Consider the following 71,252-nt stretch of genomic DNA (forward strand, 5'->3'; position numbering starts at 1 on the left):
CACTTTGTGTGACTCTTCAATAATTTATACATCATTTATGTAGGCAGAAGCATTTTCATCCACTCTGGGAGCATTCAGACCACTCCTCCCGGCACCTGCCTCTTCAAGAGCATGAGACTGGGGTGGGGAAGCTGAGCCCTTGAAGTTGGGGACAGCAATGGCAAATTGGGCACCCTGGGAGAGTGGAGACAGAGACGGAGAACTGAGGGAGGTCTGGCTTAGTGGCCTGGAATGTAAGTACGGGAAAAGCTGCAGGACTCCAGGTGCCTCAAAGCTTCCCCCTGGGTCTCCCCCGCCTCTTCCCCAGGGCTCCTGCAAATATGCTCATCTGTTGAGCCCTTGGCTCCATCCCAGGGGATCAGTTTTTTCATCCCATGGCTCAGAGGCATCAAGTCGGCCTGTACCTTTGGAAGAAGGCCGAGGGCTTAGCTTTATGGCTTCAGAATCCGAGGCTCCACCAATCCCCAGCATGGCCAGGGGCCAGGGCAGGGTCTCTGGGGGCCTGCTGCCCAACAGCTGTTCCCTGGGTTATTTTGGTCTAGTGGGAGTCTGTCAATTCTAGGGCATTTGGACCAAAATAGCCAACAGCGGGACAATCTCTTGGTAGCTCTGTGGGGACCCCTCCCCATACAGAAGTTTCTAGAATGAGGTGGGACAGAAAGAAAGGAGTTTGGCATCGGGGTGGTGAAGAGGGAATTTTCCTGCCAGTGTCAGAGGCTGACATCAGCAATTCCTCACTGTCCTTTCATCTCAGCCTTGGCACGTTCCTGACTGCCTCCCTAGGCTATCCAAGGTGGGGTTTTGAGGGGGAGAGAGGAAAAGATAATTTTTGAACTTTGTTCTTGACTTCTTGGTCCTCCCCCAAAGCTGGTGAGATATATATTACCTTTTTCCATTTCACAAATGGAGCTACCAGGTCCACAGAGGCAGAGGTACTGGTCTGAGGCCACACAGCTTGGAAGCCAGGCCTGGTGACTCCAGGCCTCAGAGCCTCAGCGGCTGGACCTCTCAGACCAGCAGCTGATCCTTGCATGGATGCCAGTTCCATCCAGAAGTTCGGGGCCAGCATGGAAAGTGCTGACTGGCCCTGCGGGCCGCAGCGGGGGCCCTGGCAGCCACCTGCCTCGCTCACCCTCCAGCCTAAGATGGTTCAAGTGCAGGTGGGGGAGGGAAGAGGGAAGACCAGTCACTCACTCTCTCTCCTTGGAACCCCACCCAAATTCAGACCAGCAGACCCTGGCGCGGCACCCGAGAACCTGCAGGGATTGCCCACGGAGCAGAGTCAGAGTGACCCAGGTCCCACTCCCTTTGGCGACATAGGGTGGCGTGCAGGGAGCGTGCTTTGGCACCAGGCGGGCGCGAGGGGGCAGGGCGCACGCCCGGGACACGCCTTAGGGAAACCGCTCCTGGGCTTGGAAGCTGAACTTAGACTTCGAGTGCAGCCCGCCCGGTGCGCGCGGCGTCTTACTTCCAGATCTCGGAAATCAGCTGCCAGGGTGGGGCCGCGTTTTGGCGACGGCCACTCGGCCACCCCTGCCGCTCCCGCCTCTCCCAAGGGATTTTTCTAGCGGGTTAATTTCCTGTCCGGGTAAACCCTTTGGTGAGTCCCTCGCCCCTCCCTCCCCGCCCCCCCCTCTCCATCCCTGCTGTCCCGGCTCCCCAGTCCGTCCGCGCCGCGCTCCATCGCCCCCGCACGCCCGGGCGCACGCCCTCCCCGCCCGGGCCGCCCTCTGGCTCCCCGCGCCCGGCAGCCAGTGCCTCACCGCGCCGTCCCGCGCCAGGGCTCGTTCCGAGAGCCGCTTCCTTCTCGCCGCGGCCGGCGCGGGCCCCCCGGCCATGCGCCCCCGAGCCCCAGCTTGCGCCGCCGCGGCGCTCGGGCTCTGCAGCCTTCTGCTGCTGCTCGCGCCCGGGCACGCGTGCCCCGCGGGCTGCGCCTGCACCGACCCGCACACCGTGGACTGCCGCGACCGCGGGCTGCCCAGCGTGCCAGACCCTTTCCCCCTGGACGTGCGCAAGCTGCTGGTGGCCGGCAACCGCATCCAGCGGATCCCCGAGGACTTCTTCATCTTCTACGGCGACCTGGTCTACCTGGACTTCAGGAACAACTCGCTGCGCTCGCTGGAGGAGGGCACGTTCAGCGGCTCGGCCAAGCTCGTGTTCCTCGACCTCAGCTACAACAACTTGACCCAGCTGGGCGCCGGCGCCTTCCGCTCGGCCGGGAGGCTGGTGAAGCTTAGCCTGGCTAACAACAACCTGGTGGGCGTGCACGAGGACGCCTTCGAGACCCTGGAGTCGCTGCAGGTGCTGGAGCTCAACGACAACAACCTGCGCAGCCTCAGCGTGGCCGCCCTGGCCGCGCTGCCCGCGCTGCGCTCCCTGCGTCTGGACGGGAACCCCTGGCTGTGCGACTGTGACTTCGCCCACCTCTTCTCCTGGATCCAGGAGAACGCATCCAAACTGCCCAAGGGTGAGCCGAGCCGGCTAGGCTGGGGGAGGGAGGGAGGGGGGCAGGGAGAGGCCACCCCAGACCCCAGTCTGGGTGCGAGGAGCCGTGGGTTGAGTTTGGAAGAGGAGACTTGGGGGATCCTGAACTTTTCCTGGGTCTCTGCTGGGGAAGTGGGTGGAGAGGGATGCATCTGGAATTCTTTGGAGTTTCTGAACCCTGAGGCTGTACTTCTTCCCCTGTTTCTCCAGTAACTCACTTTACCAAGTTAGGGACCTTCCCGTTCTCGGGATGCCCAGGATCATCTCCCTGGGCTTTGAGTCCTAGGACTGGCGGGTGTGGATTACTTATGTGTCCCTGGTAAGCGGAATGCAGCCTACTCTATGGGAAACGGCCGTATTCTCAGTACTGTGCACGGGGAGTCAGCCAGTTCCAAGGGCTCTCCAGCAGCTTCCCGAGCCTAACCTGGCCTCTCAGCTTCTCAGCTCCAGTTTGCTCTTCTGTCTAATATGGGTGAGGAAGATTTCTGATGAGGAATAATGGCAGCCCATTAAGAGCCAATGATGCAGTAATGATTTGTAGTTCTCTGTGGCTTTTCAGCCAGATGTGAAAAAGCTGAACCAAAATGTAGTGGGCTGGTGCCCCCTTTGCTTTCCTGGTGCACGCTTCCAATGGCGGCGTGGGCATAAAAACTCACTTGGCAGACGGGAACACCAGGGCGGAGGGAGTTAAGGGGTTCCATTAAGGCCCGCAGGAAGGGAGCGCGGGTGGAGCTGAGAAGGAGGGGACCCCAGCATCCACAGGGATGAGCACCCAGAGTGAGGAGGGAGGTGGCAGGTGGGTGTCCTTCCCCCAAGTGGAATCCAGCCTCCCACTTGTGACCCTGTGAGCACCAGTGCCCGCAGTGACCTCTCAGAGCTGAACTCTGCCTCCTGCCTTGCTCTCAAGATTTCAGCAGAATTGGGACCACAGCTGCAAGGCGCACATCATGCAGGTGCGCACATCATGCAAGGTGACATACATGCAGATTTAGCTTCAGAATATATATATTTTTCCACTTACGGAGAAATCAAGGATGCTGTTCATCTGTGTGCTGAACTCCTGCATTCATATCTTCATTCCCAACTGTCATCAAACACACCCCATGCTTCGGGGTGCTCACTCTTCAGCAAATGCAGGCCCCTGAGCCATCACTTTCAGCCCAGGCTGGCTGAAATTCCTAAAACGATCTGGCCTGCAGGGTGCAGAGTCCCCACCTTTAAACTTTGTCCTCATCCACTTGTCTGGCTTCCCAGACCCTGCCCACCAGTAGACTCGGTCCTGGAGACAGGAGTGACCGGATGAAAAGCTCATGGTGGGATGGGGTACACCTTGGTTCTGCTTTCTTCTGCCTTTCCTTTTCAGTGGGGTTGGCACCATTCACCCCTGTTGTTGGTTGGGTTGGTTTATTGGCTCCAGTTGTCTTCCAGGTGAAGGTAAGGTTTTATGAAGTCAGGAGCTGTGGGTTTGTCTCAGTTCTGCCATGGTGACTGTGACCTTGAACAGGCCACTTGTCCCATTTGGGCCTCAGTTTCCTCATCTCTAGAATTCTTGCGTTGACCTCTGAGATCTCCAGAGAGCCCTGGATTTGGAATCTGAAGACATGGATTTAAGTCCTGGCCTAAAATCTGGGGGACTCTGGGTGGGTCACTCCAGTTTTTTAAGCTTCACCTTTCCCTTGAGTGAAATCAAGACATGGGTAGTGCTGCGTAGTCCATCCCACCCAGTGGTTGTCGAGATCCAAACAAGGTGATGTGGGTGAAAGTAATGAGCAATGGAAGTGAAATGTTCCTCCTCCTGCTGTCTGTGATGTGGGGAAGAAACTGGACTCAGATAGGAAGGATGGACAGGTTCAGAGCAAGGAGCCATGTCCAGAGCCCTGGGAACAGGGTTTGGGGGTATGGCTTTGTCTCAGCCAGTAGGGAGAGGACAGACACAGCTCCAGGGCACCTCACAGGGTGCAGTGCCATGAGCAGCTCTGGTCTCACTGCCACTGTCCATGCTGTGTGGCCCGAGAGTATCTCCTAAACTGTGAGCCACATGCAGGGTGGGTGGTGGAGGTTCCAGCAGATACCTTGAAGTGAGACCCGCATTCAGGTTTGGACTCAGGTTTATAATCTTAGGCAAGTCCCTGACCTCTCCAAGCCTCAGTTTCTTTGCATCTGGATTCAGAATGTGGTAATGGTGTCCTCTGCCGTGCTTCCTGTGAGATTTAAATGATATTATCTCTGTAAAGGACACCGTCTTGCTTAGCGTGTGGTAGGTGCTCAATAGGTGTTCACCGCCCCCTCCCTCCTCCTCCTGCATTTGTGCTTTTTCTACTTTTCACAGAGACAGCTCAGAGCCCAGACTGGCACCAAGCTGCTTGCCTTGAAATCCTGCCTCTACTTCTTACTGATTGTGTGATCTTTTTGTACCCGTTTCCTCATCTGTAAAATGGGGCTGATACAGTATCCACCTTCTAGGCTTGTTAGGAGGATTAGAAGGGCATTATTTATAAAGGACCGAGAACAGTGCCTGGCTCACAGTATGTACTATGTAAGTGTTTTAATTGACGCTGTTGTTATTATCCTGTTTTGACTAGAGAAGTGATGTAACTTGCCTTAGATCACACAGAGAGTTAAACCCAGAGCTGGGGGTGCACCAGGATCTCCTAGCTCCCAGTACCTCCTCCGTGAGGACCACCTACTTCCTGCCGGAGAAAACCAGGCTCCATGAGGGTACAAGGTCCAGGGCTTTCTAGGCAGGCCTTCTGCCTCTTCCAGGGGAGGAAATTGAAGGAAGGAGCAAAGAGGATCCTACCCTTGCTTTCCCTTGCCTCCCTGCCCCCTTGTCCCCCAGAGAAGCAAGACAGAGCCCAGCGAAGTGGGGAGGAGATAAAGACACAAAAGTGGGGAGCACCATGGTGTTTCTCAAAGCGTCACCTGAGAACCACCTGCATGAGAATCACCAGGGGAGCTTGTGTGAAGTGCAGAGTCACAGGACCCCAGATCTACGGCTGAGTGAGGGCCTGGGGGTAGGGGGCTGAGGCCTGGGGATCTGCATTTTAGCAAGCTCCACACCTCCAGGGGATTCCTGTGCATGGGGCTTTTCGCTGGCTCTGTGGTGCAGTAACTCACTCATGGTGGGACTGTGTATAAGTTGCCTGTCCTCTGTGCCTTCAATTTTTCTCTTATAAACAAAGAGTGTAGGTAGGAGGACCGTAAGTCTCCTTCTAAGTCTAAAGTTCTACAGTTTTAGGGAAGGGGACATTGACTTGGTTTTAAAAGTTGGGAAGTCAAGGCCTGGGGAGGCACGTGACCTCCAAAGACCCCTCTGCTGGAATTCAGGGGGCTGTAGTCTCTGGGCATTAGGGAGGGCAGAGCTCTTGGGTACACTGGGGCTCTGGGCTCATGGGCCTGAGATGCTGTCACAGTGTGGAAGGACTTTACACTTGCTGTCCCTAGCCCTGGTCCTGGGCCATAGGGAGAAAATGCCGCTGGGTTTGAGAAACCGAGGCCAGTGGGCATGAGGCTTGGTAGGGGTCACTGGACTCTGGGCTTGGCTTTGGAGGGGCACAGAGCATCTGACACAGCCCACAACATGCCTGGGAGTGTATCACAGGAGGGGCACTTGCAGCTGTCAAGGTGGGAGGCTGCATTCACCCAGGCACCCTCTTGCACTTCCCTTTCTAGCTGCAGCCACGTGTGGCCTGAAGGTCACAGCCTACAGCACTAGGAAAGAGATTCGAGCTGATTCTCTCGCTCTACAACCTTGACGCATGGAGGGATAGGGAGGGCAAGGCTGGGAGGAAGGATGGACTGGGGCGGAATTAAACGGAACCACATGTCATGCCTTGGGTCTGTGAACCCTGTCTCCTGGGTGGAGACAGCTTCCCAGAAAAGATCCACTAAAGAGCGTCTGGAGCATCTGAGCATTTGGGGGCTTGGGTACCCCATGGGGCAGACCCTGAAGATAACATCCTGTCTAGGAAGGGCATCATGGCAGGCAGGTCATGTCGTTTAACCCCATCAGCTTACCAGATCTGACTTGGGGCTTGCTGGGGGAGCCTCTCCCCATTTCCCCGAAGCTCCACTTCCGTTTTCTGATGTCAGACACTGTGAGGGCCTGGTTTGGTCAGAGGAATGAGGAGTTCTTGTTATACTGACAACATAAATGGTATTTCAGCCTAAGGGACAAACCCGGCGCTTGCCTGAAGGTCACACTGGTCCTTTCTCCCAGGTGACTCTATTTCTTTTTCTTCTTTGAGAAAATAAAAGCAGCTTTATGTTCCTGATGATAAAAATACAGGCTCCTGTTATTAGACTGGGGAAATGCCGAAAGTATCATGAAGAAAATAAAGGTACCCAGAATCCCATTGCTATGAAAGTTTTGCTATATTTTATTCTAGTTTTATTCTTACATATATGTAAACAGATTGATATTATACTGTACATTCGCAAAATGATTTTTTTCTGTTACTGAATTGGGAGCATTTCCTGTCATTACAGTTGTCGGAGGATTTAACTTGAAATGGCCTTGAGAATAGGTCATTTTATAGATTTATTAATTGGACTCATCCCCTGTTGTTAGAAGTGTGGGTTGTTTCGTTTTATTTTTTGTATGTAGGCAGTGCTGAGCTGAATATCCTTACACACGGAAAGTCTGTGGAAACCTCTGGTTATTTTATCTGGGGTGGAAACACAGGGTGAAAGTCTATGCTTTTTTTATTGTTTTGAGATGGGGTCTTGCTCTGCCACCCAGGCTGGAGTGCAGTGGCATGATCTCAGCTCACTGCAACCTCCGCCTCCCGGGTTCAAGCTCTTCTACTGCCTCAGCCTCCCCAGTAGCTGGGATTACAGGCACCTGCCACCATGCCAGGCTAATTTTTGCATTTTTAGTAGAGACGGGGTTTTACCATATTGGCAAAGCTGATCTCGAACTCCTGACTTCAGGTGATCTACCTGCCTTGGCCTCCCAAAGTGTGCTGGTATTACAGGCGTGAGCCACTGAGCCCAGCCAAGTCTATGCTTTTTTTTTAAACCCCTGAATGCATTAATGGTGCCAGCTGCCTGGCACCATTAGCAGAGAGTACAGGTGTAGCCACACCTTTCCCATTGTTTTTGTTTGTTAGTTTGTTTTGAGATGGAGTTTTGGTCTGTCACCCAGGCTGGAGTGCAGTGGTGTGATCTCGACTCACTGCAACCTCCACCTCCCAGGTTCAAGTGATTCTCCTGCCTCAGCCTCCCAAGTAGCTGGGATTATAGGCGCACGCCACCGCACCCAGCTAATTTTTGTATTTTTAGTAGAGATGGGGTTTCACCATGTTGGCCAGGCTTGTCTCAAACTCCTGACCTCAGGTGATCCACTCACCTCGGCCTGGCAAAGTGCTGGGATTACAGGCGTGAGCCACTGCGCCTGGCCCCCAGTGTTTTTTATTCTCATTTTTAAAAAATGTTTTTCAATTTGATGGGCAAGACAACAACATCTCCTTATTGCTTTAATTTGCATTATTTGCTCACCGGTCGAGTGAACATTTTGTGTGTGTTTATACCTGAGAGAGCTGTGTTCCTGGGCAGAGGCTTTTGAAGTCTCGGTTTTCATGCAAGTGACCTCTGTCCTGCTGTTGATGAGTCGGTGCATGTCCTGTGTGCCACAGTCCACTGCATGTTTAACTTGTCCCTTAGAGTTGAGTCACTGGGGTGTCACCTTTCTCACCATTACCAGTGTCCAGGAACCAGGTGCCAGCTCTTGTGGGCACTGTGGTCTGGCCTTCTGGTGCCAAACCAACTGCAAGCTTGACCTAAGGTAACCTCACCGAGGGGTCTGCCTTGGTTGCTGCCTGGAGAGCCCCCACAGGGTCATCCTACTCTGGCCCCAAAAACCAGATCTTTCTAAAAATGTTCAACTCATCCAGTTACTCTACCAGTGAACTCAAAGGGAACGCTTTTTGCTGAACAACATAAGACAGTGGACAGATAGCCCCAGGGGAACCCAGGAGGGGATTTGGTTTGGAGAGGACAGTATCGCCAGTAGGTACATCAGGCAAGTTCCAGCCGGCTCAGTTACCCAAAGGGTTAAGCCCTTTAAGCCAAATGGCTGCACAGTTCCTGCTGTCCTAGCATCTTGTGGTCTGGAACATGGTTTGTAGGGATGAGGTGCTTGGCCGGCCTTATCAGTCTTCGGGCTGGTGCAGGCTGTAAAAATGCATCAGGGCCAGGCGTGGTGGCTCAGGCCTGTAATCCCAGCACTTTGGGAGGCCAAGGCGGGCGAATCACCTGAAGTCAGGAGTTCAGGACCAGCCTGGCCAAGATGGCGAAACCCCATCTCTACTAAAAATACTAAAAACTAGCTGGGCATGGTGGCATGCACCTGTAATCCCAGCTACTTGGGAGGCTGAGGCAGGAGAATCGCTTGAACCTGGGAGGTGGAGGTTGCAGTGAGCCGAGATCATGACACTGCACTCCAGCCTGGGCGACTGAGCGAGACTCTGTCTCAAAAAAAAGAAAAAAGAAAAAGAAATGCATCAGGACCTCCATGTGCTGGGAGTTGTGGTGAGTCCCTGGGTCAGGAGCACTGGTGGTTCTGAGTCAACTCACATCCTGAGCACGGCCACAGTAAGATCCCAGCCGAGCGCATCCCTTTCGGTCCCGGGAAACATCATGGGCTGTGATGCCGCAGGTCCGTGCCTGTGCTGTTACCTGTCCTGGGGTTCTTTCTTCCTCCCCATTCCCTGCCTTGACTTCTTTACCCTTCTGGTTCCCACTTAACCTTCCATGCTCCACCTCTTCTCGGGGCTCCTGAGGCTGGGTTGGGAGCCCATCCTGTGAGATCTCCTGGGATGCTGTGCTTATCCTGTGACCACTGCCTGACATTACAGGTCACGTCTGACCCTTTCTGAGGAGGCAACATGTGTCTTGTTCTTCCTTGAATCCCCAGAGGCTCGTACAACACAGGGCGTATTTGGAAACCTTCCAGTGGCTCCCATTGCATTTAGAATCAACCGAGCTCCCTCCCACAGTCCAGACGGGCCCTTCCCTATCACTTCTCCTCCCTCCCTGCCCCTTCCCCACCCATGCCACACCAGCCTTGTTCTGTCCCCGGAACACGCCCAAGTGCCAGTATCCAGCCGGAGACCCTGAACTTGCTGCTGTCTCTGCCTGGAAGGACACCTCCCCCCACCCCGATCTTCCTCATCACCAGGTCTTCCATCAAGCATCACCTCCTCCGAGAGGCCTTCCCTGACCATCCCACCCCTACCCCATCACTCTTGGTCACATCTTCTTGTTGTAGTTACGTGGTAACATTCACTGAGGTTGACATTATCAAATTCACACATTTTGTCCCACTAGAAATGCAGGCTCCAAGAGGCCAGCATGCCTGCTGCTGTCAGCCGTACCCTGCATAGGAGACTAGGAGGGTCTCAGTGAGGCTGTGGGAGTGAGTGAGCCAAGGAATGCACACTCCTAGGGGTCATCCAGGGATGGGCCCAAATCACTGGACTTTGTTTTTGTTTTCAGCAAATATCCCTCGGTGGCTTTGGGTCAGCAAAGCATATCCGGATTGCCTTCAGCCAAGGCAGGGCCCAGAATGCATGTTCTCAGGGTTTCTTTCCTAGGTTGGGTTGTTGTGATCTTGGTCAAATCCCCGGTAGCCCCCTGAGCCGCAGCTCCTGCTATGCAGGAGGGAGGGAGCGGCTACTCTGCCCCCAGCTGCGGGAGTGGTGCTGGAAGAGGAGAGGAGCCCTGGAGAGGCTGCTGGAATGTTCTTCCCTCCTCTGCTAAGCACAGCGGGAGTGGCTGATGGACAGAATTCAGGATGCCGAGGCCACAGGTCTCAGTTTAACTCCAGCTGAATCGGACAGCTTTGCTTATCAATTCACAGAAACAGAAACCAATGTCATCTGGAGTAAGCAAATAGGAGGGTTACTCTTAAGGATGCAGGTGTGGCCAGGAACACTTGGTCCTGAACAGTCAAGCCCCAGGAAGTCGTGGGAGCAGAACTGGGGCACAGGAAACAGCACCCCTTTTCCTCGCTCATGTGCTTGTCTCCGCTTCTCATACTGTTTTTTCTTTCTTTGTTTCTCTTTTCTTTCTCTTTTTCTTTTTTCTTTTCTTTTCTCTCTTTCTTTCTTTCTTTTTTCTCTTTTCTTTTCTCTTTCTTTCTCTCTGTCTCTTCTTTCTTTCCCCCTCCCCTCCCCTCCCCTCCCCTCCCCTCCCTTCCCCTCCCTTCCCCTCCCCTTCCCCTCCCCTCCCCCCTTCAACACAGTCTCACTCTGTCACCGAGGCTGGAGTGCAGTGGCGCAATCTCGGCTCACTGTAACCTCTGCCTCTCGGGTTCAAGCTATTCTCATGCCTCAGCCTCCTGAGTAGCTGGGATTACAGGTAGTGTACACTACCACACCCAGCTATTTTTTGTATTTTTAGTAGAGACGGGGTTTTGCCACATTGGCCAGGCTGGTCTCGAACTCCTGGCCTCAAGTAAACCATCCACCTTAGCCTCCCAAAGTGCCGGGATTACAGGCATGAGCCACTGTGCCCAGCCTCATGCTGATTTCTTATTTTTCTCTCTGTGTATTGATGGGCTTTCTCTGTTTTCCTATCTGTGTGGCAAAAAATATGTACCGTGGTTACCATGGGTCTGGGGCAGGGCTGGGCAGGCCACCCCCGGCATCCATGACTGTCTGTGCTTCCAATGAGCTGTCCGATGGCAGATAAGTCCCCTGATGTTCCTGGTCCTCAGTGTCCCCTGATGTTCCTGGTCCTCAGTGTCCCCTGGTCAAATGTAGGTGATAGCATCTCTCCTTTGACCTCAAGTGATAGTCATATAAAAAAGCTTTTGAGCAATTTCCTCCATCACCACGTATAGAAGCTGTTATTATTTTGTCTTTGTTTAAAGCACAGAAATGTGGCCAAACAGACCAGATATGTATACAGGCTTACGAAACCCAATGAACTAAGGAATTGCCTGTCAAATCCCAAATGTGTGACAACCCACACAGACAGCAGTATCTGTGAAAGTGCATCCTCCCAGCGGCTCTTGGCCGGCTCTTGCACGTCGGAGGCTGCCAATTAAGAGTCCTCTGGCGTCCCATCTTCTCCATCCTCCCAGCTGGATATGTGGTAAATGTCAAGGTCAGGGAGTCAGGACCTTGAGGGAGCTATGGGCCATTGAAGATGAAGGGGCAGCTTCTCAAAGGCCAACAGAAACCGAACAGCCAAGGATCGTGGTCCCAATCCCGGCTCCAACGTTAGCTCCCAGTGGGTCCTCCGAGTCACGTGCTTCTCTCGGCTTCAGCCTTCTCATCTCTTAGAGAGTGGATTTTCGCAGATAAGGAGTGAAGGAATGTGACCCCAGATGCCCCCAGGGTCAGCTGGGTGAGGTTAGCAGAAGCAGCCAGTTGGAGTCAGCAGAGAATATAGGTATATAAACAATTTAGAGTGAGCTGGGCGCAGTGGCTCACGCCTGTAATCCCAGCACTTTGGGAGGCCGAGGCGGGCCGATCACCTGAGGTCAGCAGATCGAGACCAGCCTGGCTAACATGGTGAAACCCCGTCTCTACTAAAAATCCAAAAATTAGCCAGGCATGGTGGAGCATGCCTGTAGTCCCAGCTACTCGGGAGGCTGAGGCAGGAGAATGGCATGAACCCAGGAGGCGGAGCTTGCAGTGAGCCGAGATCGTGCCACACTGCACTCCAGCCTGGGTGACAGAGCGAGACTGTCTCAAAATAAATAAGTAAATAAAAACAAAATAAATAAACAATTTAGAGTGCTGGCTGAACTCCAAAACCTGTTCCTCCCACTGGCCACCAGTGGTAGATCCCTGCTCTAGGTGACCAAGAGGGCCCCTTTTCATTCTGATGTAAGCTGATGCTGGGACCTCTTGTGTCAGCCTCCTCCAGGGCACAGGATGAAAGAGTCTGAGGCTCCCAGGAAAGGTCCCCTGGGTGGGTCCCTGTGGCAAATGTCCCACCACCCCAGGAGCTCCCTTTCAAATCAGGAGGTGCAAGAGTTTGTTCCTGTCTTCATTTGAAAAAAAATACTTCCCTCCTTGAGTTATTGGAAAGAATAGCATTGCTTTTTCATAAGACCCCAATGAGATGATGTGTGCTTTTAGATCATCTACATCAGAAATGATCATCTGCATCAGAAGTGAAAGTTGAAGGTGGTCACCTGGAGTGGGGCAAGGAGCTTAGAGCTGAAGGTCAGGACCTCCTTCACTTGACAGGTCACCTAACTTCCCTGGGGTTTTGTTCCCTTGCCTGTCATCCTGAGGTTTGTCGAGAGGATCGAGGAAACACGGATGTGAAAGATCTTTAGAAGAGAATGGAGGCATGTTTGCAAATGAGGAGGGCTTGTGTTAGCCCAGTAAAATGACAGTGGTTTATAGACCATTCCTCATCTCCCCTTCCAAGTCACATGGCAAGCCACAGAATAGCAACAGGGCAGCCAGACAAGGAGAGAGGGTGACGGTCCAGGCCACAAGAACTGCTTGCTGATGGGAAACCCCGGCTCCAGAGTTCATTTGTGTGTGCAGGAGTCAGAGGGAGGAGGTGGTGAGGGGGTGAGGAACCCTCCCAGCCAGTGCCTGGGAGCAGCAAGGCTGGGGAAGCACGTGGGGGCAGGTATGGGAGCCCCGAGGTCAGGGGAAAGAAGCGAGTTCCCTGGAAAAGTGACCAGAAGGATAGACAGCCTAGTGCCAATAGTGATTTTCTCTGGGTGAGAAGGTGGTTTTATTTTATTTTATTTTATTTTATTAAATAATCAATAGACTTTGGCCAGGTGCGGTGGCTCACACCTGTAATCCCAGCCCTTTGGGAGGCCAAGGCGGGCAGACTACCTGAGGTCAGGAGATTGAGACCAGCCTGGCTAACACGGTGAAACCCCGTCTCTACTAAAAATACAAAAAAAAAAAAAAATTGGCTGGGCGTGGCAGCGTGCACCTGTAGTCCCAACTGCTGGGGAGGCTGAGGCAGCAGAATGGCATGAACCCGGGAGGTGGGGCTTGCAGTGAGCCAAGATCATGCCACTGCATTCCAGCCTGGGTGACAGAGCAAGACTCCATCCCCCCCCCCCCCCAAAAATAATTAGCCAGGTGTGGCGGCAGGTGCCTGTAGTCCCAGCTACTCGGGAGGCTGAGGCAGGAGAATGGTGTGAACCCAGGAATGGTGCAGATCATGCCACTGCACTCCAGCCTGGGCAACAGAGCGAGACTCTGTCTCAAAAAACAAACAAACGAACAAACAAATAAAAACAAAAATGAGCCGGGCATGGTGGCGCCCACCTGTAATCCCAGCTGCTAGGGAGGCTGAGGCAGGAGAATTGCTTGAACCCAGGAGTTGGAAGTTGGAGTGAGCTGAGATCACTCTACTGCACCCCAGCCTGGGCAACAGAGTGAGATTCCGTCTCAAAATAAATAAATAAATAAAATAATTAATAGACTTTGTTAAGAGCAATTTGAGGTTTATGGAAAATTAAGCAGACAGTAAAGATTTCCCTTTACCTCTCACCCTGCACAGTTTCCCCTATTTTAACATCTTGCATTAGTATGTCACATCTGTGCCATAAATACATAAGTACTATATATAGTATATATACTGTATTTATATGCTGTATATATTCATATAAGTATGCCACCTACTATTTAGTATATACTAATATATATGCATATATATATCTATATTAGTATGCCACATCAGTACCATATATTGCATAAACCAATATGATGAACCAGTGTCACTGTGATTATTCACTAAAGCCCACAGCAAGTTTACAAGAGGGTTCATTCTGTGATGCATATTCCATGGGTTTTGACAAAGGGATTATGTCATGTAATCCTTCACGATCATAGAATCACGCAGAATAGTTTTACTGACCCTCAAAATCTCTGTGCCCCGCTCATTCATTCGTCTCCCCTCCCTCCTCAACCCCTCGTAACCACTGATCTTTTCGCTGCCTCTAGCTTTGCCTTTTCCAGAATGTCGTATCATTTAAAATTTCTCTTTCGTATGCTTTCTGGCGTTCACTTTGTAACCTTTTATTTTAGTATAACACTGTAAACCAAAAGGTATCTGAGACAGGTCTCAATCAATTTAGAAAGTTTATTTTGGCAAGGTTCAGAATGCGTGTATGACATAGCCTCAGGAGGTCCTGAAGACATGGGCCTAAGGTGGTCGGGGCACAGCTTGGTTTTATACATTTTAGGAAGACATGAGACATCAGTCAATATATGTTAGATGTACCTTGGTTCGATCCGGAAAGGTGGGACAACTTGAAGTGGGGAGGGGGCCTCCAGGTCATAGGTAAATAAGAGACAAACCGTTTCATTCTTTTAAGTTTCTGATTAGCCTTTTGCTGAATGCTCTATTTACAGGAATAGTCACTTATGCCGCAGTGTGGCTTAGTGAAACAGTAGGGCAAAGGAAGCATTCAGATGGGCATTCGTCTCATATGAGCAGAGAGATGACTTTGAGTTCTGCCTGCCCTTTTTCCACAGAGAATTTCCTTGTGGGCAAATTGTGAGGGAGGTATGTAGCTTTTTTCTTTTCTTTTTTAAATCTTGCAGCTTTTTTTTTTTTTTGAGACAGAGTCTCACTCTGTCGCCCGGGCTGGAGTGCCGTGGCATGATCTCGGCTTACTGCAATCTCTGCCTCTCGGGTTCAAGTGATTCTCCTGCCTCAGCCTCCCAAGTAGCCGGGATTATAGGCGCGCGCATGCGTGCTACCATGCCCGGCTAATTTTTGTAGTTTTAGTAGAGACGGGGTTTCTCCATGCTGGCCAGGCTGCTCTCCAACTCCTGCCCTCAGGTGATCTGCCTGCCTCGGCCTCCCAAAGTGCTGGGATTACAGGCATGAGAGACCAAGCCCAGCCAATCTTTGTAGCTATCTTACTTAGGAATAGAATGGGAGGCAGGTTCACCCTGTACAGTTCCCAGCTTGACTTTTCCCTTTGGCTTAGTGACTTGGGTGAGATTTATTTTCCTTTCACAATACACATATGGAAAGCGTGCATACCTACTGCGAGGAACCTCCCGTGGGTCGCACTGTGGTCTGGAAGCCTGCACACAGCTCCAGTCCTGCTGCCTCTCTGCCTCATGTAACTAACTGCCTGCTCCCCTTATCTTTTCAGGCTGGGGCCGTGAGACCACCCCTCCCACTGGCCTGAGCCCTGGGGTACCGCACTATCCCCTGTTGACTTCCTAAATCCAGTACACACCTTTGTAACCAGCCCCTTTGTTAGACTCACTTCAAATAACCCTGTTTGAGTGGGCCATGCTGGGATCCTGACAAAGGAAGCAAATTCCTGCAAGGAATTGAGCAAGGAGCAATGGAAAAGGATGCTATGGGTTGAATTGTGTCTCCCTGTTACCCCCAAGTTCACACATGGAAGTCTTAACTCTAAATACTTCAGAATGTGACCTTGTTTAGAAATAGGATCATCTGGCCAGGTGTGGTGGCTCATGCCTGTAATCCCAACACTTTGGGAGGCTGGGGCGGGTGGATCACTTGAGGTCAGGTGTTTGAGTCCAGCCTGGCCAACATGGTGAAACCCCGTCTCTACTAAAAGTACAAAAATTAGCTGGGTTTGGTGGCGGGCACCTGTAATCCCAGCTACTCGAGAGATGGAGGCAGGAGAATTGCTTGAACCTGGGAGGCGGAAGTTGCATAGTGAGCCGAGATCATGCCACTGCACTCCAGCGTGGGTGACAGAGTAGGACTGTCTCAAAAAAACAAACAAAAAAAATGCAGTGGGATCATCGTTGTAGATGTTAGCCTGAACCCAGTATGACTGGTGTCCTTATAAAAAGGGGGAATTTGGACAGACACGCACACCGGGAGAAGGCCACATGAAGATGAAGGCAGAGGTAAAGGTGCTGTACCTACAAACTAAGGAAAGCCAGAGATTCCCAGCAAACCACCGGAGCCAGTGGGGAGGCCTGGAACACATTCTTCCTACAGCCCCTGGAGAGAACCAGCTCTGCCGATGCCTTGATCTCAGATGTTCAGCCTGCAGAATTCTGAGACAAGCATTTCTGTTGTATAAGCCACCCAGTTGGTGGTATTGTGTTGCAGCCACCCCAGGAAACACCCGCAGGGGATAATGCTAACAGCTCGCTTGCCAGAGGCAGGGAGTGGGTTACAGCCTCTAGAATGGGTCCAGCCCTTAGGTTTTTTTGTTTATTTGGTTTTTATTTTGTTTTGTTTTTTGAGACAGAGTCTCGCTGTGTCACTCAGGCTGGAGTGCAGTGGCGCAATTTTGGCTCACTGCAACCTCCGCCTCCCAGGTTCAAGCGATTCTCCTGCCTCAGCCTCCTGAGTAGCTGGGACTGCAGGCATGCACCACCACGCCTGGGTAATTTTTGTATTTTTAGTAGAGATGTGGGTTCACCATGTTGCTCAGGCTGGTCTTGAACTCCTGACCTTGTGATCCGCCTGCCTCAGCCTCCCAAAGTGCTGAGATTACAAGTGTGAGCCACTGTGCCTGTGCCTGGCCTCTCAGCCTTCAGATTTTATAATATCCAAATACATTGCTTTCCTTGGTTTGCGTGTGGGGAAATAAGCGCTAAAACACCAACTGGGCTCTTTTTTTTGTTTGTTTGGTTTTTTTTTGGTTGGGGGTCGTCTCTGCTTCCTGCCCCAGAGCAGGCTCCTCTCCCCTGGCTTCATTTTGTCAATTATCTGCTCGATTCCAGGCGCTGAGCTGAAAACTCTTGGGCTGCGCGGCCTGATAGAAATAGAATGCAAGCTGCAGAGATAATTTCAGATGTTCCAGCAGCCATATTTAAAACAGAAAAATGAGCAGATGAGATGAACTTGGATATTTTATTTAATCCAGCATATCCAAAATGTCATTTCTTTTTTTTTTTTTTTTTGTGATGGAGTTTTTCACTCTTGTTGCCCAGGCTGAAGTGCAATGGTGCAATCTTGGCTCACGGCAACCTCGGCCTCCAGGGTTCAAGCGATTCTCCTGCCTCAGTCTCCTGAGTAGCTGGGATTACAGGCAGACACAACTACACCCAGCTAATTTTGTAGTTTTGGTAGAGACGGGGTGTCTCCATGTTGGTCAGGCTGGTCTCAGATGATCTGCCCTCCTCGGCCTCCCAAAGTGCTAGGATTACAGGCATGAGCCACCGTGCTTGGCCCAAAATGTCATTTCAATGTGTAATCAATGGAAAAATTAATCATGAGCTATTTTTCCTTTTTTTTCATATGAAGTCTTCAGAATCGCTCCAGTTTATATGGAGTGATTCCCCCAGAGAGGAAGCCAAGGTGCAAACAGGTTAATGTAAGTTGGTCACCAGCCAAGAAGTGGCAGAGGTGAGGTGTGACTCCAGGATCTTTGTTGATGACCATTTTGTGGCCGCTCAAATCTCACGTCAGAAACTAGAGTCTCTTAGCCACAAGCTCCCACGCTTGCTTCAGGCTGAGAACCAAACGTAGTGAGTCTTCCTGAGTCAGAACCTTGACTCGGAGGGAGGTAAATCCAAGGTGACCTGACCGTATTAGTGGAAACCAGGGTGGATTAAACACGTGTTAAAAACAAATTTGACTCCTACCTTCTTCTGCTATGAGAGCTTTGTCTGGAGCAGCGGCCCCTCCCTGCTTGTCAGGTATCAAGTCACGTTCCACCTCGGCTCAGAGCTCTCCAGGGGCTCCCGTATCATGAAGAGCAGAAGTAAAAGTCCTTCCAGAGGCTCACAAGGCCTCCTGTGATCTGTCCTCCTCCTAGTTCCTTTCTGACTGAATTTCTTGCTCTTCTCCCTTCATTCACGCTGGCCTGGGCACCCCAGATTCCTTGTCATTCCTTCAGTTCATCAGGTACCTTCTTACCTCAGGGCCTTTGCACCTGCTACTTCCTCTGCCAGGATGACCTCCCTCTGGGTCTCAGCATGACTTGGCCCCTCCCTCCTCTCAGACCCTTTCTCAAATGCCACCTTCTCCCTGGGCCGCAGCCCCATTGAACCCTGCACCCCACCACCTCTGGCTCTCCTTCCCTGTCCCCCTGCTCCTCTTCTTCCTCTTGCACCAGTCCCTGTGGGTCATGTTATACATTTTACTCATTTACTCATTGTCTGTTACACTCAGTTGTAGCCACAAGAGCAGGGCCTTGTCTGTTCTGTTCAGTGTTTTAGCCACAGTGCTAGGACTGCGCTCGCAGGTAATAGGTGCTCCATACGTATGTGTTGAAGGGATGAATGACTCGGTGGGTGGATGCTGAGCCAAGGCAAAGGGAGGAAAAATGGAGAGGAAGAGGCCTCCAGAACTGTCCCCTTGCTGTGAGAAGCCAGTATGGTAAACTGGTTCTTGTTGGAGTGTTAGCAACTTGAGGCTTAACCACAGATAAATGCAGTAAAGACAGAAGGGGGCTGAGCAAGGTGGCTCAGCCTGTAATCCCAGCACTTGGGAGGCTGAGGCGGGAAGATTGCTTGAGCCCAGGAGTTTGAGACCAGCCTGGGAAACATAGTGAAACCCCGTCTCTACAAAAAAAATAAAAAATAAATAGCTAGGTTTGGTGGCACACACCTGTAGTCCCAGCTACTTGGGAAGCTGAGGCAAGAGGATCACTTGAGGCCAGGATTGTTTGAAGTTACAGTGAGCTAGGATCTTGCTGCTGCACCCCAGCCTGGGTGACAGAACGAGACACTCTATCTCTCTCTCTCCGTAATATACATATATATTTGATCAGCGGTGCTGATCATTGAGGCATGAATTTGTATAGAATCTCAGACATGGTGATGCTTGGATGGGGGTGTTCAGAGAGTAGGAAGGTTGAGGCCCCCAGACCCCTTCTAATCACAATTTGTAAGCCGTTACCTGGGTTTCCTGTTCATTAGAAAATGTCAGACACTCTTTGTATTGGGAGAGTAAGACTGTGCTGATGTAGGAAAATTGATGTTCAACTCTCAAAAGTAGAGACTTGGAAGAACATAGTGCCTGTCTGCAGGCACCTGAGGGGCTGTCACTGAACACAGGGGACTTGTTCTGACCTCAGAAGATGGGCCCATGATTGGGAATTACAAGGAAACGGAATTCGATGTACCATAATGAGAACTGTCTAACCGCATTAGGGCTCTGAAAATGGGCTGCCTTTGGGAGGTAATGAGGTTGCCATCACCAGGGGCATTCAAGCAGAGTCCAAATGACCACTTTTTAGTGGTGCTGCAAGGAGCATCAGGTGTTGGGTGGGATTTCTGCCCAGGGTGCTTGAGTCCTGTGATTCTTTCTGGCATTCCTATCCTGGTTCTGCTGGCCGAAGGAGTAGGTCTTGAAGGAGGGTCCAGGGTGCTTAAAAACCAGTGACTGCACCTGCTTTGATACCCAGAGCAGTCACTCCTCTTCCCTCCCTCCCCCTCCCGACCATGTTCCTTTCTGAACCTAAATAGACGGAGCCCTTAAGCCTGCAGCAGAGGACATGCAAAGCTTCCAGCTTCTTGCACGTCTCAGGTCTCATTCTGCTCACACCAGATCCTTGTCAGAAACTGGATCAACCACCAGCAACCAGAATCGGCTTCTAAATATGTATCACATACATCTAGTTTATGTTCAGCTCCCCTTGAGCCAGAACACTGACCTTCTACAGCTATTCCTGTGGGCCCGTGCAGCCTGGGCTCCCAGACACGCTGGGGCTGTCCCACCGTGTATGTCACCAGCTCATCCTCATTCTTTCCTTCGTGAATATTTGTCGTGCTTCTGCTCTGTGCTCCAGAGAGACTGGCTCCAGGATCTTTGTCCCTGACCCTTCTGTGGTCTCAGATCTCATATCAGAAACTTCTATCCCCACCCCCTTGTGTCCATGGCTCCTGCTTTAGGCTGAGCCAAACTTAGCTTCCCCGCTTCAGAACCTGGCCTCGTAGGGGCTAAACCAAAGGTGACCTGAACATGTTAGCAGAAACCAGAGCAGACCAAACACCTGCCGAAAGCAAATTCAAGTCCAGCTGCCTGGGACAGCGAGGCTGACCATGGCTCTGCCCTCCTGCAGCCAACATTCCAGAAGACAAATGGCTTAGACTGTAGGGTCATGTAACCTGCCTTTCTTCAGTTTCAGGTAGGAAAGCACAGCTCAGAGAGACCAAGTGACTTGCACAAAGCCCCACAGCGAACTAGTGAGAAGCCGAGGCAAGGGACAAGCCCCCCAGTTCCTGGTTCAGCACTGCTCCCCTCATATTGCATGACACTCCTTAGAAGGGGATAGATACATCACAGTGGCTAAGAACACAGGCTTATGATTTCGATCCACCATGGTTTAAATTCAGTGCCTTTATTTACCAGCTGTGTGAGCCTGGGCAAACTGCTTCACTGCTATGTGCTTCAGTTTTCTTATGTGTAAAACGTGGACAAAAATATTCACAAGTCTATCATGAGGGCCAGAGAGAGAATCCCTGTAAGAAGCCTACCACATTATATAGCAAGGAAGAAATGGAAAAAAAAAAAAAAAGTCTAGCACAGTGCCTGGCACACAGAGCACGTCAATGCCACTGTTATTGTCACTGCAGTCAATCAGTGTTAACACTCAAAGGACTCAGTTCCTGAGGCTCACGCTGAGCTACAAATGTTTGTCAATGAGGAACTGCTGAACGTGGGTGGAACTGAGGGTGCGGACACCTGGCTCCCGGGCTCGGCTCTGTCACTGACTCATTGTGTAACCTAGGGGTATGTGTGAGTTTCTTATTACTGCTGGAACAAACTATCACGTTGTAGGGGCTTAAAATGACACAAACCTGTTATCTTCCAGTTCTGGAGGTCAGACATCCAAAATGCTTCTTTTTTTTTTTTTTTTTTTGAGACAGAGTCTCCCTCTGTTGCCCAGGCTGGAGTGCAGTGGTGCGATCTTGGCTCACCGCAACCTCCGCCTCCTGGGTTCAAGTGATTCTCCTGCCTCAGCTTCCCGAGTAGCTGGGATTACAGGTGCACGCCAGCACACCCAGCTAATTTTGGTATTTTTAGTAGAGATGGGGTTTCACCATATTGGGCAGGCTGGCCTCGAACTCCTGACCTTGTGGTCTACCCACCTCAGCCTCCCAAAGTGCTGGGATTACAGGTGTGAGCCACCATGCCCAGCCCAAAATGTGTCTTAGAGGCTAAAATCACAACATCTGTGTCCTTTTGCCTTTCCAGGTTAGAGGCTGCCAGCACTCCCCGGCTCTCAGGCACGTCCCCATGAACCTCTCTGCATCGGCATATCTCTTTCTCCTGCTCTGACCCGCCTGCCTCCCTTTTATAAGGACCCTTGTGATTATATCAGGACTGCCTGCAAATCCAGGATAATCCCCCCATCCCAAGAACCTTTATCTGATCACATCGGCAAAGCCCCTTCTGCCTTACAAGGCAGCAGATTCACAGATTCTGAGGATTAGCATGTGGACGACTTAGGGGGTCGGCCTGGATCTCCTCCAGGGAAGTAACCTCACTCCTGTGTCCTCACCTGTGACAGTAGAAGGTCAAATAATGATGAGGTCTTCTCCACCTGTGTAGGCTCATTTCTCATGAAACCTCCCCTTGCCCACCCCAAAGGCCCCACCCCGAGGTCACTTCCCCGTACCACGACCCTGGCCCTGGTGACAGCAGTTGCTGCAGCTCTGAGCCCCGCTGAAGACCACCAGGTGCAGATATCTGGTGCTGGGAACCTGGGTCTTCCCTGGCCCCTGCTGCTGGAAAAATTATAAGTACAAAAAAAAAGCAACTTGATTTCTGACTTGCCAGGAAAATCAGAATTGCTTTTATTGGTAAATTGTCTTGAAGCCATTTGAAGCATAGAGAGCACTTTGTGAGCCGAGAGTGAGATGCCTGCACTCACAGGAAGATATGCCTGGAATGACTGTCGCACACAGCACAGAGACAGAAGGGGAGTCCCCATTCCAGGGATAGCATGGCCCCCAGGGAACTCCCAAGAGCGACGGGCCTCACGTGGTCAGAGGTTAGGCCTGGGTCAGGGGAGAGAGCGGAGCGGCAGAGCAGAGATGCGTCACATCTTTTATAATAGAATCGTGAATGCTATGTTATGTTGGCTTGTCTGCACTTTGAGATCTGCTGGGTCTACAGAGGTGCCAGTCAAACAGGTCCTGGATGAGTAAGAGAAGAACTCATAGAGTGTCAGGGTTGGGTAATGGTATGTTTTCAAAAAGTCCTTTTTTTTTCTTTTTTGAGGTGGAGTCTCACTCTGTCACCCAGGCTGGAGTGCACTGGCGCTATCTCAGCTCACTGTAACCTCCATCTCCCAGATTCAAGTGATTCTTGTACCTTAGCCTCCCGAGCAGCTGGGATTGCAGGCACCCGCCACCAGGCCCGGCTAATTTTTGTATTTTTAGTAGACATGGGGGTTGTGCCATCTTGGCCAGGCTGGTCTCGAGCTCCTGACCTTAGGTGATCCACCCACCTTGGCCTCCCAAAGTGCTGGGATTACAAGCATGAGCCATCGCACCCAGCCAAAAGTCCTTTTTTTAAAGAATGAAAAATTTCTCTATTTTTTGCATTATATTTTTCCTCCAAATAAATGTAACAACACGTTGTCTATCCATGAAATGGATTATTATGCAGCCTTAAAAAGCAAGGGAATTCTGACATGCATTACAACACGGATGAACCTTGAGGACATTATTCTACTTTGTGAAATTAATCACAAAGGACAAATATTATATGGTTTCACTTGTACGTGGTACGTAGAGTAGTCAAACTCATAGAAGAGAAAGTAGAATAATATTTGCCTGTGCCTGGGAGGAGGGGGAATGGGGAGTTAGTATTTAATGCGGACAGAGTTTCAGTTTGGGAAGATGGAAGGAGTTCTGGAGGTGGATGGTGGTGATGGTTGCATAACGGTGCGAATGTAACAACGCTAGAGAAACTTTCCACCTGAAAATGGCTAAGATTTGGCCGGGTGCTGGGGCTCACGCCTGTAATCCCAGCACTTTAGGAGGCCAAGGCAGGTGAATCACCTGAGGTCAGGAGTTCGAGACCAGCCTGGCCAGCATGATGAAACCCTGTCTCTGCTAAAAATACAAAAATTAGCTGGGCGTGGTGGTACATGCCTGTAATCCCAGCTACTCTGGAGGCTGAGGCAGGAGAATCACTTGAACCCGGGAGGCAGAGGTTGCAGTGAGCCGAGATGTCGCCACTGCACTACAGCCTGAGTGACAGAGGGAGACTCCGTCTCAAAAAAAAAAAAAAAAGAGAGAAAAGAAAATGTCTAAGATTTAAATATATCATCTTAGCCATTTTCAAGTGGACAGTTTGTTTCTCTAGCATGAAGCTACCTTCACATTGTTGTGTTATAAATTTTACCACAATTAAAAATATTTTTGGCCAGCCTGGGCAACATGGCTAAACCCTATCTCTACAAATAAATACAAAAAGTTAGCCAGGAGTGGGGTCACACATGACTGTCATCCCAGTCACTCGGGAGACTGAGGTAGGAGGATCGCCTGAGCCCAAGAGGTCGAGGCTGCAGTGGCTGAGATCATGCCACTGTACTCCAGCCTGGGTGACAGAGTAAGACCCTGTCTAAAAAATAAAAAATAAAAAATTTTGAACTGGATTTAAAAAATACCCCAAGGCAGGGCATCTGATGCTCAGCACGGCTGCTGCGTGAGTGAGGCTGGCTACTTCTGTGCTGTGGGTGCTGTCTTGTGCAGTGTGGGACGTTCCATGGCATCCTTGTCTTCCACCTTCCAGATGCTACTGGCGCTCCACCCAGTGTGACAACCAAAAATGTCTTCAGACATCGACAAATCCCCCTGATGGGCAAGATTACCCCCAGCGGAGAACCATTGCCCTGAAGGGTTGTTGGGCAAGAGGGTTACGTTAAATGGTAACCGGGAAGTACTCATCGTAGTTCCTGATAAATAGCAGGAGTTTCTAGAAATATTACTTCCCAATAGGATGCCTGCTTGACAGTGTCATGGGAGGGGACACACACACCCCTGCGTATCCTGAGACACACAGCACATCTCTTCTTCTAGTGTGCCGGCGAGCCCACCATTACAGATGAACTTGGGACAGTGGGTGCTTTAGAAGGGCAGGCCTGGGAGGGAGCCACAGTGGGTGCCTGACCATCCAGAGGCCGTGTGGAGCTCTGAGCACCATGACAGGCTATGGGAGGTACCAGACTCATGGACCATTCCTAGATTTCCTCACACTGCCTAACCAGAAGGTTCTCTCTAACCAAATCACCCATAGTCACCAGACACAGGTTAGTATCCCTAGTACTCAGCCTGGGGCTCAACTCATAGGAAGTGTTTATTTTGGATGATGGAGCGGGCGGGGGTGGAGGTGGACATGGGGAGGTGGTGGGAGCAGCAGTGGCAGTGATGGTTGAGATGACGGGTGATGGTGACATCAGTGGGGATAGTGGAAACTCATGCTTTTTTCCCAAGAGTATAATTTTCTATAAGGCTGGGCGCAGTGGCTCACGCCTGTAATCCCAGCATTTTGGGAGGCTGAGGCAGGCGGATCACTTGAGGTCAGGAGTTCAAGACCAGCCTGGCTAACATGGTGAAACCCCATCTCTACTAAAAATACAAAAATTAGCCAGGCATGGTGGCAACTGCCTGTAATTCCAGCTACTCGGGAGGCTGAGGCAGGAGAATCGCTTGAACCCGAGAGGCGGAGGTTACAGTGAGCCGGTCACGCCACTGTACTCCAGCCTGGGCGACAGAGTGAGACTCTGTCTAAAAAAAAAAAAAAACACTATGATCATTCTCTGCTCGTTTCTTACCAGGGGAAGGACAGATTACAAAAATCACATGAACAGTCAGTCGGTTTTCCTCGCTTATGCGTGCGACTTATGTCAGTGTTTTAAGATGAGGGGTGGGACTCAGGCTAGCGTGTGGGATTCAGACACAGGTCACACCCCTGGTGCAGGGTCCCTTTTACTGCACTGCCCCTTCTACAGGACACACTCTGTGGAGCCAGGACAAGCCAGGGTGAGCCCTTGACCCGAAGCTGCAGATGTAGCTTCCTCTTAGCAAAATCAGCTTATTACTCAATCAGACGAAGTGTCTGCGGTGGAGACGAGACGGGAGTTTAATTGGGAATTTTCCCCGTATGCAACTGTCGATATTTAATGAAAGTGGTGGTGGAGAACACAGGTCAGCACTATCAGAAATTAAAGCTGGTGTTCCTGGCACCCCCGTCCCCAGGAGAGAAGCAAGCCCTGCAGTCCCCTCTCGGCTGCCTCCTTATGAAGAACATTTCTCTGCGGCTTGAAGCGGCTGCAGCAGCGACTGTAGCACATGCAGCTTCCCCAGATGCTCAGGGTGAATTAAGGACCTGGTGCCTGGGAAGAGCACTACACAGGGAGTCAGGAGACCTGGGTTCCAGTCCAGACTCCAGGTGGCCTTAGACAAATTGCCCAAGTTCTCTGGGCCTCTCATCTGTAAAATAAAGGAGAGGGGTGGGGAGGGAGGGGAAGTGAGAGATATCAAAGGTGACTTCAGATCTTCTATGATGCTGTGAAACCAAGGCTGGCTGTGGGCGTGAAAGGCCAAAAAGCTACTGTTATTTCTTGGGCCTTTGGGATTGGAGTTCCTGGAGGCTGGCAAGGAGGGCAGGGGAAGCTGTTCTACCAGCATAGGCTGGGCTCTCTTAGCCAGGGAGGGGAAGGCAGAAGAGAGTGATGGGGAGTAGTAAGCTCTTGCCAGGAGCAGAGGGACCAAAGCCCAGTGGTCCCTGGAGAACCTTCCATGTTTATCCTTCCTCTAGGCCATGGGAGGAAGAATCTGCCTTCCCTGGAAGTTGTAGCTGCAGTAATGGCTGCAGGGTATTTTACTGTGTAGATGAGCCAGGATTTACTTACTCAGCCCCGGGAGGTTTCCAGTTTTCTCTCCTAGAAGCAATGCTGCTGTGAACAGCCTTGCCCACATTCTTCATGATTTCCCTAAGATACATTCCCACAAGTTGAAGGTAGTGGAAATGGATGAGGTTGGGTGGGCTGGATCGACCATACTTCTCTCCAATCCCCCCTTCGCACAACGGCCTCTCACCTTGGGAAGACTTGCAAAGCTCATGTCATAGCTCCTGGGCAGGCAGTTCACAGAAGGACACATCCAAGTTTCCAGTGAGCACGTAATACAACGTTCAGCTCTCCTAATAATCAGATAAATGCAAACTAAATCAACAATATACCCTTTCATGGCTTATCAGATTGATAAAGATGAAAGAGTGACAAAATCCAGTGTTGGCGCAAGTTCAAGGACTCACCCACAACCTTCAACTTGTGGGAATATATCTTAGGGAAGTAATTAAGAATGTGTTCAACCAGGCACGGTGGCTCACGCCTGAAATCCCAGCACTTTCGGAGGCCGAGGCGGGTGGATCATGAGGTCAGGAGTTCAAGACCAGCCTGGCCAACATGGTGAAATCCCATCTCTACTAAAAATACAAAAATTAGCCAGGCATGGTGGCAAGTGCCTGTAATTCCAGCTGCTCAGGAGGCTGAGGCAGGAGAACTGCTTGAACCTGGGAGGCGGAGGTTGCAGTGAGCCGAGATCCCACCACCACTATACTCCAGCCTGGGCGACAGAGCAGGACTCCGTCTCAGACCAAAAAAAAAAAAAAAAAAAAAGTGTGCAAGGCTGTTCATAGCAGCATTAGTTCTAGGAGAGAAAACTGGAAAGATCCTGGGGTTGGGTAAGTAAATCATGGCTCATCTACACAATAAAATGCCTTGCAGACATTGAAAATGATATATTTGTTGAATGGAAAGATGTTCCCAGTATGGTTATCCGACAGAGTGGTGGAGTATATTTCTGCTTGGTAGATTTATGTACACACACACACACACACACACACACACACACACACACACACACACACACAATCTAGAAAGGTATAAGCCAAGTGTTAACTTTTTTTTTAATTCTCCCTTCTTTTTGATTATTTTTATGGTCTCAGTATATATGTGAGCTTTGCCTAATAAGTGGAGATAAGAAAACAAAAAAATATTTTTAATGACAAAAAGCGCTTACCAGAGCCTGTTGTTAATCTGAGTTACGCAGTTCCCAGGAGGCCAGATCAGGGGAACGGGCCTGAGAGATCCTCTGGCTACAGGCCTGTTTGTTGGCAAGGGGCCGGTCCGGTGCAAGAGATTAATCTCAATCTAACATCCGCTGTGTCGCTGTCTATTTCTGGAGAATGGCAGCTCTTCACCCTCTCCAGCTCAGGTGTCAGCTGCTGGGGAGAAGTCATCACTCAAGCGGAGGGAGCGCAGACAGGTGGTGACGGGCAGGCCACCGAGCCGCCCTGCACAAGGGAGATGCCTGTCTCTTCTGAATGTGCCCTGGAAGAGAAGGAAGTCGTGGTTATAAGGGGAGGGCACTGTGGGCCCTGTTCTGCCTAGGCCAGAATGAGATGGAGCCCACTTTGGTTTCAGTGGGTTGGAGGTAGACCCATCACAAGACAAAAGGTGGGAAGTCAACTTCCCACCAGTTGAGCCTGCCTATTGTGGGGAGGTGAGCTGCATCACTCCCGCTGCCTCCCAAAGCCCTCGTGCCACCAAGCACATGGTTTTATAGAACAACAGGACCCAGTTAAATGATTGGTGGCTGTGGGACAAAGGCTGGCAGTTAGGACAGGAGCCCAATTCGTTCTTGAATTCCGTTGTCCTAGAATCCATCGGTTGGATATCTTGAGTGTAAACAACAGAAGCCAACTCTGACTAATGTAGGCAGGGAAGGAATTTGTTGCAGGGATGTCAGATAGTTCACAGAATTGAAGAGAAGCCTGGAGAAGCAGGCTCAGAAGAGAATGGGGCAGGTCTGCAGGTGGAGAACGCAGAACCAATGGACAGTTTCTGCAGGGTGGGGCTGCTGGCTGGACTGAACGGGTTCCAGCCATCTATTTAGTCAATCCACCCAAGATTCAGTGTCCTGGGACAGACAGACTGTGGCTCAGTGTGGGTTGGGTACCGACCTCTATACCAGGAGAGGGCCACACATTTTAAGAAAGTTAGGCTAGGTGCAGTGGCACACGCCTGTAATCCCAGCACTTTAGGAAGTTGAGGCAGGTGGATCACTTGAGTCTGGGAGTTCGAGACCAGCCTGGGCAACATGGCGAAATCTCATCTCTACTAAAAATACAAAAATTAGCTGGGCGTGTTGGTGCGTGCCTGTAACCCCAGTTACTTGAGAGGCTGAGGTGGGAAGATCGGTTGAACCCAGGAGGTGGAGGCTTCAGTGAGCCAAGACCGTGCCACTGCACTCCAGCCTGGGTGATAGAGTGAGACCCTGTCTCAAAAAAAAAAAAAAAAAAAGGTACACCAAGACATATTTAATGGGTGAGAGATGATTGCTCCAAAAGGAAGCTGGGGAGTTGCCTCAGGAGAGATGAAGGGGGAGAAGCCAGAGGGCAACAGGTGGCTATGAAATATGTGATTCCTATAGTGGGTTGAATTGTATCCCCCGAAAAGGCGTGTCCAGGTCCTAAGCCTTGGCGCCTATGAATGTGACCTTATTTGGAAAAAGGGTCTTTGCAAATGTAATTAAATGAAGGATCTGGAGATGAGGTCATCCTGGACTAAGGGTAGGACTGTCCTAAATCCAATGGCAGATGTCCTTGTAAGGGAAAGGCAGAGGGAGACTTGCAAGATGGAGACCCAGAGCAGAGGCCGTATGGAGACAGAGGGAGAGGCTGGAGGGAGGCGGCCATAAGCCAAAGGATGTGAAGAACTACCAGAAGAATTCGAGACCAGCCTGGCCAACATGGCGAAACCCCATCTCTACTAAAAATACAAAAATTAGCCGGGCGTGGTGGTGGGCACCTGTAATCCCAGCTATTCGGGAAGCTGAGGCAGGAGAATCACTTGAACCCGGGAGGCAGAGGTTGCAGTGAGCCGAGATTACACCACTGCACTCCAGCCTGGGTGACAGAGCGAGACTCCGTCTCAAAAAAAAAAAAAAAAAAAAAAAAGAACCACCAGAAGCTGGAGGAGGCCAGGAGGGATTCTGCCCAGAACCTTCGGAGGGAGCCCAGCCTGGCTGACACCTTAATTTCAGAATTCTGGCCTCCCAAACTATGAGAGAATAAATTTGTTTTAAGCCCCTCGGTTTGTGGTAATTTGTAACAGCAGCCCAAAAAACAAACACAGCATGCAACCCCCTTGAATGACATTTTAGTGCTCTTTGCCCTGAGTACTCCAGGCTCAGGCCACCAATGGAGGTAGCATGGGCCCCAAACCAGATTGACAAGACATTGTGCAGCTTTGGCATAATCGTAGGACCCTCCGGGTCTTAGTGTCCCGGCAATAACTTGTGCAAGCATTCTTCTTCTTTTTTTTTTTTTGAGATGGAGTCTCGCTCTCGCCCAAGCTGGAGTACAGTGGCACAATCTTGGCTCACTGCAAACATCGCCTCCCAAGTTCACGCCATTCTCCTTCCTCAGCCTCCCGAGTAGATGGGACAGTCGCCTGCCACCATGCCCGGCTAATTTTTTGTATTTTAGTAGAGACAGGGTTTCACCGTGTTAGCCAGGATGGTCTCGATCTCCTGACCTCGTGATCTGCCCGCCTCGGCCTCCCAAAGTGCTGGGATTACAGGCGTGAGCCACTGTGCCTGGCCGTTTTTTTTTTTTTTTTTTTTAAGGTGGGGTTTTGCTCTTGTTGCCTAGGCTGGAGTACAATGGCGCGATCTTGGCTCATCACAACCTCCGCCTCCCGGGTTCAAGCGATTCTCCTGCTTCAGCCTCCTGAGTAGGTGGGATTACAGGCATGTGCCATCACGCCCAGCTAATTTTGTATTTTTGGTAGAGACGGGGTTTCTCCATGTTGGTCAGGATGGTCTTGAACTCCTGACCTCACGTGATCCCCCTGCCTCAGCCTCTCAAAGTGCTGGGATTACAGGCGTGAGCCACCGTGCCTGGCCTGTGCAAGCATTCTTAAGGCAACAGGGAAGGGTATTGTCTAACTGCATAGGCACTAGGGTGAGACCACCTGATTCTAGATCCCGGCTCTTCCATTCTTAGCTGGATAACCTCAAGCAGGTAACATAACTGTTCAGTTTGCTTATCTGCGAACCAGGATCATCCCAGTACCAGCTGCAGAGTTTGTTTTGTAGATTAAAGGAGTGCAGGCAATGCAGAGTGCTTAGAAGAATATCTGGCATATGGTGAGGCTGCAAGAGAGGTTGGCTGATGCATCTCCACTCTGTCTGTTTCCAAAGATCAATGAGAATTTCCACCTCCCAAGAGAGGAAAGCATGAAAACATACACAGCTTCTCTCTACTCCAGAGAGTTGCAAGTTACCTGCTGGTGAATTTGGGGGAAAGAACTTTTGTCCTAGAAGGCAGGGGCCTGTGCTGGTCCAGCACCATCGGCCTCTGGGGATCCATCTGTCTGATAGGGGAGCTGGTTTCAGAACCCCCTTGTGGCCACAGGTGTAAGCCACGTTCTCTGATCCTGTCTTTATTCACATGTTGATTCAAAAATATCGTTTACAGGTTCTAGTACTAGGAATACAGCAGGTAACAAAACAAAACGCTGGACCTCACATAGCTGACATGGGAGTGGGGGAGGAGCAGGGGGGCAGAAAATAAATACCTGCGCAGAGAAAAATAAACAGGGAAGGGGGAGATGGAGGATGATGGGGTGGGGAGAGCGGCTACTTTGAATGGAGGCAGGGAGGCCTCTTTGAGAAGGTGACTGCCTAGTCACCTGACAAAAAGGAAGGAGCGAGCCAGGCAGAGCAGGCAGGTGCAGAGGCCCTGACGGTGGCCTGCGCGGGGCGTTTGAGGAACGGCAAGCAAGGCGGAGTGGAGGGGTTTTAGCAGGGGTGATGCGGACTGTGGATTTCATTTTAAGAGAGATGGGGAGCCACTGGAGGGATGTTGAGCAGAGGAATGACTAGAAGTAGTTGTAATAAATCTCTCTACACACACATACATGCGTGCTCGCTCCCTCTCCCCTCCCCTCCCCTCCCCGCTCCTCCCCTCCCCACTCCTCGCCTCTCTGTTGGTTCTGTTTCTCTGGAACACCCTAATATGGGCACCCTTCTCATATATCTGGAGTCAAACGCAGGCTCAGTCTGAAACTTCAAAAATCTGAACAATGCTGACCACGGGGTTCTCGAGCACGTACGTGGCCAGGTACTGTGGTGAGAGCTTTTCAGATATTCCCTTATTTGATGTTCACAGTGTCATCTCGAGGAGGCACTCAGGGTGGCTGGGCCTGGCCCAGGGTCACACAGGCACCAGGTGGTGGAGTGGCCCAGCCTGGGGTCCGTCCTAACCCTAACGTGGGCAGCATCTCTCCATTCTGTATTTCAGGGCATCCAGGGAGCCCTTCTGACAAGGGTGTCCAGAAGCTGTGCTCCTTGGATGCCCGGTGGCTTCACCTTCCCAGCCTTTCCAGCTCATGGTGGGATCAGGAGGGTGGCTGGAGAGTTCCAGGCCATCTCTTTAGAAGACACTCTGTCTGGTCTGGGTGCGGTGGCTCACGCCTGTAATCCCAGCACTTCGGGAGGCCGAGGCAGGTGGATCACCTGAGGTCTGGAATTTGAGACCAACCTGGCCAAAGTGAAACCCCATCTCTACTAAAAATACAAAAATTAGCTGGGGGTGGTGGCATGTGCCTGTAATCCCAGTTACTCGGGAGGCTGAGGCAGGAGAATTGCTTGAGCCTGGGAGGCAGAGGTTCCAGTCAGCCGAGATCACACAACTGCACTCCAGCCTGGGCTACAGAGCAAGACTCTGTCTCAAAATTAAATAAATAAATTAATAAAATTAAAAAAAAAAAAAAAAGACACTGTGCCTCAAGGGAGCTTGTTGGGAGGGGCTGGGCCAGGCTGGTGCAGCCCTAGATCTCGTGCCTGGGAGAGTGGGAGGCATGATGCAGTGGCCAAGCTCCAGAGCCAGACCAGCTGGGGTCAGGCCCAGCTCTGGCATTTCCCTGCTACATGGCCCCGGGCAAGTCACTTGCCCTCTCTGTGCTTCAGTTTGGTCAGCTATAAGATGGGGATACTTAGAGTGGCCTTCTGATCAGGTTGGCCTGAGGAATAAACAAGGCTAGTATGTTTTGTGAAGCTTCAAGTGTGCCAGGCACACACCAGGTGCTGTGAAGTATTGGCTTTCCTTTGCTATTCTTAACTTAGACAGCTGAAGGGATAGGTCAGGAAAAGGAGAACATTCCGAGGTCAGGTAGGAACATTGCAGGGATCCCATCGTCACCTCCATGTGCCGCATGCCAGCCCATCCTTCCACTGTCCTGCTGATCCAGCCCCCACAGCCCCCTCTGTGAGCTTGCCCTTGACCTGTCTTGTGGGGCTTTGCACTTTCTTTTTTCTTTTTTTCTTTTTTTTTCCGAGATGGAGTCTTATTCGGTAGCGCAAGCTGGAGTGCAGTGGCGTAATCTCGGCTCACTGCAGCGTTTGCCTCTGGGGCTCAAGCAATTTTCCTGTCTCAGCCTCCCAAGTAGCTGGGACTAGAGGCGTGCGCCACCACACCTGGTTAGTTTTTTTGTTATTTTTAGTAGAGACAGGGTTTCACCATGTTGCCTGGGGTGGTCTTGAACTCCTGCGTTCAGGCGATCCACCCGCCTCAGCCTCCCAAAGTGCTGGGGTTACAGGTGTGAGCCACCGTGCCTGGCCAGGCTTTGCACTTTGTACTTTAAGTGTCCTCTTTTGTGCCTGTGTCCCGATGCCTCTCCTGTAAGACCTAAGCTCCAAGAGGCCAGGGCCACCTCTGTCTGTCTCTCTCTCTTCCTCCCACTCTCCCTGCCTTCCTTCCATCTTCCCTTCCTTCCTTTTGTATCCTGCATGGCATGTAGCATGAAGCCTCACCTGTTTTGCTTAATGCATGAATTAAAGGAAGCCATTTAATAACTAAATGTCTATTTATTGACTAAAAATAGGCCTGTCTTAGAAGGTTACTATCTTAGTCTTCTCAGGCTGCCGTAAGAAAACACCATAGATTGGTGGCTTAACAAGCAGGCATTTATTTCCTCACAGTTCTGGAGGGTGGAAGTCTGAGATCAGGATGCCAGCAGGGCTGGGTTCTGGAGAGGGCTCTCTTCCTGGCTTGCAGACGGTCGCCTTCTTTCTGGGTCCTCACATGGCAGAGAGAGAGAGAGAGAGAAAGAAAGTGAGAGGCAGAGACAGATTGGGAGAGCTCTCTGGTGTCTCTTCTTCTAAGAACACATTGGCCGGGCACGGTGACTCATGCCCGTAATCCCAGTACTTTGGGACGCCAAGGCGGGTGGATCACAAGGTCAGGAGGTCGAGACCATCCTGGCTAACACGGTGAAACCCCGTCTCTACTAAAAAAATACAAAAAAAATTAGCCGGGCATGGTGGTGGGTGCCTGTAGTCCCAGCTACTCTGGAGGCTGAGGAAGGAGAATGGCGTGAACCCAGGAGGCAGAGCTTGCAGTGAGCCGAGATCATGCCACTGCACTCCAGCCTGGGCGACAGAACGAGACTCCATCTCAAAAAAAGAACAAAAAAAAAAACCAACAAAAAACGTAAGAACACTAATCCCTGGCCAGATGCTGTGTCTCACATGTGAAGTCCCGGCACTTTGGGAGGCCAAGGTAGATCTCTACTAAAAATACAAAAAAATTAACTGGACATTGTGGTACACACCTGTAATCCCAGCTACTTGGGAGGCTGAGGCAGGAGAATCGCTTGAACCCAGGAAGCAGAGGTTGTGGTGAGTCGAGATCGCGCCACTGCCCTCCAGAGTGAGACTCCATCTTGTGGGGGAGTGGGGAGGAAGAACACTAATCCCATCAGGACGGCCACACCCTAATTACCTAATCTCATCTAACCCTAACTGCCTCCCAGAGGCCTCACCTCCAAATACCATCACACTGGGGGCTAGGGCTTCCACATATGCATTTTGGGGATCTAAATGTTTAGTCCATAATAGCCACCTAATGGCTGGGCCTGGTGGCTCACGCCTTTAATCTCAGAGCTTTGTGAAGCTGAGGTGGGAGGATTGCTTGAGGACAGCAGTTCCAGACCAGCCTGGGTGTATTAGTCTGTTCTCGTGCTGCTAATAAAGACATACCTGAAACTGGGTAATTTATAAAGGAAAGAGGTTTAATGGACTCACAGTTCCACATGGCTGGGGAGGCCTCACAATCATGGTGGAAGGTGAAGGAGGAGCAAACTCACGTCTTACACGGTGGCAGGCAAGAGCGCATGTAGAGGTGAACTCCCATTTATAAAAACATCATGGTAGTGAGACTTATTCACAACCAGGAGAACAGTATGGGGGAAACCTACCAACCCCGTGATTCGATTATCTCCACCTTAACAGCTGGGGATTATTACAATTCAAGGTGAGATTTGGGTGAGGACACAGCCAAACCATATCACTGGGCAACAGAGCGAGACCCTGTCTTTACAAAAAAATTTAAAAGTCTACATAATAGCTATATACTTAGTAGAGCATTTCACCCTAAAGCAGTGATCCTCAACTGAGGTGACTTTGTCCTCCCCACCCAGGGGACACGTAGCAATGTCTGGAGACAGTTTGTTTTTGTTTTTTTTTTTAGACAGAGTTTCGCTCTTATTACCCAGGCTGGAGTGCAATGGCGTGATCTCGGCTCACTGCAGCCTCTACCTCCTGGGTTCAAGCAATTCTCTTGCCTCAGCCTCCCAAGTAGCTGGGATTACAGGCATGCGCCACCATGCCCAGCTAATTTTTGTATTTTTAGTACAGATGGGGTTTCGCCATATTGGCCAGGTTGGTCTCGAGCTCCTGACCTCAGGTAATCCACCCGCCTCGGCCTCCCAAAGTGCTGGGATTACAGGCATGAGCCACCACTACCGGACTGGAGACAGTTTTGATTGTCACACTGGGTGGGAGGTGTTGCTGGCATCTGGTAGGTGGAGGCCAGGGATGCTGCTAAACATCCTACAGGACACAGGACGGCCCCTATGTCAAAAAATGATCCTGTCCCAAATGTCAGTAATGGCCAAGTTGAGAAACCCTGGTCTAAACAAGGGTCCACTAGGAGAGAAGAGGGGACCCTGGAGTCTGCCTATGCCAAGTCTAGAGTTGTGCTGTTGGCTTCACAGCTTTTGTAGCAATACCCTCAGCCTTGTGCTGGGCCCTGTCTGCCTGGCAGACTCTCTTTGTCCAACTCTTCTTATTTCTCTGCCCTTTGTGAGCTATGAAAGCTCATCAAGTCAGTGGATCTTATCATGAAAGCCCCACTAAGCACTGCCGTTCTAAAGTCCCCGCCCCTGGTGGGCTTGTTTGCACCGTTTTTCAAACAAGCCCATTTCTTCTAGCCACACAGAAATGTGAGACGACATTTTCTAAAATTGTCACTTTGTAAAAATGCCAAGATGAGTCTCAAGGCACAAAGAACATTGTGGAAATCAGAACTGACTTGGGAAGTGGTGGCTTGCAAAGGTTGGATTTAAACGGCAGGTGCCGTGGGCTTATGTTGTTGGGTTGTGGTTGTTTTCTGGTTGATACCGCTTCCTGAATATGAGGATTTCTATAAAATTTCTCCAGCTAAATAACGATCTGTCACTAGTTTGGAGGTTGCAAATAATCTGCTGGCTTTAGAAACTGTCTGTGCTTCACACAGTCTGTTGGTGTCCATCTTATTTATTTTCATAACGTTTTTGGCCAGGGTGGGCTGTTAGGAGGCAGGTTGATTGATGTTTTCCCATTTTTTCATTGAAGACATGAGTGTCTGCAAAAAAAAAAGCCCAGTATAACTTTGTTTTAAAGTGCTCCTGTTTTTATTTTTATTTTTTAAAAGATAAAGCTCTCCTGTTTTATTCAAATGCATTTAAAATTCTCAGAAGTTTGGCCTCTTTAAGAAAAAGAAACAGTCAAAAACAGTAATCAAGTATAAATTGGGGAGGCCTGCAGAGCTCTGGTCCAGCTAATTCCTTGGGTATATAAAGCAGACACTGATTCTGGGAGAGGAGGGAATGCAGAGTCTGGTTGCTAGGCAATGGTTCCCATGGGACAGAAGCATCAATGGGTTGGCTGTAGACTACATAAAAGATGGGGCAGGACAGAAGGAAGGAGGATGCTCAGATACTATTCCTCCATCTTCTGTTTCTGAGCTGGAGAAAAAAAGACACACAAATCCCCCCAGGGTGGTTGCAGGGTTGCTGTGTAATTAGCAAGGCTGCTTTTTCCAGGACAGAAGCCTGCTAATTAGCGAGGTGTGAAGAAATCATTTCAACTTTCACATAATGCTGGAAATGGGTTAAGGGTCAGCTTTTTGAAACCTGGAAGCACCAAAAAAGAGAGCAGGTGAAGGTTTTCCTGAGAGTTGAAGGAAGCCAGAGGCAAGCAGAGGCTGAAGGCAGTTGAGCTTCATGTCAAAATGGTGTCCTTGCATCTCTCTGGCTATTCTCACTGGGAAAAGGGCACCTTGTTAATCAAAGGATAAGAGTAAGCTTCCATAGCCAAATGGCTGGGTTCAAATCCTGGCTTCATCACTGTGAAGCTGCATTGCCAAAGGCAAGCTATGCACATGCTCTCAGTTTTCTCATCCATGAAATGGGCATAATAACAGTACTTACCTCATAAGATTGTTATGAGTAAAAACGTGTGTAGTGATTAGAACAAGGTCTGCACATACTAAGTGCAACATGACTGTTAGTTACTACTTTATTTATTTTTCTCTTCTCTTCCAGATCAGAAACAAAAGATCTGAGCTCTTTATGCATTCTAATACCATTCATTCTCTTATAACTGAGGTTTGTAAAATCATGGTCCTCATTTGAATTTGCACATAGCTCGTATTGTGTATCAGTCAGGATGATTATGCTTGGTAACAAACAGTCTTTAGCAGCTCTGTACCACATAAGCTATTTCTTTGGTTCATGTACAAGGAGGGCTGGTATTGGGGATAGTGGGGCTCAGTTCATAATATTTATTCAGAGACCTTAACCATCAGGGGCTTTATCTCAACACATGGTGTGTTTCTCACCTAAGCCGATGCTAAATTCTCCTATGTTCACTCAGCTACTCCTGGCTACATTGTGTTCCCTGAATGCTGAGCTCTTTCCCAACATTTCTTTTTTTTCTTTTTGACACAGGGTCTCTGTTTTCTGGGCTAGAGTGCAGTGGCGTGATCATAGCCTCAGTTTCCTAGGCTCAAATGATCCTCCTGCCTCAGCCTCCTGAGTAGCTTGAACTACAGGTGTGTACCACCACACCTGGCTAATTTTTAAAATTTTTGTAGAGACAGGGTCTTGCTATGTTGCCCAGGCTGGTCTCGAACTCCTGAGCTCAAGTAAGTCTCTCATCTTGGCCTCCCAAGGTGTTGGGATTATAGACATGAGCCACCACACCCGGCCTTTTTCCCAGCTTCTTGTCTCTACCTAGAATGTTCTTCTCATGGCTAGTTTCAGCTCATCCTTTTGACCTTAGCTGAAATAATACCTCCTGACCACCCCTGTTAAAGACAATTCTTTGTCCCAGACTTTCTTTATCATTCTACCCTGACGTTTCATCCTAAACATTTTACATGTCTTGAACTATTCATTTATTGTCCAAAATGTAAGCTGAATGAAGGCAAAGGCTTTGTTTTGTTTCCTGCTGTATCCCCAGGGCCTTGTACATGGCAAATACTAAAAAATATCTGTGGCATAAATGAATGTCTATATTCTCGCACTAGAATTTAAACTCTCTGAGAGTAGAGGACTTAGTTGCCTTGTATATCACCAACCCGGTTGTTGGCCCAGGAAAAGTACAAGTTCAAGTCTGGGCAACATGGCGAAATCCATCTTCAATACATTCTTTTCTTTTTGAGATGGAGTCTCGCTCTGTCGCCCAGTCTAGAGTGCAGTGGGGCGATCTCAGCTCACTGCAACCTCTGCCTCCTGGGTTCAAGCGATTCTTGTGCCTCAGCCTCCTGAGTAGCTGGAATTACAGGAGCACACCACCATGCCCGGCTAATTTTGTATTTTGTATTTTTAGTAGAAACAGGATTTCACCATGTTGGCCAGGCTGGTCCCGAACTCCTGACCATGCTAACCCTCTTTTCATTTCCACTCAGAGGACAGTGAAGAGGAGGATAGTATCTAAGTTGGAAAGTGGCACTACCAAGTGGAGGGTCTGTCCACTAGTTGGCACTGACCCATCCCACTGCATCTGCCCCAACCTCCACTCCCTGCTACTAGTCGGGTCTGGATTAGGGTCTACAGATGTCCTAAGCCCGAAACAGATAATGGTGCCCTTCCATCCCCGCTCTGAGTATTTCAAAATCAAAAGAGTACTAAACCTGGCTGGGTGCAGTGGCTCACGCCTGTAATCCCAGCACTTTCGGAGGCTGAGGTGGGCGGATCACCTGAGGTCAGGAGTTCAAGACCAGCCTGGCCAACATGGTGAAACCCTGTCTCTACTAAAAATACTAAAATTAGTCAGGTGTGGTGGTGCACACCTGTAATCCCAGCTACTTGGGAGGCTGAGGCAGGAGAATCGCTTGAACCCAGGAGGTAGAGGCTGCAGTGAGCCGGGATCATGCCATGTTGCCTGGGTAACAGAGACTCCGTCTCAAAAACAAAAAACAAAAAACAAACACCTGAAAATAGGTCAGTGAAGACCAGCACGTTCCAATTTTTCCCATGGTGATCACTCTAAGGCTTTTTTTTTTTTCAAGTTTAAATTCCATTTAAATTAGCCTTTTCCCCCCTTTTATTTTTGGGAGGATGCTTGCACATTGCTGGCTTTGTAAGCACCTGCCTTGTCAACTTTTAGGCAACCTTGAGCTGCAGTCTAAATCTCTCTCTCCTCTGCCTGCCTTTTCTCAGGCCTTGATGAAATCCAGTGCTCCCTGCCCATGGAGAGCAGGAGGATATCCCTGCGTGAGCTGTCGGAGGCCAGCTTCAGCGAGTGTAGGTTCAGCCTGTCACTCACAGACCTCTTCATCATCATTTTCTCCGGTGTGGCTGTGTCCATCGCGGCCATCATCTCCAGCTTCTTCCTGGCCACTGTGGTGCAGTGCTTCCAGAGGTGTGCACCCAACAAAGATGCGGAGGATGAAGACGAGGACGAGGATGACTGAGCCACCTCCTCCCTCCTGCTTCTTACTCTCCAGCACCGAACCAGAAGCTCTCTCCAAGACGAGAGGGGGAAATGCTGAAAATGGAAAAGCATTGGCCACTGTCTGTGAAGTGAACAGAGCCTGTTCCATGTCTTGGCCCCTGGGTACACCTGCTGGGACCACCGATCTCAAAGTTTAGAATCAGCAGAGCACAGAAGCCCAGGAAGGATGGAGGGAATTATTCCTGGAGCATAACCTGCCTCTCAGAACGAGGTGTGTGTTGGGGGAGAAGATGACCAAGTCAGGCTTCATAGCTGATGACTAAAAGCCTCCCCCAGGAGATATGAAGACTGGCAGCTTTCAATGGCAAAGATGATTTTACACCATTCTTTTTCTGACCTGTACTGGGAGATCATGAAACATCTGCCTTCCTCCCAAGAAACAGCAGCTCAAACAGTGGAGATTCAAATTCGGATCATTCACCACAAGAACAAGAACTTTGATCCTTATATAATAGGCCTCAGCAACCTTGGGATGTTATACTGAGAACTAATAAACTCGTGCGCAATAGACTCAATGTTTATGTTCCCCCAGATTTTATATGTTGAAACCTAATCCCCAGTGTGATGGTATTTGGAGGTGGGGCTTTTGGGAGGTGATTAGGTTTAGATCATATCATGAGGATGGGGCCCAAATGATGGGATTAGTGCCCTCATGAAAGGTGGCCCCAGAGAGCTCCTTCACCCGTCCAGTGCTTGAGGATGCAGCAAGAAATCAGCCGCCCGTGAACCGAGAAGCAGGCCCTCACCAGAACCCAGCCATGCTGGCACCCAGATCTCAGACTTCCAGCCTCCAGAACTGGGAGAAATAAATAAATATCTGTTGTTTGTAAGCCACTCAATCTCTGGTATTCTGTTATAGTGGTTGAAATGGACCCATGAAGAAGCTAAGAACTGGTCAGAGGGTGTCTGTTGTTAATTTTGGTAAGCTGGTTGGGAAAACTTTGACTTGACATAACTCAAACCCTGATCTTTATCCTAGGCAGCAGCGACTTGTAGAGGAAGGATTAGTTGCTTTGCACAGTTGTGATGGTCTCTCTGCTCAGCATCATTTTTCCTTCTGAAGGACAGACAGGTTGTTCCCCTCCATCACCCGCTTCCTGAGTTCCTTCCCAGCTACTCTCTATGTCAGCACAGTTCTCTATCTCCAGAACTTTTGGTAAACTTGCCTGGAGGCCAGTATTCCAATCAGCATGTTGCACCGGATCAACCAAATGCTTAAAAAACAAAAAAACAAAACAAAAAACACTGGGACTTGGGCTCTGAAAAACTTCCATCAGTGGCCCTTAGGGTGTATGTGACATTGCTTTGGTGCACAGGCTATGACAGGCACCAAAAAAAGTGTTTTCCAGGATGTGGAATGCAGCACTTTGGTTCAGAGACAATATGAAATAAACAAGTCTTACACCCCAGTGGGTTAATACAAGATAGCTTGTGCTAGCAGCATTGGATGAGGCTGGGGGCTGAGACTTGGATGAGGGCCTCACACCAGCTCTCGAGATATTTTTGAGAATCGTTTCTCCATTGTTTCCTATCATATATTCCTGTTTCTTTCCTCCATTGCTCCCTTCCATCTTTGCCCTCATAAATAGCTATTGAGTGCTAGGTACTGGTCCAGGCACTGTGGCTATGCTTTGGATAGGAAACACAGGTTCCCTGCTCTCTTGTGCTTTATATTCTTATGGGTAGAACATAAAACAAACAGGGAAACAAAACTACCACTGCAGGCAGAGATAAGTATCATGAAGGAAATAAACGAGGTCCTTTGACAGAGAGTCACTGGGAGAAGACACTCCAGCGGAGGTAGTGGGGTGTGTTAGGTTTCTCCAGAGAAAACAGAACCAACAGCAGACAGACAGACAAAGAGATTTATCGTGAGGATTTGGCTCAGGAGATGATGGAGGCTGAGAAGTCCCAGGATCTGCAGTTGGTGAGCTGGAGACAGGACAGCTGATGTTGTAGTCCCAGGCCAAGGGCAGGAGAAGACTCAGCTCAGCAGTCAGGCAGAAAAACAGTGGATTCTTCCTTCCTCCACCTTTTTGTTGTATTCAGGCCCTTCCTGGATTAGATGAGGCCCGACACATTGGGGAGGGCCATCTGCTTTACTCAGTCCACCTGTTCCAATGTTAATCCCATCCAAAAACACACAGACACACCTGGAAATAGTTCACCCAAATATCTGGGCACCCCATGGTCCAGTCAGGTTGACACAAAATTAACCATCACATCGCAGAAGGCCTTTGATTGGGTGGCTTTTGGGCTGAATCCTGCTTCCCCCTTCTCCCGCCTCCTGACCTCCTCCCTTCTTTCCTACTCTCCCACTCTTTCCTCCCCTTCAACCTAGAGGAGACTCTGGGTCACCCCTCTGCTCCCCAGCATTGCAGTCTCCAGTGGAGGAGACCCCTGGCTCAGGAGGGCTACCTTCTTACAGAGACCCTGGGCCAGCGGAGAAGTGAGTGGCATCTTCCAGGACTCCATGGCAACCTCAGCTCCTGTGAGAGCCCCATCTATGGTCTCTGACCCTCAGTGCACACACTGCTCCCCCTGTGCAAAACACACACTCTAAAGTCAGCGCCTCCCCAGCCTGGCCCCAGATTCAGCTGAGACGTACGTGGGGTTGGAATTGCTGCCATGGCCTGCTCTCCACCTCAGGAGCACCACTACCTGAGACTCAAAGGCATGAACCCAACTGGGTTTTGGCCTCCACCAAAGTCATAATGTGTACCTCCAAGAGTCCTGGGGACATGGTACCCTAAGTTGGGGAAATAGCACTAGACCCTTGTTCTAATAGGTTCCAGTGGGTGAATTCCCATTTAATGAGTCTGCTTTATTCCTTCTGTCTGCCTCAGGTGATTCATGCTGGTCAGCAGGTTTAGTTGTTTCCTTAGAAGGCGTGAGCCAGGCTGGGCACGGTGGCTCACGCCTGTAATCCCAGCACTTTGGGATGCCAAGGCAGGTGGATCATGAGGTCAAGAGATCGAGACCATCCTGGCTAACACTGTGAAACCCCGGCTCTACTAAAAATACAAAAAAATTAGCCGGGCATGGTGGCGGGCGCCTGTAGTCCCAGCTACTCGGGGGGCTGAGGCAGGAACATGGCATGAACCCGGGAGGTGGAGCTTGCAGTGAGCCAAGATCCTGCCGCTGCACCACTCCAGCCTGGGCGACAGAGCAAGACTCTGTCTCAAAAAAAAAAAAAAAGCACAAGCCCTGCATGGCACAGGGGCCAGGGTTCATTCACAGAATAAATTAGTGAGCAGGGGAGGGGCAGTCATTTCTGCTGGCTGTACCAAAGAGTTTTGGAGTGAACGTGATTCTTGGGAAGAACAGGAGCTTTAAAAGATGTTCAGTTAAAATGGTCCCTTACTGCCTGGATATAAAATTTTTATAAAACATTGAGAACATGGGGGACCTGGGGGTGGGGAGGATCTGCAGTCAGGCCCAAGAAAATAAACTGACCAGGAGCCACAGCTCAACTGGGGAAATGCCTTTTGAGATGTGACATTGCACAAACAACAGGCAATGATTTAGAGCTCTCTGACTTGCCGTTGATTGGGTCTCAAGTTATTGCCATTATTAATAGTGACAATGCTACATACCAGTTTAGGGTCTCCCACATCTCCAAAGGTGTCATTTGGGTCTCCGCTCAAACATTACTTCCTCAGTGTCAGCCTTATCACACCACCCTATATTATTTTCTGCACAGCTCATACCATGATCTGATCTATGTGTTTGTTTGCATGTTTATTGTTTACCTTCCTGGACTAGAACTTGAGCTCCCCAAGGGCAGAGACTTGGGCAGCTCATGTGCCCAGCATTTAGAACCATGCCCAGCACAGCCGGGTGCAGTGGCTCATGCCTGTAATCCCAGCACTTTGGGAGGCTGAGGCAGGCAGATCATGAGGTCAGGAGATTGAGACCATCCTGGCCAACATGGTGAAACCCCGTCTCTACTAAAATTACAAAAATTAGCTGGGTGTGGTGGCGCATGCCTGTAATCCCAGCTACTCAGGAGGCTGGGGCACGAGAATTGCTTGAACCCAGGAGGTGGAGGTTGCAGTGAGCCAAGAGCCAAGATCGTGCCACTGCACTCCAGCCCAGGTGACAGAGCGAGACTCTGTCTCAAAAAAAAAAAAAAAAAAAAAGAACCATACCCAGCACATAGCAGTGGTACAGCCAGCATAGGTATTGGTTGAAAGAACAAACAAATGGTTTGCCACACTAGCTACCCCACAAACCTGAGGTCTATGTGGGCATCCTTACAGCTCCAGGTAAGAGCCACTATCGTGCCAGTTTTGTAGATGAGGAAGCTGAGGCTCAGAGAAAGTAGGTAGATTACAGGAAGAAACTGACCCCAAAAAGACTTGTGGCTATTGGATTCTAAAGCCTGTGCTCTTGGTTCTGCTCATAGTTCATGTGTATTAGAGGCATTCTCTGTATGAGATGCTAGACCAAGCCCTTATGCAGATTTCCTCCTGTAAGCCACTCAAACTGTATGAGGCAGGTACCATTATTACCTAGTCTTTACAATTCCATCACTTCCATTTTGCCATTGAGAGAGCTGGTTTGGGTCTGGGAGTAACTTGCCAGGGGGACACAGCCCGTCAGTGATGGAGCGGGAGTTGGCCACAGGTGCTCTGACCCCTGCATTCACCGCCTCTCTTAGCCACCTGCATTCCCTTCTTAGGTCAGCAGGTGCAGGCCTGGCAAGAACAGCGTGGAGGGACACATTTCTTGAGGCTGCATGCTGAGCTTCTGGAAAAGCAGCCTGCAGTTGCCATATGCACCCAAGATGAGTTTATTCCAAGCCTCAAATCCAACATCTCAGATTCCCCCCAGTGAAGAGTCAAAGCCACCAAAATGTCTTACTGTCTTGCTCTCAAGACCTTATGACTAGAGGATTCCAGCATCACAATCAAATTCATCAGTAATGAATGCTGTGATGACAGCGGGTACCACTAGTACAGCCCTTGGACCTGGGTAAGAGGGGCATTATCTTGGGTCCAGTGCTTTAGGGGGCCTTGCTGCAGTCCTCCTCCAGCTGTGCTCTTCCCCAGGAAGCAAGGAGTCCATGGCCACCCAGAACATGTCCCCTTCTAGAACATTTTTTGGGTACTTAGGGCCCCCAATTTCTGGCAAAAACGATTCCAAGCTTGGATGTGGGCATCTTCCCAGCATCCTTGCTTTAGAGCAGGCTGAGTGGCCACACAGGATGGTGGCGGGGAATGTGAATAGAGGTTGGATGTGAGGGTGGGATGTCCACACAGGTGTGCATAGACCCCTAAGGTGCAGGATGGAGCTGGGAGTGGGAAGAGAAAGGGAGCAGGTTTCAATCAGCTCAGCTGTCCCCGCAATGCCATATTCTGTGGCAAATTTCCAAGAATTTAATAATTTACCATTTAAACCTAGTCTTCGAAGTCATTAAGAAGGTACTTTGGTTGGCCGGGTGCGGTGGCTCACACCTGTAATCCCAGCACTTTGGGAGGCTGAGGTGGGCAGGTCACCTGAGATCAGGAGTTGAGACCAGCCTGACCAACATGGAGAAACCCCATCTCTACTAAAAATACAAAATTTGCTAGGTGTGGTGGTGCATGCCTATAATCCCAGCTACATGTGAGGCTGAGGCAAGAGAATCACTTGAACCTGGGAGGAAGAGGTTGCGGTGAGCCGAGATCGCACCACTGCACTCCAGCCCGGGCAACAAGAGCGAAACTCTGTCTCAAAAAAAAAAAAAAAAAAAAAAAAAGAAGGTACTTTTCTCAAGGTAACTGGATATAATTTTTTTTTTTTTTTTTTGAGATGGAGTCTCGCTCTGTCACCCAGGCAGGAGTGCAGTGGCGCGATCTCAGCTCACTGCAAGCTCCGCCTCCCAGGTTCATGCCATTCTCCTGCCTCAGCCTCCCGAGTAGCTGGGACTACAGGCACCCACCACCATGCCCAGCTAATTTTTTTGTATTTTTAGTAGAGACAGGTTTCACTGTGTTAGCAAGGATGGTCTCGATCTCCTGACCTCGTGATCTGCCCGCCTTGGCCTCCCAAAGTGCTGGGATTACAGGCATGAGCCACCGCGCCTGGCCAGAACATTTTTTTTTAACAGTTTATTGGCCGGGCGTGGTGGCTCACGCCTGTAATCCCAGCACTTTGGGAAGCCAAGGCGGGTGGATCATGAGGTCAGGAGATCGAGACCATCCTGGCTAACATGGTGAAACTCCGTCTCTACTAAAAACACAAAAAATTAGCTGGGCGTGGTGGCGGGTGCCTGTAGTCCCAGCTACTCAGGAGGCTGAGGCAGGAGAATGGAGTGAACCCGGGAGGCAGAACTTTGAGCCGAGATCACGCCACTGCACTCCAGCCTGGGCAACAGAGCGAGACTCCTTCTCAAAAAAAACAAAAAAAAAAAAACAAAAAAAACCAGTTTGTCTGTATTTGTGACTTGTAAATATTTAGATATCAGCATCTGGAGGGTATATGCACTCTCATCCTGGCTTCACAGATGTTCCAAGTGACTCTGGGTACCACAGCAGGGACCAAGGGGGTGGCCACATGCCCTGGCTCTGGCCGCAGGATGCAGTAACACTTCAACCTGGCAGTGCTGGTTCAAACTAGGCTTCATCCTGGAAGAGAGGCTAAGAAATTCATGTGCTCAGACTGCTTTCCCTGGTGACAGAGAAGGGTTTGCATGGAACATCCATGCTGCTGTTGCCACTGCCTCCTCTCACCCTCCCCCTCCTCCCCAATGTCCCTACAGGCTCAGATGGTCAAAGTTACAGGCATGAATCCTAGGTGCCGTCAGTGGCTGGGGGCAGGTGGTTTTCCAACTCTATTACATTTAACTGGATCCAGAGCACGTCCAGGCTCTGAGTCTCATTAATATCCTGCCACCGCTCACTGAGCCAGCCACCAGCCCTGTGCCTTGGCCATAAACTCCTTTTTAGTGGCCTCTAGCGGCCTTGAGTGTTACGTAATTTATTATTTGCAAAGTGGTCTATTGAAACACCTGTATGGTGAAACCTACCCAAAGCAAACCTCTGTGGGTTTCATTTGTCTGCAATCCACAAGGTATCTTTGTTCTTTAAGTCCCCAGACCAATAAACACACATGCAAACTTTATTGTTTTTCCATGGTAAAGATTTTTTTTAATAAAAAAGAGCAGTGTTCTCTACTGTTTGCAAATGCAATCTTTTTTTTTAAATAAACATACCTTTCCAGGGTGCAAATGAGTTGTTATATTTTGGCCTTGGAAAAAAATACAAGGTACTTTTAGGGTAAAACTTTATACCCACATTCAGGACCAGTAGTCATTGCTCTCTGTAGTTCCACTGGAACCCAAGCTGGGAGCTGGTTTTCCGAGAATCATTCTCTCAGAGTTTGACACTCAGCACAGAGCTCTCATCCCTATCTGAGTCTCTGATTGTGAATAATTACAGCAGGAAGCAATCGCCTGTTAACTGGTCTCCAACAGAGCCCTTCAGTGGAGCGTCCCCTCTGTCCTTATAGCCGAGTGGCCTTGGACATGCTATGGATTCTCTTAGGGCCACAGGTCCTCCTCTGGGAAACAGTCACACTGACTTCTCGGCAGTCAGTGAGAGCACAATGAGGTAACAAGAGGGACTTCCCCTCAAACGTGGGTTCCCCTTCTCTCCTCCTTCAGAATCCTGGTGGTGCCTCCTTGAGAATTCACAGGTGCATGGAAGAGGATGCGGTGGCAAGAGGACCCTAGCATCAGAGCCCAAATCCCAGCATCAGATAACAGAATGGACAGCCGGCAGCCTGAAGACCTTAGTTCTCATTTTTACTGTTTCATAATTAGTCCCCAGGCCCCCCTGCTGTTGACTTAATGACCCAGCTGCACTTCAGTGCTTGAGAATCTGCATAAATGTCAGAGGCGGCTTGTCACATGTGACCCACACATCCCCAGAGTCCACTCACCTGGGCGTACAAATGAGGCCACATGAATATTCAAATTATGCTGTCCTGGTCATCCCACCACCTGAATGCAAGATTTCACCCCAGTGAAAGTGCGCCTTCCCATGCTCTGTGCTCCAGCCCGTGGGCACTAAGGACTTCTGGGGATGGGGAGGCTTTCTTGGGCTCGAAGCCAAGCCTAACTCGCGACCACGGAGTGTCCAGGGTATCTGCTGAGGGCCCACCCTTACCCTGGGGCAGTATGGCCCCCACCAGCCCTCTTGGGGTCTCCTTCCTCAAACTGTCCACCCTGTCCAGGTGTTTATTTATTTATTTTTGAGACAGAGTCTCGCTCTGTCACCCAGGCTGCAGTGCAAAGGCATGATCTTGGCTCACTGCAACCTCTGCCTCCCAGGTTCAAGTGATTCTCCTGCCTCAGCCTCCCCAGTAGCTGGGATTACAGGCATACAGGCATGCACCATTACGCCTGGCTAGTTTTATATTTTTAGTAGACAGGGTTTCACCATGTTGGCCAGGCTGCTCTCAAACTCTCTTGACCTCAGGTGATCCACCTGCCTTGGCCTCCCAAAGTGCTGGGATTACACAGGCGTGGGCCACTGCACCTGGCCCCTGCCCAGGTGTTTAATCTCAAACTGCCAACCCCTGGACGTGCCCTCATAGAATGAGCTTCCTTTTGGCTCGTACTTACCCCACAGGACCACAGTGTTTCTTCTGGAAACAGGGACAGTGTCCCCTCTGCGAGGTCAGACCTACTCCCTAGGCCAACCTCAGGGCCAGATTTCCTCCTATCGCCCCAGTTTCCCCATCTCTCCAGTCTCCTATCTGTACATCAAAACCTCTCTTTCATCGGCCTCCTCCACTCAGGTTAATTAATGTAAGAAATTAGGTTCCCTGGGGCAGGGAAGGTCCTGAAGCCACAGCAGCTGGCCAGCTTCCTAACTCCAGATCAGGCTCAGGTGGGACAGTACATGGCTGTGAGCCTGCACCTCTGCTCCTTCCTGATCACCAGGGAAGCTGCAGGGTTCTTTCTGCTGGTGACCAGAAAGCCGTGGACTCCACACACCCTTAGGAGCTGCTGCGTGAAACGGCGAGAAATGCAGGGGCTGGGGCCCCGCGGGTCATCTCCCCTCCTCCCCATGGAATCCTCTGTCCCCAGAGATGCCCTAGACTGTAAGCTCCATGAGGTCATGACTAATGGGTGTCACTCATCAGTAAATACCAAGCCTTGATGCAGGCTTGGCAGACAGGAACCCTCGATTGTAGCATGAACTGAGGAACACGGACGCAGCTCCTAACCTGCAGAGGGCCATACCGTGTGGCCTGCCTTAAGGAAGTTAAGTCCAAGGTGGGTTGAGGAGGCATGGCAGAGCCCAAGCTAGGGCCCAAACTAGAGTTTATTGCAGTTGATCTTTTCAGAAACCCACAACTATTGAAGTGGTTATAATAGAATATTTGGAAGTAGTGTTACCCAAGTATTAGAATAGCAGAGTAACAAAATATTCGAACTGAATATCAGAGTATTCACATTCTACCTGAGTATTTAGGGGGCAGCTGAGCTGGGCCCGCTGCCCACCCAGCTGGCCCTTAGGTTCTGTAGTGCTGTCGTGAGAGGTCCCAGACTTTGCCAGCCTGCCCTGTCCCTGTCCCCATAACTCATGTCCTTCAGCCCCTTGGTCCTCCTTCGGTTTCTGACCCAGGCCTAGCTTGCTCCAGCCAGAGGGTCCTTGCACCTGGCTGTCCCCTTGCCTGGGATGCTTTCCCCCGAGATCTTTGCTCCTTCTAGGCCTCCAGATCACTGTCTTGGCTCGGAGAGGCCTTCCCTGCCCATCCCAGCCAAAGAAACCCTCATTTGTTGCCACTGTCTATAATGGTTAATTTTAGGTGTCAGCTTGGCTGGATTAAGGGATACCCTGGTAGCTGGTCAAGCATTACTTCTGGGTGTGCCTGTGGGTGTTTCCAGAGAGACTGGGATTTGAGTGAGTGGGCTGAGTAAGGAAGATCAGCCCTCACCCAATGTGGGCAGGCACCATCCGATCGATTGAGGGCTGGGACAGAACAAAAAGGCAGAGAAAAGGCAAATTCACTCCTCCCTCTGGCTTCTGGAGCTAAGATGCTTTCTTTTTTTTTGAGACAGAGTCTCACTCTGTCGCCCAGGCTGGACTGCAGTGGCGAGATCTCGGCTCACTGCAAGCTCTACCTCCTGGGTTCACGCCATTCTCCTGCCTCAGCCTCCCAAGTAGCTGGGACTACAGGCGCCCGCCACCACACCCGGCTAATTTTTTATATTTTTTAGTAGAGACGGGGTTTCACCGTGTTAGCCAGGATGGTCTCGATCTCCTGACCTCGTGATCCGCCCGTCTCGGCCTCCCAAAGTGCTGGGACTACAGGCATGAGCCACTGCGCCCGGCCACTAGGATGCCTTCTTATCCTACTCTTGGATATCAGAACTCCAGGTCTCTGGTCTTTGGACTCCAGGACTTGCACCAGTGACCCTCAGGTTCTCAGGCCTTTGAACTTGGACTGAGCCACAGTATCAGCTTGCCTGGCTCTCCAGCCTGAAAACAGCCTACTGTGGGACTCCTCAGCCTCTTTAGTCCCATGAGCCAGTTCTCCTAAAAATCTCTCTCTCTTTCTCTCTATCTATCCACCCATCTGTCAGTCATCTATTATTTATCTATAATCATTCTATCATCTGTTATCTGTCAATCCACCATCTATTATCTATGTATCCATCCATCCATCATCTATTATCTATCATCTATCTATTGTCTATCATCTATTTATCTATCTATCTATCTATCTATCTATCTATCTATCTATCTATCTGTCATCATCATCATCTATTTACCTATCTATCCAATTGGTTCTGTTTCTCTGGAGAACCCTGACTAATACACCCTCTAATGCATTGTCACCCTGTTTGTCTTTACAGCATTCATGACTGCGTGGGCTTCGTGGGTTTTGATTGCTTGCTTGTATACTGTTTTCCTCTGCTAGATTATAAACCTCAAGAGGAAAGTCCATGCCTGTCTTGCTTACCCTGTATGCCCAGAGCCTAGACCTGCCTTGAGCTTGGCAGGAGCCTGATTAATATTTGTGAAGTGGATGATGGGTGCGTGGATGAATGGATGGATGGATAGGTGGCTGAGCTGTGGATGGGTGAATGGGTAGATGGGTGGGTCATAAATGTCCTATCCTTTCCAAAGAAGTGAAAGCCACACATAATGTGTAAGAAATATGACCAAGGAAGGATTTACAAGACTCACACTGAGTTCGTTAAAGAAAAATTCCTCTTTTTCATCTTGCCGAGGGCACAGTTCTGAACCCAAGGCTGTAGTAACAGCAGGAGCCATTTGTGGTGTTTCCTTTCTTAGCAGTTGCCTATTCCTGTTGTACCTCAGGCTGCTGATTACAGACGCAAACCCCCAGACTTCACACCCTGCCTTTCCTGTGAGAGGCCGGGAGAATAAGCCCCTCAGTTGGATCACCATGTCTGGTCAGGCCGCCCTCTCCTCTCTGAGCCCTCCTGCCTCCTTGGCATTGCCAGCCTTGGCATCGGTGGCTGGGCACTGAGTGATTTCCATTTGTGACCATCTGACCTCTAATTACTTCTGTTAATTACTTGGACAGGCTTTCTGTGCCAAAAGGGCTTAAAACCCAGGGACAGCGGGAAGGGGATGTCCTTCATCTGTCCTTGTCCACCACCTGTCCCTGGAGGAAGGAGGTGGTACATGGTGTGGGTTATTCAATTTCCCAAAGATCTGTTCTGTCTCGGATTCTGAGCCATGACTGTCATTCTGATGGGTTCCCTCGAAGAGCTTATTCTTTCACTAATCCTGAATCTTCTGGTGACTGATTGCCTGATGGGGGAAACAAGTGTGAGAGCAGGAGAGGGAGGGAGGGGGATGCACCATGTCAGCTGTGCGGTGCGGAATTAACCACTTCTGTTGTTTTGGGGTCCCCTCTCTGATTCTTACATCCAAGGAAGGGCCAGCATGGAGCAACCCAGTCCACGGTGCAGAAGTTCAAGCGTGGCATAAAAACCTATAGCTTCCACTACCAGGTGCGGTGGCTCACGCCTGTAATCCCAGCACTTTGGGAGGCCGGGGCGGGTGGATCACTTGAGGTTGGGAGTTCGAGACCAGCCTGGCCAACATGGTGAAACCCTGTCTCTACTAAAAATACAAAAATTAGCTGGGCATGGTGGCAGGCACCTGTAATCCCAGCTACTTGGGAGGCTGGGGCAGGAGAATTGCTTAAACCCAGGAGGCGGAGGCTACAGTGAGCCACGATCGTGCCGCTCGGGAGGTTGAGACAGGAGAATTGCTTGAACCCAGGAGATGGAGATTGCAGTGAGCCAAGATTGCCCCACTGTACTCCAGCCTGGGCAACAGAGCGAGACTGTCTCAAAAAAACAAAACAAAACAAAAACCCCACAGCTCCCATCGACCCTCAAATCATCACCTGATGCCCATGGTACCTGTTCCCAGCCCTCCAGTGCTTCAAGGGAGGGTGTAATATGCACCCATGTTATTTGAGTCTGCACTTTTCCCCCATTTCCCCCGTTTGTCATGACTAAATCCTCCTTATCCTAGATGCTTCTGACTTGAGACTCATTCATTCATTCATTCGTGATTTATTAAGTATTAACCCGTGCAAGGGACTGGTCACAGAGCAGCAAACAGGACACACAGTCTCTAACCACAAGCAGCTTTCTTTCAGAGAAGACAAACAAACAAGTGTTTGCAACAAATGTAATGAGTTTCAATAGGAAACACGGGCTGCTTGGGGAGCCTAGAACTGGGACCATCTCAGGGTCAGGGGTCAGGAAAAGGGTCCCTGGCAAGAACTGCAGGACTCTTGGCACATAACGATTCCGTCCAAACACCTGCACTCAGAGATGGCTGGACTCTAGCATGACGACACCAGCACCCATTTGAGATGCCTGCCTAGGAAAGCCCAGGGCTGCCAGTCCAGCAACTGACATAGGACCCTGGCCTCCCTTTCTTAGAGCATTTACTGAAAGGGGCTTATAGTAAACTCTTCTTCTGTCCCTTTGAGATGCATTTGTATCTCCTGCAACTCAGAAATGTCTTTCTCCAGGACTTAACAGCCATTCCTTGAAACGTCATCAGGAAGGATGGGACCTCCAACTCCCAGACTCTGTAGGAATTAGAATCCTGACTTTAGTCATGGCAAGCCTGAAGACACATTCACACCAACCAACCTTTTGTGATGTTTTGCTTCTAGGCTCTACTAAGCCTGTCTTTCCCTCCCTCCCTCCCTCTGCCTTCGGAACACCCGGTCCCCTCTGCACACATCAGGATGGAGCTCGGCCCTTTCGGCGACTGTTTGGATATCATCTGTTTTCACTGCTTTAACTCGCACTTGGCTTTGCTTCTCTTTGGTGCTGTGGGAGGGGCATTATGTCTGAAGCTGGAAAGCTGAGCAGGAGTTAGCCTGGCTTCGGGGGTGAGTATGAGGCACAGAGGCAGGGCAGGCAAGAATGTTCCAAGCAGAGAATAAGGGAGAAGCCAAAAGAGGCTTGGACAGGCTGGAGTCGGAAAGGGGTGGAGGTCTTTGGTCCACCCTGTCGGCACAAGGCCGTCCTAGCCCTTTTTATCCCCAGTGACCGCCTCTCACCGAGGTGTCAAGAGTCTTTGACCTCAATGGAGCTGCTCCCAACCCATCCATCCTCCTTCCCTCTTCCCGATCAGCTCTACCCAGCTGGCTGTCAGCCTGCCCTGCCTTCTCCCTAAGGGGCTGCTTTGGGGCTGTCCCAGCCTCCATGATGATGCTGCTGACGCCTTCCCGGAGCCCCCATTTAAAAACAGAGTTAGGCTGGGTGTGATGGATCACACGCGTAATCCCAGCACTTTGGGAGGCTGAGCTAGGTGGATTGCTTGAGCTCAGGAGTTTGAGACCAGCCTGGGTAACCTTTACAAAAAATATCAAAATTAGCTGGGTATGGTGGCATGCGCCTGTAGTCCCAGCTATTTGGGAGGGTAAGGTGGGAGGATGGCTTGAGCCCAGGAGGTTGAGGCTGCAATGAACTGTGATCGTGCCACTGCACACCAGCCTGGGCAATGGAGCAAGACACTGTCTCAACCAACCAACCAACCAAACAAACAAAAACCATTCCTTTGGAGCACTAGGAAGACTAAAACAAACCCAAATCTAGTTATGATTCACATACCATAAAGTTTGTCCTTTTAAAGTGTACAATCAATGGTTCTTTGTATTCACAAGGTTGTGCAACCATCACCACTGTCTGATTCCAGAACATTTCATCACCTCAGAAAGAAACTCCTACCCATTAGTAGTCACCTCCATTCCCCACTTACCCCAGCCTCTGACAGCCACTAATCTATGGCAACCACTGTGTCTGTGGACTTGCCTAACCTGGACATCTATGAATGGAATCATACAGTGCATGGCCTTGGGTGTCTGGCTTCTTTCCCTGAGCACCACATTTTCAAGCTTCATCCATGTTGCAGCATGGATCAGTACTTCCTTTTAACAAAAATTTATTTTTAAATTTTTATTTACTTTGAGACTGGGTTATAACACTGGCTAATTTTTGCATTTTTGGTAGGAAAGGGGTTTCACCGTGTTGCAAGGCTGGTCTTCAACTCCTGGGCTCAAACCATCTGCCCACCTCGACCTCCCAAAGTGCTGGGATTACAGGCGTGAACCACTGCACCCGGCCAGCACTACCTTCTTATGGCTGAATAATATTCCACTGTGTGGATAGACCCCATTTTGATTGCCCATTCATTAGCTGACGGGCGTTTGGATTGTTTCTGCTCTTTGGTTTGTGAATAATGCTGCTGTGAACATTTGTATACATTTATTTTTGAGACAGGGTCTCACTCTGTCACCCAGGCTGAAGTGCAGTGGCATAGTCTCGGCTCACCGCAGCTCTAAACTCCCAGGCTCAAGCAATCCTCCCACCTCAGCCTCCCAAATAGCTGGGATTACAGGTGTGCCCCACCATGCCCTGCTAATTTTTGTATGTTTGGTAGAGTCGGGGTTTCACCATTTTGTCCAGGCTGGTCTTGAACTCCTGACCTCAATGATCCACCTGCCTCAGCCTCCTAAAGTGCTGGGATTACAGGTGGGAGCCACCCCACCTGGCCCACTTATTTACATATTGTTATTATGAACATATGTTTTCAGTTATCTTGGGTGTATATGTGGGAGTGGAATTGCTGGGTCACACGGTAACTCTGTTTAATGCTTTGAGGAACTGCCTATTTCCCAAAGTGACATCACCATTTTCCATTCTCACCAGCAATGTTCAAGGGTTCCAGTTTCTCCACGTCTTCAACCCCAGTGGCTATGGTCCATCTTTTTGAGTCCAGCCACCCTGGGGGTGTGAAGTGGCGCATGGCTTCTTGTCCCTTCATCCCATTCACCCCTCCCTGCTTCTGGCTTTGTGTACAGAGTGGTCCAGACTCCTCTCCAGCTCCTCTTGGAGGCTGGTGAGAAAACCTCATAAGTTGAAGAGAATGCCTCGACCTCAGGGGCTCAGATTGCAACCCCTGCTCTTCTTGAAGCGCCACTGAGAAACACTTCACCAGGGCAGGTAACCGAGAGCTGCCTGGGTTTCCACATGTGAGGCTGTAGGTCCAGGTTCTTTCAGGTGAAACAGGCCCCATCATGAGGCCCAGGTAAAGAAACTTCTGGCTGCAGCGTTTCCTGTCCTCATTGTCACAGCCTATCTTTAGTGGAGAGTCTGGTCCTGAACCATGCCCCAACAGGGAGGCCAGCACCCTGGGGAAAGGAAGCAAAGCTCTTAAAACACCTGCTTTGACCCAGCTGGGGTGAAGATGGGTTGTTTTTAGGAGGGCAAGGCTCGGGGTAAGGGGGAGCCTGGTCTCAGCCAGGAGACCTACGGAAGGGATGCAGCTCCTTCCCCTCGGCTCTCTATACTCTTACCAGATGGCACAGGCATGCACTAGCATGTAACTCCAACTGCAGGCGTTGCAGCAAATGGTGGCTCCAATTCACAGTCCCTGCTGCCAAGGTGTACACTTGCCCTCCGAAAGGTCTGCCCCCTGCTCACCGCTGACTCTTCACATTTTGCTCCCAAATTGAGTTCCTTGATGATATTTCCTGGGCTGCAGTCGAGACTCCTTATTTGCAAACTCCAGCCGTGCTTGTGGCTCCTCAAAATTGGCCATTTGTGTCATGGGTCTCCAGAAAAGTGACTATGTTCCCCAGCATGGTTTCAGCTTTGACGTGTTCCCCAGGTCTTGTCACCTCCTGCTGTCTAGGTGGGAGCTCTCGGGTCTACTCCAAGCCAGCAGAGGGGCCTGAGATCCCTCAAAAGATGGGGGTATTCTTTACTGCAATACAGTAGGTCCCCCTTATCCGAGACGGATGCGTTCCAAGACTCACAGTGGATGCTTGAAATTGTGGATAGTTGGTCAGTCGCCGTGGCTCATGCCTGTAATCCCAGCACTTTGGAAGGCTGAGGCGGGTGGATCACCTGAGGTCAGGAGTTTGAGACTAGCCTGGCCAACATGATGAAATCCCATCTCTACTAAAAATACAAAAAAATTAGCCAGGCATGGTGGTGGATGCCTGTAGTCCCAGCTACTCAGGAGGCTAAGGCAGGAGAATCGCTTGTACCTGGGAGGCAGAGGTTGCAGTGAGCTGAGATCATGCCATTGCACTCTAGCCTGGGCAACAGAGTGAGATTCCGTCTCAAAAAAAAAAAAAAAAAAAGAAAGAAAAAGAATTGTAGATAGTGCCAAACCCTAAATATACTAGGTTTTTTCCTATACATACATATCTATCATAAAGTTTAATTTGAAAGTTAGGGACAGTAAGAGATTAACAATGATAATTAATAAAATAGAACAATTATAACAATATATTGTAATAAAAGTCATATGAATGTGGTCTCTTCTCTCTCAAAATATCTTAATATTTTCAGACTATGGTTGACTTCGGGTAACTGGCACCCCAGAAATCTGACTCACAGGTAAGGGAGACACTTAGCTTATTATAACTCAGAACCAAGAAAGAAATGAAGGAGGGCAAGCAGGGAGTCGACGGTGCCACCAGATTGGGACTCCAAGCCGCTTTGCTCTTCTTTCTAAAGTGGTGTAGGTAAGGCTTTATTTACTTACTTGTTTACTTGTGTATTACTGGAGAGAGAGAGAGCTGGAATAGCGGAGAGGCAGAATTTTTTTTTTTTTTAGATGGAGTCTCGCTTTGTCACCCAGGCTAAGTGCAGTGGCGCGATCTCGGCTCACTGCAAGCTCCGCCGCAGGGAGGCAGAATTCTAAGACTTCCCCCAAGATTCACCCCCTGGTGTGTACACCCTGCCTAATCCACTCGAGTGTGGGTGGGACGGACGATATGATGGATCTCACTCTCAGGATAAGGTTATAGGATGTGGCCAAAGGTGAATGGATTTTGCAGCTGTCGACTTTGGGTCAATCCAAGAGAAGTTATCCTGGGTGAGTCCGAACTATAGGGTGAGCCCTGTAAAGGAAGATCTTGAAGAGAGACTCTTGTCTCCTGCTAGCCTTGAAAAAGCAAGCTGCTTTAAGTTGTACAGCTTCGAGGAAGTGAATTCTGCCACTGCAAGCCTCAGATGGGATCCCAGCCCCAGCTTACCCATCAGTTGCAGCCTGGTGAGACCCTAAGCAGAGGGCATGGTTAAATTCTGCTGAGACTCTCCACTCTCTAAAACCAGGAGACAATACATGGGTGTTGTTTTTAAGCTGCAAAATGTGTAGTAATTTCATTAGAGGGGGTGGGAGGAGAAAGGCATCTTGGTCAGAAGCCAGTGAGTATCAGGAGATTGGAATGAAAGACGATACCTGTTCTCTGAATGCTATTTGAAAGGATAGGGAGGGAGTGGATCATGGAAGATTGATTGGGGCGGATTTTTGTTGTTGTTTTTGCTGTGTTGGTTTTTTTTTTTTTTTTTTTTTTTTTGAGATGGAGTTTTGCTCTTATTGCCCAGGCTGGAGTGTAATGGTGTGATCTCGGCTCACCACAACCCCCACCTCCTGGGTTCAAGTGATTCTCCTGCCTCAGCGTCCCAAGTAGCTGTGATTACAGGCATGTGCCACCATGCCCAGCTAATTTGGTATTTTTAGTAGAGATGGGGTTTCTCCATGTTGGTCAGGCTGTTCTTGAACTCCTGACCTCAGGTGATCCACCTGCCTCGGCCTCCCCAAAGTGCTGGGATTACAAGGTGTGAGCCACTAAGCCCAACCTTTTATTTTTTTTAGAGGCAGGCTCTCGCTCTATCACCCAGGCTGGAGAGCAGTGGTGTGATCATAGCGCACTGCAACCTTGAACTCCTGGGCTCAAGTGATCCTCTTGCCCCAGCCTCCCAAGCAGCTGGGACTACAGGAGCATGCCACCATGCCGCCAGCTAATTTTATTTTGTTTTGTAGAGATAGGGTCTCACTATGTTGCCTAGGCGGGTCCCAAACTCCTGAGCACGAGCAATCCTTCTGCCTCCGCCTCCCAAAGTGCTGGGATTATAGGTGTGAGCCACCTCGCCCAGCCCTTAACAGCTTTATTGAGATATATTTGACATGCAAAAATGTTTAAAGAATATAATTTTATATCTATCTATCTAATCTGTCATCTATCTATCCCTATGAAATCATCACCACAGTCAAGATCATGAGCATAGTTCCCATCCAAAAAGCTTTCCTCCTTCCCCCCTGGAATCCTTCCCTCTTCCCCATCCCATCCCCAGACAAGTGCTGATCTGCTTTCTGTCCCTATAGGGGATTTTAGATTTGCATTTTCTAACATTTTTATAAATGGAACCATAGAGTACGTTCTCCCCTTTGACCCGACTCCTTTCACCCAGTGTGACTATTTTGCGATTCATCCATGTTGCTGCGTGTATCAATAGTTCATTCCTTTTTATTGCTGAGCGGTCTGGAATGCTCTTTGACCTTAAGCCGGTCACTTGATCTCTCTGGGCCTCAGTTTCCTCAGTGGGTAAATAGACACCAGATTCCTGAGGAACCACTACCTGGCTAACTTTGTCTTTCTTCCTGAGATTCAGAACACCATGCGTGTCTTCCAAGACCTTCCTGTCTAGGGACTATTAATAGAAGCCTGGGATTTCTCCCTGTGCAGCTACTGCCTCAGAGTCTGAAAAAAATATCTCCTTGAGATCTTAATTTGCAGAGAGAGAGAACGTTGGAAAGCCCAAGGTTCTGGGGCCCTCTGTGCTGGTCGTGACCTCACAGGCAGCAGCAGCTCTATCGCCCTGAGCGGTCGGGGTGCTGGGAGGAGAACTCAGCTCCGGTGCTACAGACACAGAGGATCAGTCGCAATCCCAGGGGCGACTGCGGTCCTGCCCTCCTTTCTGCTGGGATCCTGCATGAGGACTATAAATAGTGCAGTGGGTGATTAGGGCTGAGAGTGGGGAGGCAGCGGGGGAGCAGCCCCTGCCCTAGAAAAGAATGGAAATACGTTGTTTTTAAAGAAAAGAAAAAGAAACAGAAATAAGAAGCACTTCTGTATCTCCTTGGCCGACTTAACCCCAAGTCTTGTTTCTGATGGTTCCAAGCAATTCCCATATGGAAAGGGAAGATAGCAGTCTTTTTTTTTTTTTTTTTTTTGAGACAGGGACTCACCTCTGTCACTCAGGCTGGAGTGCAGGGGCTTGATCACAGCTCACTGCAGCCCTGACTTCCCAAGCTCATGTGATCCTCCCACCCCTGCCTCCCAAGTAGCTGGGACTATAGGCACATGCTGCCACGCCCCACGCTGCCACGCTCCACTCTTTTTTTCTATATTTTGTAGAGATGGGGTTTCGCCATGTTGCTCAGACTGGTCTTGAACTCCTGGGCTCAAGCAATCTGCCTGCCTCGGCCTCCCAAAGCGTTGGGATTACAAGCGTAAGCGCCTGGCCCTGCCAAGTCTTGAATAAACATTCTTTTGAAAAAAATACAGCAATTAGCCGGGCATAGTGGGGCACGCCTGTAATCCCAGCTACTCGGGAGGCTGAGGCAGGAGAATTGCTTGAACGCAGGAGGGGAGGTTGTGGTGAGCCAAGATTGCACCACTGCACTCCAGCCTGAGCAACAGAGCGAGACTTTGTCTCAAAAAAAAAAAAAAAAAATACAGCTAGAACTTCCAAAACAGAGAGGACACCCATTGATGGAGGCAGCCCCTGGACCTAGAGCCACCCGGGCAAGGAAGCCCTTCTCTTGAGCTGAAACCCCACCCCTTTCTGGGGTACATCCCTCCCCCTATCAGGGAAGCCTCACCTGCTGCTGGGAGTCGGGGCATTGGATGGGCTAAACCTGTAGGGTCCATTTTTCAAGGTGTCCTGGAACTCCCTCCTCTGGGCATCTCTGCCTGTGGTCTAGTTTGAGCAATCTCTGGCTTTCTTGCATAAGAAAACTTCACTTTCAACAGTTACCCTGCTCCATTCCCCTGGTTCCTGAAGCAAGAACAATGGCTTTCTTTGGCCAGTACAAAGGCTGTCATCCTTCCGATTGATTATAAAGCCCACTAGTGGCTTTCTGACCACACGCTGGCACAAGTTCCTTCTGTTTGTTCAGCAAACAGGCATTGCGCATCTTCTCTGCTACAGCTGGCACTGAGCAACATCCCTGGGGCATCTCCGTGACAACCACATCCCACTTTCCATCTACCTTAAGAAAATGACCCTATCCATGCTATGGAAGGCTTATGTCTCAGACTGATTGGAATTAGGATTTTAGAACAAGAAAGTTACTTCATTTCTACTAATTTATTCCCACATTGTTTTGCTGATGTGCACACTGAGCACAAAGAGGTAAAATGACCGTAGTAAAGTTATAAAGCTGGTTAATGGTGGCCAGGCGTGGTGACTCACGCCTATAATCCCAACACTTTGGGAGGCCGAAGCAGGTGGATCACTTGAGGCCAGGAGTTCGAGACCAGCCTGGCCAACATGATGAAACCTCGTCTCTATTAAAAATACAAAAAAATTAGCTGGGTGTGGTGGTGCGCACCTGTAATCACAGCTACTCGGGAGCTTGAGGTGGGAGAATTGCTTAAACCTGGGAGGCAGAGGTTGCAGTGGGCTGAGATTGAGCCACTGCACTCCAGTCTGAGTGACAGAGTGAGACCCTGTCTCAAAAGAAAGAAAGAAAGAAAGAAAGCTGGCTAATGGCGAAGCAGGAGGAAAACCCCTGTGTATTACTCAGGATTGAATCTGGCTACAAATAACAACAGACAAGTAAACAACAACAACAACAAAATATAACAGTGGCTTGAACGGGATAGAAGCTTATTTCTCTCTCAGACTGGGTGGTCAGTAGAGGACTTGTTGGCCACTCCACAATTCTAGGAGCCCAGGCTTTTTTTCACTGTGGCTCTGGCTTCCAGGAACCTCATGGTCCAAGATGGCTGCTTGTACTCTGGTCATCACTTCACCATCCTAGCCAGCAAGACGAAAGAACTGAAGGGAAAGGGGGAGGGCATCCCCACTCCCTTTTAAGAGGAATTCCAGTGGCTCACGCCTGTAATCCCAGCACTTTGGGAGGCTGAGGTGGGCGGATCACCTGAGGGCAGGAGTTGGAGACCAGCCTGGCCAACATAGTGAAACCCTGTCTCTATTAAAGATACAAAAATTAGCTGGGTGTGGTAGCAGGCACCTGTAATCCCAGCTACTATGGAGGCTGAGGCAGGAGAATCACTTGAACCCAGGGGGCAGAGGTTGCAGTAGGCCGAGATCACGCCCCTGCACTCCAGCCTGGGTGACAGAGTGAGACTCCATCTCCCCCCACAAATAATAATAACTAATAAATAAAGTAATTAACTAAATTTTTTAAAAAAGAGGACTTCCCCAAAGTTCCACACAACACTTGGGTTTGTTTCTTACTGTTTTGAACTTGGCCTTCAGGCCATAACTCCTTTAAGGGAGGCTGGGAAATGTCATTTAGCTGGGGAGTAATGTGACTAGCTGAAATGTTATCGTTGTTTTTCAACTGGGAAGAAGGGGAGAATGGGTATTGAGAGGCATCTAGAAATCTCTTCTGAGGTCTCCCATCTACCAGCCCTGAGCTGCTTTTGTTACTCCAAGACTGGGTATGGGGTTTAGCCTTATAACAGGGGTGTCTAGTCTTTCGGCTTCCTTGGGCCACAATAGAGGAAGAATTATCTTGGGCCACATATAAAATACACTAATGGCTGGGCACGGTGGCTCACGCCTGTAATCCTAGCACTTTGGGAGGCCGAGGCAGGTGAATCACTTGAGGTCAGGAGTTTGAGAGACCAGCCTGGCCAACATGGTGAAACCCATCTCTACTAAAAATACAAAAATTAGCCAGAAATCGCTTGAACCCAGGAGGCAGAGGTTGCAGTGCGCCGGGATTGTGCCACTGCACTCCAGCCTGGGCAACAGCGTGAGACTCCATCTCAAATAAATAAATAAATAAATAAAATAAAATTAAATACACTAATGATAGCTGATGAGCTAAAAAAAAGAAACTCACAAAAAAACTCATAATATTTTAAGAAAGTTTACAAATTTGTGTTGGGCCACATTCAAAGCCATCCTGAGCCCCATGTGGCCCGTGGGCCACAGGTTGGACAAGCTTGATTTAGGACATTATTGAACATAGTCCTAATGAGGTCATTGCCCTCTGTGCCTGTGTGTGAGGGGTCTGGGATTGTTAGCAAATGACAACGAAAACTAAGGGAAGATTGGAAGTGAAGCTGAACCCCAGGCATAGTTACATAATATTCCTAGCTTACCCAGTACTATAAATAATAATAATAATATCACCTGTCAAGTGCCTACTATATGCATTATGGGTATTATTTAATTTGCCACAAAGCCCTGAAAGTACAATTATTATTTCCATTTTACACAAGAGACACAGAGAAGATAAATAACTCATCCAGTGTCACAAAGCTAGAAAAGGATAAATCTAGATTTTTTTTTTTTTGAGACAGACTCTTGCTCTGTCCCCCAGGCTGGAGTCCAGTGGCGCGATCTCGACTCACTACAACCTCCGCCTCCCATGTTCAAGTGATTCTCCTGCCTCAGCCTCCCAAGTAGCTGGGATTACAGGCACACACCACCACGCCTGGCCAAATTTTGTATTCTTAGTAGAGATGGGGTTTTGCCACGTTGGCTAGGGTGGTCTCGAACTCCTACCTCAAGTGATCCACCTGCCTCAGCCTCCCAAAGTGCTGGGATTACAGGCATGAGCCACCATCCCCAGCTATCAATCTAGAATTTAAACCCAGGTAGATTAAGCTCAGAGCTCACACACTGGCCTAGTACCTTCCAGTATCTTTCTTTTTGTTCTACTGTCTAAAACAACCGGCTTAATGGAAGTACAGCAGACGTAGAGTTTCCAGATAAAAGACACAACTCCCCATTCAATTTAAATTTTAGTTAAAGAATTATAATTTTGGCCGGGCGCGGTGGCTCAGGCCTGTAATCCCAGCCCTTTGGGAGGCCGAGGCGGGCAGATCATGAGGTCAGGAGATCAAGACCATCCTGGCTAACACGGTGAAACCCCGTCTCTACTAAAAATACAAAAAATTATCCAGGTGTGGTGGCCGGTGCCTGTAGTCCCAGCTACTCGGGAGGCTGAGGCAGGAGAATGGCGTGAACCTGGGAGACGGAGGTTGCAGTGAGCTGAGATCGCGCCACTGCACTCCAGCCTGGGTGACAGAGCGAGACTCTGTCTCAAAAAAAAAAAAAGAATTATAATTTTTGGCCGGGCTTGGTGGCTCACACCTGTACTTCCAGCACTTTGGGAGGCTGTGGGAGGTGGAACATCTGAGGTCAGGAGTTCGAGACCAGCCTGGCTAACATGGTGAAACCCCATTTCTACTAAAAATACAAAAAATTAGTCGGGCGTGGTGGCATGCACCTGTAAACCCAGCTACTTGGGAGGCTGAGGCAGGAGAATCGCTTGAACCTTGGGGGAGGAGGTTGCATTAACCTGAGATTGCGCCATTGCACTGTAGCTTGGGCAACAAGAGCGAAACTCCATCTCAAAAACAAAACAAAACAAAAAAGAGCCAGGCGAGGTGGCTCACACCTGTAATCCCAGCACTTTGGGAGGCCAAGGTGGGTGGATCATGAGGTCAGGAGATCGAGACCATCCTGGCTAACACGGTGAAACCCCATCTCTACTAAAAATACAAAAAATTAGCTGGGTGTGGTGGTGGACACCTGTAGTCCCAGCTACTTGGGAGGCTGAGGCAGGAGAATGGTGTGAACCTTGGGAGGCGGAGCTTACAGTGAACTGAGACTCCATCTCAAAAAAGAAAAGAACTACTAACTTTTCAGTATATCTCCTCCAATATTTAAGACATACTTATACTCATCGTGGCTTTACTGGATATGAAGTGAATCAAATTTGGAACTGATATTTTGAATTTGAATTTGGTAACCCTGATCAGATTGAAAAGCAAAGTTGTCTAGCCTTCGTCGCACCAGGCCTCAGTGTGGCCATCTGAAAGATGGGAGCTAAGGCTTACTTAGTCAATGCACAGAAAAGAATCATCACCCATTAATTCTGTGGAGTAAGGGCAAGGTCATGGAGTTCACATTTACTCATTAGGAACATTGCCAATAGGAGGAACTGTCTGAGCCAACTCCCTATCTGAGTTGCTGGAGGAGCCTAGGGGTTTATACTCCGATAATCTCAGATTGGAAAACTGCCACCACCATCTGGCCCTGAAAGCGTTCACACTGGGATTTCTTTGTTTGGTTCTTTGGTAGCCAACTCGGAGACTTCTTTGCTGGACATTGAGGTTCTTTTTCTTCTTAGTGAGATCACTGCCTCCCAGAGGTCGGCAGCAGGGAGAACACCAACAGAATTTTGCAGACACTGTGGCTCCAGACAAACTCCTTGAGAGGCGGGGAGGGGAGGAACAGGAGATACCGATGACACCAATATAGCCAGTTTCCTCAACTGTGAAGAAAAGATCATGCGTTCTTCCCACTCTGCCTAACTCAGCAAGATGGCTGTAAAATGATACGGAACCACAAGACTCTTTCCTGAGCCTCAAAACAGAAATCATATTATAATATTAGCTAGGCAGGGTAGCACACATCTGTAGTCCTAGCTACTTGGGAGGCTGAGGCAGGAGGATCGCTTGAGCCTGGGAGGTCGAGGTTGCAGTAAACCGTGTTTGTGCTATTGCACTCTAGCCTGGGTGACAAAGGGATATCTTGTCTCATAATAACAATAATTGTGTTCCAATTTTTCTGTACACACACACACAGATAACGCCTACTGTGCACTGAGCATGCATTGCTCTAAATGCTGTGTGCACATTTGTTCATTTAATGCTCACAACAACCCTACAAGGTGGATTACTCTATTTTCCATATTTTACAGTTGAGGAAACAGGCAGAGAGAGGTTGAGAAACTTGCCCAAGGCAAGAATGTCAAATCCTTTCTTCCTTAGAAACAACTGTTTAGAGGCTGGGCGTGGTGGCTCACACTTGTAATCCCAGCACTTTGGGAGGCCGAGGTGGGCAATCACCTGAGGTCAGGAGTTTGAGACCAGCCTGACCAACATGGAGAAACCTTGTCTCTACAAAAAAACACAAAATTAGCTGGGCGTGGCGGCCCATGCCTGTACTCCCAGCTACTCAGGAGACTGAGGCAGGAGAATCGCTTGAACCCGGGAGGCAGAGGTTTCAGTGAGCTGAGATCATGCCATTGCACTCCAGCCTGGGCAACAAGAGTGAAACTCCGTCTCAAAACAAAACAAAACAAAAAAAAAGAAAAGGAAAGGAAAAAAGAAATAACTGTTTAGATATTAAATATTATTGTTACAATGAGATCTGCAACCCCCTTTTGGGGGTTAGGGTATCTTTGGAAGAGTCTACAGAGCTCCAAACTGTGTAATCAGTCAGACAAAGGGCAAAGGGTGTTTCTTGACCACGGACTTCTGTTGCTCTGGCTTTGAGCCCTGTGTGTAGCTCCTTCTGCATTGCCTCTTCTCTGGCTCTTGCTGAAAGCCACGCCTCATCCTGGGGGATTTGTTACACCTGAGAATATGGTCATGCCTGAGTCACACTGGCCGGCAGTTATGACAGCTCTGAGCGCCAGGGTGACAGACGTGATGTTGGTGGCTTCTTTGCTTTCTGTTCAGAGGGTGACCAGAGCTCTGATTTATGACATCTGGCAGATACAGGGCCAGTATCCAGCCCAGACCCTCGGGGTGACCCCTGCAGCTTGCTCTGAGATGGAAGTGAGGTCTTGAAAGTATATGTTCACCTAAGGCAGTCATGAGAATGAACGGTGATAGGTACTAGATACTCTTTTATTATTATTATTAATTATTATTATACTTTAAGTTTTAGGGTACATGTGCACAACGTGCAGGTTAGTTACATACGTATCCATGTGCCATGTTGGTGTGCTGCACCCAGTAACTCGTCATTTAACATTAGGTATATCTCCAAATGCTATCCCTCCCCCCTCCCTCCCACCCACAACAGGCCCCGGTGTGTGATGTTCCCCTTCCTGTGTCCATGTGTTCTCATTGTTCAGTTCCCACCTATGAGTGAGAACATGCAGTGTTTGATCTTTTGTCCTTGCGATAGTTTGCTGAGAATGATTGTTTCCAGCTTCATCCATGTCCCTACAAAGGACATGAACTCATCATTTTTTTATGGCTGCATAGTATTCCACGGTGTATATGTGCCACATTTTCTTAATTCAGTCTATCATAGTTGGACATTTGGGTTGGTTCCAAGTCTTTGCTATTGTGAATAGTGCCGCAATAAACATACATGGATAGGCACTAGATACTCTTCAAATGCTTTGTGCAGAAGAGATCCTGGCTCTGAAAATCCAAGATGCTGGATCAGGGGTGTATTCATTGGACCAGGTTAGCCCTTAAAATCAACAGTCCTTTTCCTCTTTGCAAAAAGCTTTCAAATTCCCTTCTTCAAGCTTTAGTCAAAACTACCCCTCGATTCTCATATGTGTTCATTCATTCAATCACTCATTGATTCAGTCCAAAATATTTATTAAATGCCCACAATGTAACTGCCTTGAAATAGTCATTTGCCTAAACTAGTAAAAAAGAAAGTTTGGGCCGGACACAGTGGCTCACGCCTGTAATCTCCAGCACTTTGGGAGTCCGAGGCGAGTGGATCACCTGAGGTCAGGAGTTGGAGACCAGCCTGGCCAACATGGTGAAACCCCGTCTGTACTAAAAATACAAAAATTAGCCGGGCCTGGTGGCATGCGCCCGTAATCCTAGTTACTCAGGAGGCTGAGGCAGAAGAATTGCTTGAACCTGGGAGGTGGAGGTTCCAGTGAGCCAAGATTGCGCTACTGCACTTCAGCCTGGGTGACAGAGATACTTCATCTCAGAAAAAAAAAAAAAAAAAAGAAAGAAAAGGCCAGGCGTGGTGGCTCACACCTGTAATCCTAGCATTTTGGGAGGGTGAGGTGGGTAGATCACCTGAGGTCAGGAGTTCGAGAACAGCCTGGCCAACATGGTGAAACCCCGTCTCTAATAAAAATACAAAAAACTAGCTGGGCATGGTGGCAGGTGCCTGTAATCCCAGGTACTTGGGAGGCTGAGGCAGGGAGAATTGCTTAAACCTGGGAGGCAGAGGTTGCAGTGAGCTGAGATCATACCACTACACTCCAGCCTGGGGAACAGAGCGAGACTCCATCTCAAAAAAAAAAGAAAAAAAGTTTGTGCTTTGCACTGTAGAATTAAAAAATGACAAGACCAATGTATCTTGAATTTAGCATGAATATAAATTATCATTAGAGATTACTGTAGCAGAACACTCAAGAGAACATAATACTCTGATTTTGAGAATGCAAAGGACTCAGTGAACAGTTTGCTTTTGTGGAGAAGATCAGCAAGTCTGTGCATTCCAGTTACCATTTCATATTTATGTTAAATCTAAGTTTACTGTGTTTGTTGTCTATTCACCAAGAGGGGAGCCTCTTTCTTATAATAGTGAAAATTGAACCTCTTTCTTATAATAATGATAGATGTAAGGACTGTGACTTACAAAACTGTGAATGTTTGTTATAGGAAACTACACGTTACAGATTTTTTTTTTTTTTTTTTTTGAGACGGAATTTTGCTCTTGTTGCTCAGGCTGGAGTGCAATGGCACTATCTCAGCTCACTGCAACCTCCGCCTCCTGGGTTCGAGCGATTCTCCTGCCTCAGCCTCCTAAGTACCTGGGATTACAGGCATGCACCACCACGCCTGGCTAATTTTTGTACTTTTTTTTTTTTTGAGACGGAGTCTCACTCTGTCACCCAGGCTGGAGTGCAGTAGCACTATCTCAGCTCACTGCAAGCTCTGCCTCCTGGGTTCATGCCATTCTCCTGCCTCAGCCTCCTGAGTAGCTGGGACTACAGGTGCCCGCCGGCTAATTTTTTGTATTTTTAGTAGAGATGGAGTTTCACTGTGTTACCCAGGATGGTCTCGATCTCCTGACCTCGTGATCCTCCCACCTCGGCCTCCCAAAGTGTTGGGATTACAGGTGTGAGCCACCGCCCCTGGCCTAATTTTTGTATTTTTGAGATAGGGTTTCTCCATGTTGGTCAGGCTGGCCTCAAACTTCTGCCCTCAGGTGACTCGCCTGCCTCAGCCTCCCAAAGTGCTGGGATTACAGGCATGAGCCACTGTGCCTGGCCTATGTTATAGATTTGTTTTTTTTTTTTTTAAACCTGTGTATTTGGTTAGAGGTGTAAGACATATTTATTCTAGAAGATTCTAAAAGGTTGACCTTAGTCATCAAGTTGATGATAATGAAGCCACTGACTGGTACTCCCTGGTTCAGTTTTAATCCACCAAGATAAATGACTACATTGGCCAGGCATGGTAGCGCAAACATTTGTAATCACAACATTTTGGGAGGCTTTGGCAGATGGATCACTTGAGGTCAGGAGTTCAAGACCTGCCTGCCTAACATGGTGAAACCCTGTCTCCAATAAATAAACAAAACAAAACAAAACAAAACAAAATTAGCCAGGTGTGGTGGTGTGCCCCTGTAATCCCAGCTACTTGGGAGGCTGAGGCAGGAGAATCACTTTAACCAGGGGACAGAGGTTGCAGTGAGCCAAGATCGTGCCACTGCACTCCAGCCTGGGCAACAGAGCAAGACTTGGTCTCAAAAAAAATTTATTAAAAAATGAAGACTATTAGGCTGGGCGAGGTGACTCACACCTGTAATCCCAGCACTTTGGGAGGCCAACGTGTGTGGATCACCTGAGGTTGGGAGCTAGAGACCAGCCAGACCAACATGGAGAAACCCTGTCTCTACTGAAAATACAAAATTAGCTGGGCGTGGTGGCACACACCTGTAATCCCAGTTACTCGCGAGGCTGAGGCAAGAGAATTGCTTGAACCCGGGAGGCAGAAGTTGTGGTGAGCTGAGATCACGCCATTGCACTCCAGCCTGGGCAACAAGAGCGAAACTCTATCTCAAAAAAAAAAGAAAAAAAAGAAAAAAGAAGACTACATAGACCTCCAGAAGTAGAGACACACCCTGATGCACATATTTTCATTAAAAATTTTTTTGTTTATTTTTATTTATTTATTTTTGAGACGAGTCTCACTCTGTTGCGTAGGCTGGAGTGCAATGGTGCAATATTGGCAATTTTTGGTAGAGACGGGGTTTTGCCATGTTGTCCAGGCTGGTTTCGAACTCCTGACCTCAAGTGATCCACCCGCCTCACTACTGTACTTAATCAATGCCATATCATTTGTTGAACATCCCTCCTCCCTGCAGGAGGAGATTACTGAAGACAGGACTAGCTCTGTCTTGTCCACTGTGCTGATTGTTTTTTGTTTGCTTTTTGTTTTTAAGATGGAGTCTCACTCCGACACCCAGGCTGGAGTGCAGTGGCGCAATCTCAGCTCACTGCAACCTCTGCCTCCCAGGTTCAAGCAATTCTGGTGCCTCAGCTTCCTGAGTTGCTGGGACTACAGGCACATGCCACCATGCCTGGCTAATTTTTTTGTATTTCTAATAGAGACGGGGTTTCACCATGTTGGCCAGGCTGTTCTCAAACTCCTGACCTCAGGTGATCTGCCCGCCTTGGCCTCCCAAAGTGCTGGGATTACAGGCATGAGCCACCGCACCCGGCTTTATTTTGTTTTTGAGGCAAGAGTCTCACTCTGTGGGCCAGGCTGGAGTGCAGTGGTGTGATCACGGCTCACTACAAACTCTGCCTCCTGGGTTCAAATGATTCTCATGTCTCAGCCTCCCTAGCAGCTGGGATTACAGGCGTGCACCACCATGCCTGGCTAATTTTTGTATTTTTAGTAGAAATGGGGTTTTGCTATGATGGCCAGGCTGGTCTCGAACTCCTGGGCTCAAGCAATCCACCTGCCTCAGACTCCCACTGTGCTGGGATTATAGGCACGAGCCACCGCACCCAGCCTACTATGCTATTTGGATTAGCACAGTCCTGGCACATAACAGGCAATCAATAAATACTTGCTACATGGAAGAATTAGAATCCCAGAATTCTCACTGTGTGATGACAGAAAAAAACCCAAAAGAACCCCAGAGTAAGTTAGCTGACAAGTTCATCAAAGAAAAGAGACTATCCTGAGTAGCTTCATCCCCACCATCCAAAAATGTGCCCACCTGAAGTTAACTTGTCCCATTCAGCAGAGTGGGCCGCTCTCAGGGGCTCACAGTGGTTCCACCAAACTGTTGCCTGGTGAAACCAGTATTCAATGCTTCTGAGCTTCCTCAGGACTTCCCCATTGAGGCGTCCAAAGCAGAAGATGCAGATTTAAATTTCACAGTTATGCCGAGCACGGTGGCTCACGCCTGTAACCCCAAAACTTTGGGAGACCGAGGCAGGCAGATCACGAGGTCAGGAGTTTGAGACCAACCTAGCCAATATGGTGAAATCCCATCTCTACTAAAAATACAAAAATTAGCCAGGTGCAGTGGCACGCCTGTAATTCTGGCTACTCGGTAGGCTGAGGCAGAGAATTGCTTGAACCTGGGTGGTGGAGGTTGTAGTGAGCCGAGATAGCACCACTGCATTCCAGCCTGGGCGACAGAGAGAGATTCCGTCTCAAAAAAAAAAAAAAAAGGAAAACTAAAAAGAAAATGCCCCCTATGCATGTGAAGTGCTGACTAGTGTTCCTAAGTGCAAGAAGCCGGAGATGTTCCTTATGGAGAAAATATGTGTGTTAGAAAAGCTTCATCCAGGCCAGGCATGGTGGCTCATGCCTGTAAGCCCAACACTTTGGGAGGTCAAGGCAGGAGGATCACTTAAGCCCATAAGTTCATGACCAGCTTGGGCAACATTGTGAGACCCTGCCAAAAAAAAAAAAAAAAAAAAAAAAAGAGAGAGAGAGAGAGAGAAAGAAACCAAATTTTATCCAGGCATGAGTTATGCTGTAAGCAAGTTCAACATTAATGAAGCAACAATATATACTAAATAAGGTATTTTTAAACAGTAACATACATAAAACAAGGCTGTGTATTGATAGATAAAAATGTAACCAGAGGCTCAAAGAAGGAGCCCTATGTTTCTCCTAGTGAAACAAGTATAGTATTTCATAATTCAGTGTTCAAGATGACTTTATAAAACATGATGACTTTGGCTGGGCATGGTGGCTTACGCCTGTAATCCCAGCACTTTGGGAGGCTGAGGCGGGCAGATCACGAGGTCAGGAGATCAAGACTATTCTGGCTAACATGGTGAAACCCGGTCTGTACTAAAAAAATACAAAAAAATTAGCTGGCTGTGGTGGTGGGCACCTGTAGTCCCAGCTACTCAGGAAGCGGAGGCAGGAGAATGGCGTGAACCCAGGAGGCAGAGCTTGCAGTGAGCCGAGATTGTGCCACTGCACTCCAGCCTGGGCAACAGAGCAAGACTC

General features: G+C 49.4%; 1 protein-coding gene across 1 annotated transcript; it reads left to right on the forward strand.

The window, feature by feature from the left end:
* The first annotated feature begins 1,348 nt into the window (after positions 1–1,348).
* On the forward strand, positions 1,349–40,839 carry LRRC38 (leucine rich repeat containing 38). Its single transcript, XM_004024701.5, has 2 exons — positions 1,349–2,467; positions 39,173–40,839. The coding sequence occupies exons 1-2, from the start codon at positions 1,837–1,839 to the stop codon at positions 39,424–39,426; spliced, it is 885 nt and encodes a 294-aa protein (XP_004024750.5). The 5' UTR covers positions 1,349–1,836; the 3' UTR covers positions 39,427–40,839.
* The last annotated feature ends 30,413 nt before the right edge of the window (positions 40,840–71,252 follow it).

The sequence above is a fragment of the Gorilla gorilla genome, chromosome 1 (assembly GCF_029281585.2).
Source record: "Gorilla gorilla gorilla isolate KB3781 chromosome 1, NHGRI_mGorGor1-v2.1_pri, whole genome shotgun sequence".
Classification (NCBI taxonomy): Eukaryota; Metazoa; Chordata; class Mammalia; order Primates; family Hominidae; genus Gorilla; species Gorilla gorilla.

Excerpts from the sequence above, each read along its gene's own strand:
- LRRC38 (XM_004024701.5), top strand. The coding sequence starts at position 1,837 with ATGCGCCCCCGAGCCCCAGCTTGCGCCGCCGCGGCGCTCGGGCTCTGC. Across the intron at positions 2,468-39,172 it reads CGCATCCAAACTGCCCAAGG|GCCTTGATGAAATCCAGTGC; the intron begins GTGAGCCGAGCC and ends GCCTTTTCTCAG.